Source organism: Suncus etruscus, chromosome 11, assembly GCF_024139225.1.
Source record: "Suncus etruscus isolate mSunEtr1 chromosome 11, mSunEtr1.pri.cur, whole genome shotgun sequence".
NCBI lineage: Eukaryota > Metazoa > Chordata > Mammalia > Eulipotyphla > Soricidae > Suncus > Suncus etruscus.
Genome location: NC_064858.1, coordinates 33,199,271 through 33,271,359, shown reverse-complemented (window position 1 = coordinate 33,271,359; position 72,089 = coordinate 33,199,271). Strand labels below are relative to the sequence as shown.

Genomic DNA, 72,089 nt, shown 5'->3' with positions numbered 1-72,089 from the left:
TCATCTATGGGTTTTAAGAAAAATTAAATACATTACTGAAATAAGGCCCAGAAACAATAGAGTTAAGGGTTGGAAAGACTGGAAGGATTGGCTCACAATTTGAAACTCACCACAAAGAGTGATGAACTTTGTTAGGGAAAGAACTACACTAACAACTAGCATAATAATGTTAAAGAATGAGAGAAGTAGGATGCCTATCGGGAATATAGGCAGGGGTGGAGGAGGGGGGCATTGGTGGTGGGAATGTTGCACTGGTGAAGGGGAGGTCTTCTGTTTATAACTGAAACCCAACTACAAACATGCTTTTAATCATGGTGCTTAAATAAAAATTTATATTTAAAAAATGTGAAAAAAGAAAATAAAGGAATGTTTAAGATAAGAATAATATGAAATAATATGGGGGCTGGAGAGATAGCATGGAGGTAAGGCTTTACATGCAGAAGGACGGTGGTTCAAATCCTGGCATCCCATATGGCCCCCTGAGCCTGTCAGGAACAATTTCTGAGTGTAGAGCTAGGAGTAACCCCTTGAACGCTGCCGGGAGTGACCCAAAAAACAAAAAATAAAAAACCAAACCAACAAAAAATAATAATGAGGAACACATGCATAACCAAATTTGTGAGTCAATTTAATGCTGAGGCATGAAATTCATACTTTTATATATTAATCAGAACATAAAAAACATTAAAAATAAATGCATGCAAGAATTGAAAAAAGAACAAGAAAGAATGCATATATAATAATTTAATGAAATAGGAAATGTAGCATAGAAGTCACTTATAGAAACTTACTGTTTAAAAGGAGTGCTATCTTTGTGAAAACAAAAAACATTAAGTCTATTTTAAGTTCAGAAAAAAATAAAAACAAAGTTGAACAGATTTTTAAAAAGTCACAGAAACTATAGGACCAGAGAGATAGCACAGCTGTAGGGCGTTTGCCTTTCATGCAGCCGACACAGGATAGATGGTGGTTTGAATTCCAAGAATATCCCCTGAGCACCGCTGGGTGTGAACCCAAAACAAAACAAAACAAAACAAAACAAAACAAAACAGTCACAGAAACTCGAATGATCGCTAATACCTCACCTCCAAATACTCTTGATTCAGAGTGCTTTCTGTTTTGACCTAAAAAATCTTCTGAGAAATACTCTCTTATATAAGATATTACATAAAATTAATAAGTTAAAAGTCTTTTTGTTCATTTTATGGGACTAGTGAACTCTTGATTTTAACATTATTTTATAAATTAGTTGTCCTTCGTGCTTTATACAGTCACTGTCTTGGAAGCATGTATGCTTACCAATCTCTTTGCATTCAATATTTTTTTTTTGATTTTTGGGACCACACCCAGTAGTGCTCTGGGGTTACTCCTGGCTCTGTGCTCAGGGATCATTCCTATATTGCTTGGAGATCATATGTAACGGAAATCTGGTTGGCCTCATAAAGGCATACACTACCTCGAAGCTATCACTCCAGCCCCTTTCTCCAATTTTAGAAGTAAATCTTATATCTGAAGAACTTGCAAATAGTAGAAAATTATGAAAAAAGTTTTAAGTATATTTATTTTGTCCTTTTGAAATGGTAGTTTGCTACCAAATGCAATTTTAGTTTGAATGTTGCTTACCCTCATACTCCTAATATGCTTTTCCAGCATCTTTTGGCTTCTGCTAATGCTATTGCAAAATCTTGAGGTTGAGTATAAGGTTTCCCTTTTTCATCAGTGATTTCAAGATTTTTTTTTAATTCTTTAGTGTTCCTTATTTCACTCTAATGTGAGTCAGTATGGCTATGCTTTTATTTACATAGTTGTTTTTCTCTTATTTGCTGAATTTTCTTTTCTCCAATTTAGGCATTTCTTTTCTTTTTCTTTTTCTTTTTCTTTTTTGTTTTTCGGCCACACCCGTTTGATGCTCAGGGGTTGCTCCTGGCTAAGCACTCAGAAATTGCCCCTGGCTTGCGGGGACCGTATGGGACGCCGGGGATCGAACTGCGGTCCTTCCTTGGCTAGTGCTTGCAAGACAGACACCTTACCTCTAGCGCCACCTTGCTGGCCCCCAATTTAGGCATTTCTAAAAAATTATTTCTTCAAATATCACTCCTGTCACATTTTCTTCGATGCTTACTCTTCAACTTTCTGTAGCTTTTGGCTCTCTTTTACATTAAGCTCCATTTGTCTTCTTATTATTTTAGCTTTTGTGCCACACCCATTGGTACACAAGTCTTACTCCTGCCTCTGCATTCAGGGAGGGGCAAAGGGGTTGGGGGTAGGGGACTACATGGGTGACCTACCTTCTGTACTGTCCCTCAATTCCCTTGATTGAGTTCTTAAACAATCGTTAAAATCACACTTGATTCTTATTTCTCTAGCTTTGTGAGTTTTATTTATTTATTTATTTATTTATATATTCATCACATTCTTTATAATTTTGGATAATGAGTATATCTTACCTGGTCTGTTATTTATAAAAAATTTTCAGCAGCTGTCATTAGATTATATTTCCAAAATTGTTCTACCTTTGGTGCAAGATCCCAGGATAAAAGCGTTTTGTTGTAATTTTTCAATATGAGTGCTTCTTGGATTCAAAGGTAGTGTGTGTTTAGACTTTAAGCCCATCTGCAAAGAAGATCTAACTTTCTGATTTAGATATTTAGATGTAGATATTAGATATTAGATTTAGATATTAGATATCTACACATTTTTCTGTGCAGCTGGATGATTTTTATGGTCATTTTTTGATTCTCTGACTCAATAATATGTATTTTTACTGTATATGCACTGTGAAAGATGCTAGTTGTTTTCAGTACAATCATGTACCTAACAGAGTCCTCTTTCTAAAATGCTCACTGTCCTAGTCAAATGTCACAGCAGCAGATATAGACTTTAACATCTCAAAGAAGCAGGGCCAGTTCAGGAATTAGCCAGTCTGTGCCAGGGCATGTGACTATACTTCTACACTTTTCTCTAGATTCCAGAGCCAGAAAATTTTCTTTCTTTATTCAACTGCATGGAAAGAATGAAGCATTTGGCATGAATAACCGTGTTGATTTGTGTTGTTCATTTCTCTAGCCACTCTAAAGCTCCACAACTAGCCTGAAATAATGGCCTCAATATTTTTCCTGTTTATGGTCTGTTTTAGTTGGGTTATGAAATATAGGGTACTTAGAAAATAGGAAAGGATGGATCAGATATTAGAGATTCAATGAGGTTATTGGATCAAAAGATTAATCAGCATCTATAAAACAACAGCAATAGCAAAAGAGACTCATAAGGTGCATTCAACATCTGTGATAGCATAACCATACATCTCAGGGCTCCTTCTTATATCTCCCTCCATAGCTGTGTTTAGGGACTTAGACTGGTTTCAATCACATTACACACATTTATACTTATTTATATTTATGGATATAAATTTCTCTGCTCCTTGGGGCATATATTTCTTTATTATGAGTCATTTTCCTTAGATTGGTTTATGTATATAATATATAGATATGAAACCAGGTATATGGTTTCTCTCTATATGTATAAATCACACACACATATATGAGAACCAGAGCGATACAACAGTGAGTAGAATTTTTGCAGTTTATTCAGTTGAACTTGGTTTTATCCCCAGCATCCTATATGTTCCCCTAGCACCACCAGGAGTGATTCCTGAGTACTGAGTCAGGAGCAAGCTCCAAAGATCACTGGGTATGTCTGCCAAATCCAAAAAGAGTAAAATATAAAGATACGAAGTAGGCAAAGTAGGAGTATAATAAATGCCCCCAAACAACAGAAATTGAGAACTGGTCTTTAATTAGTTTAGTACAGGAGAGAAGCAGGAAATGGATGGGGGGGGGTAATGCTGGGACAATAAAAGGGAGTGAACACTGAGGGAAGAGAGTGGTTCTAGAATATATACATATATCCATACATTATCCAGATAATGTATGAAAGCCTATCATTAAGAAATAACTCATGTCTCGGGCCCGGAGAGATAGCACAGCAGCGTTTGCCTTGCAAGCAGCCGATCCAGGACCAAAGGTGGTTGGCTCGAATCCCGGTGTCCCATATGGTCCCCCGTGCCTGCCAGGAGCTATTTCTGAGCAGACAGCCAGGAGTAACCCCTGAGCACTGCCGGGTGTGGCCCAAAAAACAAAAAAAAAAAAAAAAAAAAAGAAATAACTCATGTCTCATGAAATCATGGTAAATGCTAAAAGGAAACAAATTATGGACCTTTTTTGAAAGTCCATATCTATTACCCTTACATGATTTGTTGTTCTCTTGGTTATATTTTCATGTCCTTTACATCAGCCCATCCCCATTCACCCTAACACCTGTCCATCAATGTCCTGTACTGTACTATTGAGCAAAATGGGTAAACCTCCTTTTTTCAAAACACTTAGTTTTGTGGCATGAAGTAGTTGTGAAAATGTATGACCATAAACTCTGATAAATATTAGTCTTCAGCCAATGCAAATAAAGCACATTTATTTTTCAAAATAAGTGAAAACACGCCTTTCCCAAAGTAGGTTTCCACCTATCTCTCTTAGAATGAACTACTTTGTCCTCTGATGGATGGAGGGGATGAATCCTTAGGAATAGGTGACTGTCATTTCCTTTTGCTTCCTATTTTTATAATTTTATACCTGAGTAATAATAATAAAGCCAAACAGTATATTTCACAATCTTAACATATTAGAATTATATTTAGAGTACAGACTACATATGCCCATTAATATGATTTTTTAGAATAGATACAAATATATTTGTGTGTATGTATTATATGTTTGCTATGTGACTACACTAAAATATTGCTAAAGAACTTTTAAAATGATAGCTTATAATTGGGTTTGTTGCAAGAAACATGCCAGTGGTCATATACAACTTATATTGTCCCCTTTAAGAAGACAAGAGAAAGCCCTTCCCACTCAGCATAGCTGACGTTTGCTCTATAGTTCAGTGACCTGGCATAACCTTTGGCCAAAAGTTTCAATTTGTCACTTAACCTTTGTTGGAACAAGACCTTCTCAACTAATGTGATTTGGAAAACACAAAGTATGTTATGAGAACAGAACTGTGGAAAGAACTGCAATTTTACAAAGGGTTTTACCAATGTTCTTAGTCACTTACTTCTAGTCTGCTTTAGTGAAATTAATTTATAAATACCTTGTATTTCTCATATTCTTTTTTTTCCTCTTCTCTAGGGACTTAGGATTCAGTTTGAACCCTAGTTCTAAAAACCTCCTGGGTTTTTAACTGGAATATCCTCCTGGTATAAAACTGAACACTTCTAGATGTACCAGGAAAAATCTTTTATAGAGCATGTTTAAATTAGGGATAAATCCAAATAAGGGTAGAAGCCAAAGATACATGTCCTAGGGTAGAGATGGGTTGTTACATGGGAAATAAGGCAAACAGTTCAGAAAGCCACAATAGGAACAGTAGGTCACTCAGTCTATTTCAAAGGTACAAGAATGAGGAAACGTTCAGAATATAGTTCTGAGTAAAGTAAGGGTGTCAGGAGTTACTTCAAAAGGGGTTGGAAGGTGAAACCATTTAAAGACTCAGGATCAGCTCAGACACATGCATCTTTCTTTGCTTTCACCTTCTCACTCTCTTCTGTGAAAGGTTTTATTTTCTCATTGTTTTCTTGGATCAATTTTAGTCCTGTGTTTCATGTAACTATTGATAGGAATATATATTGGGGGGTCACACCTGGCAGCGCTCAGGTGTTACTCCTGGCTCTACACGCAGAAATCGCCCCTGGCAGGCTCGGGCGACCATGTGGGATGCCGAGATTTGAACTACTGACCTTCTGCATGCAAGGCAAGCACCTTACCTCCATGCTATCTCTCCGGCCCCTTCATAGGACTATTTAACTGGCCTTGGGACAACTGGGAAAAATTTTTTTTGGGGGGTCACATCCGGCAGCGTTCACAGGTTATTCCTGGCTCTATACTCAGAAATCGCTCCTGGCAGTCTTGGGGGACCATATGGGATGCCGGGATTCGAACCACCATTGGTCCTGGGTTGGACGCTTGCAAGCCAAACACCCTACCACTATGCCATCTCTCTGTCCCAGGAAAACTCTATTTCTAATAAAAATACAAAGTCATTTATGTTTATCTAAGCAGAACCATTTTTGCAGAATTTATATGCCTCAAAAAATTTGGCTCCCTCACCCCAAGTCTTTCAGTTTATTCTCTTTTGTTTTTGAAAGATTTCTATTTTCAGGATAAATCTAAAGATGCTTAAATCATATTTTTAAGTTTAATAGATCATATTTTCTAAAAACCCATTTGAGGTAAAAGATTTTGTTTTAGTTACATGACAATATTTTTTGTTTTTATTATAGATAATGATATATCTATTGTCAGTTATATTCTAGAGACATCATCAATATTATTTTTAAATTTCATAAAAATTCATGAATAGGAGACTTAGCAGTAGCACAAGCGGTAGGGCATTTGCCATGCACTGCACTAACCTAGGACGGACTGTGGTTTGATCCCAAGGCATCCCATATGGTTTCCCATACCAGAAGCAATTTCGGAGCACATAGCCAGGAGTAAACCCTGAGCGTCACCGAGTGTTGCCCAAAAACAAACAAAAAATGTTCATGAATATATTCTATTCTTATTTGGGACCTAGAAAAGTTAACTTGTTCAAAGATTAAACCAGTACATTTCAGGGTTGCAACCAAGATTTGAACTTTTCATTCTCCTAAACCAATATTTCTCAATAGGGATCCAGATGGACGTGCATGGGCCCTAGGCCCTTAGAATATTCCAAGGTACCACAGGTGAAGATTCAAATAAATGGGGGCCATGACATAAGACTAGAGACCAACTACTAAAAGATGAGGCCACAGCAAGGAAACAAACCTGAATAAGGGACCACATTCAGAAAAGGGTTGAAAAACATAGTTGTAAGTTAGTCTTGACTAGTAAGATGGTTTTGACTAGTTTTAGTTGTAAGTGACAGTTATGATCTTTGTCTCCTAGAACTTCTGTTTCAGACATTATGGACTCAGACTAAAAGTAGCTATAAATAAATTCATAAAATCTATTAATAAAATAAAATAAATTTATTTTATTTTTATTTTCATGTCTCTTCTCCCTTTTCTGTTGCTCCTTTTTTTGTTAATTAATATTCATTCAAATTTTTTTCTCTCATATCTCCATTCTTCTTTCTACTTCTCTGACATTATTTCTATAAGTAAATTTCTGGTCTATTGGAAGATTTCCCCAAAGGCTCTTTAAGTAATTAATTTAGTTAAAGTCATTATTTTGTTTGGCTGGACTCACTGATATGGTCTTCTTAAGAAGGGTGAAAAGTGGGAGACCAAGAAGATTGTGCAGTGGGTAGGGTGCTTGTTTTGGGCATAGCTGACATGTTTGAACTCCTGATATCCCTGAGGGCAGAGTCAGTAGTAAGTCCTGAATATCACTGGGTAAGACCTCAAACAAAATAAAGCAAATTTGTGAAAAAGTGTATGGCATCTATTCATTTTAGGATATTATTCAAGTGGTTATAGTGTAAATACTAAGTCAAAATGTTAAATTGATCAAATAATTAAAATATCAATCAGTAAAACATTCTTGCAATAATAATTTTCAGACACAAAAGAGAAAAGAGCTGGAAGTTCCAGCTCACCTCAGGAAGCTCACCACAAAGAGTGATGAGTTTAGTTAGAGAAATAACTACATTCTGAACTTTCCTAATAATGAGAATGTATGAGGGAAATGGAGAGCCTGTTTAGAGTACAGGCAGGGGTTAGGTGGGGAGGAGGGAGACTTGGGACATTAGTGTTGGGAATGTTGCACTGGTGATGGGTGGCGTTCTTTACATGACTGAAACCCAAACACAATCATGTATGTAATCAAGGTGTTTAAATAAAAAAAAATTAAAAAAATAAAAGTAAAACAAATAATCCCCCTAAAGTTAAATTGACAATATTCTCAATAGTTAATGTCTGCACTGTGCCAAATGGTGTTCCAAAATCTTAACTTTTTCTTATTTAAAGTAATTTTCACAATAAACCTAGGAAGTAAGTTCTAGTACTATCCCCATTCACATTGTGGAAAATGAGGCACAGAAGAATAGGAAACCAGTAAAAGTTTACAAAGTTAATAGGTAGTAAAATCAGGTTCTCTGATCCCAAGATCTATGTGCTTACATCTCACATTATCCTACTTTTAGGTTTTTCTAGTGCTTGTTGAAGAACTAGAAGTATTCTTGCCACTCTTTTTTCAGGCCTGTCATGTCTATTTTTGTTTGTTTGTTTGTTTTGTTTTGGTTTTCTTTGGGTCACACCTGGCAGTGCTCAGGAGTTACCCCTGGCTCTATGCTCAGAAACCGCTCCTGGCAGGCTTGGGGGACCATATGGGATGCCAGGATTCGAACCACCGACCTTCTGCATGAGAGGCAAACACCCTACCTCTATGCTGTCTCTCTGGCCCCTGTCATGTATGTCACACAGAGCTCTGTCATTTTGGGAGGAATGGTGAAGTAGTACAGTTGCTAAAGTACTTGCCTTTCACATGGCAGATCTGAGTTAAATCGTCAGCATCCCATATGATCCCCCAAACACCGATAGGATGATTCCTGGGTGCAGACCCAGGAGTAACCCATGAGCACTGCTGGGAGTGTCTCCAAAAAGAAAGCAATAAAAGAGGCACTACCATTTTAACAGTGCCCCACAAAATGAGGAGAGGAAGCCCCAGAAAGAAAGAATAGCCCAAGGGAAAGGGATGAAACCAAACTCAAGCCTGAATTTAGCTATAGAATTGAATATCCTGTTGGAAGAGGAAGAAAACAGGGAATCTTCTGGGTATCAAGTTAGAAATGCAAGAGGGATAAAATAAGCTTCTGACAAAAACATTTTTCTCTCAACTTGTACCACTTTCTATTCAAGGAAGATCAAAGATCCTACCAGCATTCAGATAACGTATTTTTATTGTGTTCAACTTGCTTTTCTGCCTTTGGTTTTATTATTCACAAAGGAGTTAGGTGTTCCACATGAATGGGAAAGATAATCATGTGTAGGAGTCCAGAATCTAAGACTTTGGGTACATATTTGTGAGTAAAGAGTGACAAGGAAGCAAGAAAGAGGATGTTTATTTTTAATAAAGAGACCCTGCCCTAACTTCCTGAACTCAAAGTAGTCTAGACTTGTTTTTTTCCATTTTGCACAATGTCCGCAACAACAGAATACATTTATGAAAATAACAAATAAACTGAGGGTTGAGTTTTGGCACTAAAAGTCAGACAAAAATAGAATCAACTGCTTTTGAGTTAAGTCTAATGGCTGATTTACAAAATAATGGTAGATGAGGCCTTAACTGAACAAAGATAATTTTTCTGATGGGCAAATAATAGGGAGGCTGAGTATCAGGTCTGCTTTATAGACTGGTCTTTTTTCTTTTTTTTTTTTTTTTGCTCCTTTTTCCTTCAAGTTCCAAATTTTGACAACTTCATATAAAGAGAACTGTTGTAGTAATGCTTCCCATCCTCTTATTCAGGAGGGAATACAGACTCAGAGTCACTTTCTGATTCCTCTCCTAGCAGGGGATCAGCAAATTATCATAAATTACTCAACAGAACCGCAAATGAAGAGAGTTGATGTGGATTCTTCTGAGTGAGAGCAAAAAATCCAGGGGGAATAATGGGGTTTCTATACACTTGAGCATACATTACCAGAGTCATTTCTCTAGGAACAGGCAGGCTATATATTTGAGGTTTTCCATTTCTGTCTACATTTTAAGACTTGTTTTTAAACTTTATTTATTTATTGTTTGATTGGATTTAGGGCCACACCCAGGGCACTCAGGTTTCTCTCCTTACTTCTGCACTCAGAAATTGCCCCTTGTAAGCTGGGGGACCATATGGGATGCTAGGAATCGAACTGGGTCCCTCCTGGGTCGGTCACTTGCAAGGCAAACACCTTACCGCTGTGTTATCTCTCCGGCCTCACATTTTAAGACTTTTAAGACTGCCTTTAGTTGTTAGGATCTCTAGATCCAGGAACTGGGTCATAGAAACTTTTAAGTTCAGGTAAAAGTCAATGAGTACTTTCATGGTTTAGAATGTTTTCTATCCACCAACTTATGGTAAGGAGATAGAGGTTAAAATGGACATGTAGGGAAAGTGATATGTAGTGATATTTTGACTTTAATAAGAATGTCAGAATTTGAAGCTAATATCTTGTTATTTCACTTGTTCTTGGAGCATGCCACACTCCCACAACTTCCCTCTATTGATAGAAATTAGAAAACTTGTACATATGTTTTTCTATGCTAATTTGTACAAAGGATGTTTCTAGTTAATTTGTTCAAGCACTGGTTCATTTTGAAGAGATAAACAACATTTGGAATCATGACTCACACTTCTCTGGACCTTGCTATTTTAACTCTGTGTCTAGACTAAAGAGATGACCATTTTTTCTGGCCTTTTTTATTTTATGCCTGGCTCTTCTAGTAGATGATCATTTTGCAATGGCATATATGGACATTCTAAATAATAACTCCCATGACAATCTTGTATTTGTTGAGTAAATGAAGGACTCTGACAGATGGAAAAGTTAGTGGAAAACTGGCTTTTTTTTTTAAAATAGTTCCTATTGCTTTGTAGACATCTTATAGAACTGTAACAAGGTCATATCTTAAAGGTACAGATCCCTCTGTAGAAAAACAAAATAAAAACTTTAATCTTGGGGGCTGGAGATATAGCACAGTGGTAGATCATTTGCTTTGCATGCAGCAGATCCAGGACAGACGATGGTTCAAATCTCGGCACCACTATATGGTCCCTAGTGCCTGCCAGAAGAGATTTCTGTGCACAGAGCCAGGAGTAATCCCTGAGCACCGCCAGGTGTGACCCAAAAACAAAAACAAAACAAAGAAACAAACAAACAAAAAACCCAACCAAAAAAAACTTTAATCTTGGCATATTTTTGAGTACCTATTAAGAGGCATGTCCATTAAGGAAAGATGATAAAGGGTTTGCAGAGGCCCCAAAGAAATTATTACTCGCTGAAAAATCAAAATAACCTTTTTTTCTGGGTTATATTCTTTGAGAGCTGAAAGTCAGTACTCATAGATGGCTTCCTCCAAATGAGTTCCTTTTATATATATGCTGCTTGATAATGATCACTTCTTGCTTACATTCCTGTTATCTAGCATCAACAGCATCTTTTAAAGTTTATTATGAGCATTTCTATCTCTGCTTGGAACTTGAAACTATTGTGTTTACAGCAAGAAATTTTGAGAATGATGTGGAAACTGCTTTGTGACTTCAGCTTTTCAGAAATGGCTATGAAGAGAGGCTAGGATTTAATCAACACTAACCATAATGAGAACTATTACAATAGCCAGAATCTGGAAACAACCTTGGTGCCCAACAACAAATGAATGACTAAAGAAATTGTGGTTCTTTTACACAATGGAATACAATGCAGACATTAGAAAAAATAAAGTAATAAAATTTGCCTATACATGGATGGACATGGAGACTATAATGTTGAGTGAAATGGGCCAGAGGGAGAGGAATAGACATAGAATAGTCTCACTCATCTATGGGATATAAGAAAAATAAAAAACAATATGACAATAATGTCCAGAACAATACAGCTGAATGCCGAAAGGACAGGCTCATGACATGAAGCTTGCCACAAAGAGTGGTGAGAATGCACTAACCACAATGACAACTACCATGACAATGAAAGTGAGGGAGAGAGATGTAGAATGCCTATCTGAGAGACAGGCAGGGAGTTGGGGTGGGATAGGGAAACGGGGGGGGGGGGAACCTTAGTGGTGGAAAGATTGCACTGGTGAAGGGTATTATGCATTCTATAATGAAAACTCCAGTATGAAAAATTTTGTAAACATGATGATTAAAAAGTTAGATAAAACATTAAATAAAACCCACACATATTGAAAAATGGTAACTGAATACTTACTAAACCCTGATGACCTTGCATGTTCTGTACTTTGGCAAATTGGAAAATGACAAGGTGAGAAGAGAACTAGAGAGTCACAAATAATGGCAGTTCTTTCACTGTAGCTCATAGTAAAATGATATTTGACACTTAGTTTGACTTCCATAATTATACCCATCTTAAAACATATGAACTACCATTATTTTCCAAACAACAACTGGCTCCCTCAGAGCCCATGATTCTCTGACCCTTTAGCTATTAGCTGACAAACCAACACTACATTATTGACCTGTAATATTCTTGCGTTTCACAATCATGTAAGTATTTACCTTCTCACCAACCACATGTTTGTTCACAAATACCTAAATTTCCACTTGTTGATGGCTTCACCTACTGTCCTTTTGTAACCCTTGTATATTATTAGTGGTGCTAAGGGGAAAGATCATGTGAAGTAATTTACTAAGTCATCCAAGAGAGGTTAGAGGTCTAGGGAATTAGATCACATGTAATAGTTTTCCATTTCCATTCTAGGGATTGTTTGCCCAACTGTGGTAAAGGGAAGGTTACTCATTATGTGGCATGAATGTTTGCCTAAATGTAGTAAGATACTTCTCAGCACCAGCAAAATTGTCACTATCATGGCATAAAGCATGGAGCTTGCAAGCTAGGGATAGAATTTTCACTATCCTGTCAATGTACATCAACTTTCCTCAGATACTTTCTAACCTGACCTCAACTTTTGTTTCACCCAGAGACTTGGAGAAACATACCAGGAAGAGGTGGAGATGGAGGCTGTAGAAATAGAAAAAGAGGCCATCAGTCAGGAGAAGAGTGATAAAGGATGAATCACAGGTGAGTCATTAGCAAAGAGGTTGATGAACCTGAAGGAATTGAGAGACAGGAAGGAAGTGTAGGAAAGAAAAGCACTGTCAACTCTTACATGAAAGAAAAGATATGTAAGCATGAAATAGTATAGATTTTATGAAGTTTAGTTGAAATAAGCAGTACGGTCAGAATGTAGCACTAAACCCAATGTCTCTTTAAATTCACATTTTAGTGTGTTAAGTGTGAGAATGAGGACAATGTATTACTCCTGAATGTCTGCTATTTTTTTTGGGGGGGGTCACTCCCAATAGCACTCAGGGGTTACTCTTGGCTCCATGCTCAAAAATCACTTCTGGCAGGCTCAGGGGACCATATGGGATGCCAGGATTCCAACCAATGACCTTCTGCATGAAAGGCAAGCTCCTTACTTCCATGCTATCTCTCAGGTCTGATGTCTGCTATTTTTATTCTCAATTCTTTTGTGAAGGAAAATATAGACCGATGATCTCTCCCAACTCATTTCACCAAAGGTACTACCTGTTTTCATTGGTATAATAAATGAATTCTTCCTCATTCTTTTGTTGCAGTGATTATGGTGGCCTGTAAATAGATACTATTTTATACATGTATGGTGGATGCTGTCTGTGGTGGGTTGTATAGATCATCTCCAACTTTTTAAAGCCAGAGTACTTGTTCAGTCCATTCAGACTAATACCATCAGCTAATACCACATCCTGAGTGAATTTTAAAAAACAGATACATAGAGACTAGCACACATTACAAAGAATAAAAACAATCAGTGCTGGCAGGGATGTGGAGAGAAAGGAACTCTTATTCACTGCTGATGGAAATGCCATCTAGTCTAGCCTTTCTGGAAAACAATATGGAGATTCCTCAAAAAATTGGAAACTGAGCTCCCATACGATCTAGCTATTCTATTCCTAGGATTATACCATAGGAACACAAAAACACAATAACAAAAATGCTTTCCTCACACCTATATTCATTGCAGCACTATTTACAATAGCAAGAATATGAAAACAACCAAGATGCCCTTCACCAGATGAATGGCTAAAGAGACTGTGGTACATATACACAATGGAATATTATGCAGCCATCAGGAGAGATGAAGTCGTGAAATTTTCCTATATGTGGATGGACATGGATACTATAACATTGAGTGATATAAGTCAGAGGGAGATAGAAGCAGAATCGTCTCACTCATCTCTGGGTTTTAAGAAAATGAAAGACATTATTTTAATAATGCCCAGAGACAATAGAGATGAGGGCTGGAAGTACTGGCTCACGGTATGAAGCTCACCATAAAGCGTGGTGAGTGCACTTAGAGAATTAATTACATTGATAACTATTTTTTAATCTTAAATTTTAATTTTTATTGATGCTGCTTTTTTAAAATATTTTATTTAAACACCTTGATTACATACATAATTGTGTTTGGGTCTCAGTCATGTAAAGAACACCACCCATCACCAGTGCAACGTTCCCATCACCAATGTCCCAAATCTTCCTCCTCCCCACCTAACTCACACCTGTATTCTAGACAGGCTTTCCATTTCCCTCATACATTCTCATTATTAGGACAGTTCAAAATGTAGTTATTTCTCTAACTAAACTCATCACTCTTTGTGGTGAGCTTCCTGAGGTGAGCTGGAACTTCCAGCTCTTTTCTCTTTTGTGTCTGAAAATTATTATTGCAAGAATGTCTTTCATTTTTCTTAAAACCCATAGATGAGAGACCATTCTGCACTTCTCTCTCTCTGACTTATTTCACTCAGCATAATAGATTCTGTGTACATCCATGTATAGGAAAATTTCATGACTTCATCTCCCCTGACAGCTGCATAATATTTCATTGTGTATATGTACCACAGTTTCTTTAGCCATTCATCTGTTGAAGGGCATCTTGGTTGTTCCCAGAGTCTTGCTATGGTAAATAGTGCTGCAATGAATATAGGTGTAAGGAAGGGGTTTTTGTATTGTATTTTTGTATTCCTAGGGTATATTCCTAGGAGTGGTATAGCTGGATCGTATGGGAGCTCAATTTCCAGTTTTTGGAGGAATCTCCATATTGCTTTCCATAAAGGTTGAACTAGACGGCATTCCCACCAGCAGTGGATAAGAGTTCCTTTCTCTCCACATCCCCGCCAACACTTGTTTATTCTCATTCTTTGTGATGTGTGCCATTCTTTGTGGTGTGAAGTGGTACCTCATAGTTGTTTTGATTTGCAACTCCCTGATGATTAGTGATGTGGAGCATTTTTTCATGTGTCTTTTGGCCATTTGTATTTCTTCTTTGTCAAAGTGTCTGTCCATTTCTTCTCCCCATTTCTTAATGGGATTAGATGTTTTTTTTTTTTCTTGTAAATTTCTGTCAGTGCCTTGTATATTTTAGAGATTAGCCCCTTATCTGATGGGCATTGGGTGAATAATTTCTCCCACTCAGTGGGTGGCTCTTGTATCCTGGGCACTATTTCCTTTGAGGTGCAGAAGCTTCTCAGCTTAATATATTCCAATCTGTTCATCTCTGCTTTCACTTGCTTGGAGAGTGCAGTTTCCTCCTTGAATATGCCTGTAGTCTCAATGTCCTGGAGTGTTTTGACTGTGTGTTGTTCTATATATCTTATGGTTTCAGGTCTGATATCGAGGTCTTTAATCCATTTGGATTTTACCTTCGTACATGATGTTAGCTGGGGGTCTAAGTTCAATTTTTTGCAAGTGGCTATCCAGTTGTGCCAACACCACTTGTTGAAGAGGCTTTCTTTGCTCCATTTAGGATTTCTTGCTCATTTATCAAAACTTAGGTGATTGGATGTCTGGGGAACATTCTCTGAGTATTTAAGCCTATTCCACTGATCTGAGGGCCTGTCTTTATTCCAAAACCATGCTGTTTTGATAACTATTGCTTTGTAGTAAAGTTTATAGTTGGGGAAAGTAATTACTCTCATATTCTTTTTCCCAATGATTGCTTTAGCTATTCTAGGGTGTTTATTGTTCCAAACGAATTTTAAAAGTGCTTGATCCACTTCTTTGAAGAATGTCATGGGTATCTTTAGAGGGATAGCATTAAATCTGTATAATGCCTTGGGGGAATATTGCCATTTTGATGATGTTAATCCTGCCAATCCATGAGCAGGGTATGTGTTTCCATTTCCGCGTGTCCTCTCTTTTTTCTTGGAGCAGAGTTTTATAGTTTTCTTTGTATAGGTCCTTCACATTTTCAGTCAAGTTGATTCCAAGATATTTGAGTTTGTGTGGCACTATTGTGAATGGGGTTGTTTTCTTAATGTCCATTTCTTCCTTATTACTATTGGTGTATAGAAAGGCCATTGATTTTTGTGTGTTAATTTTGTAGCCTACCACATTGCTATATGAGTCTATTGTTTCTAGAAACTTTTTGGTAGAGTCTTTCGGGTTTTCTAAGTAGAGTATCATGTCATCTGCAAACAGTGAGAGCTTGAATTCTTCCTTTCCTATCTGGATTCCCTTGATATCCTTTTCTTGCCTAATCGCTATAGCGAGTACTTCCAGTGCTATGTTGAATAGGAGTGGTGAGAGAGGACAGCCTTGTCTCGTGCCAGAATTTAGAGGGAAGGCTTTTAGTTTTTCTCCATTGAGGATAATATTTGCCACTGGCTTATGGTAGATGGCCTTAACTATATTGAGAAAGGTTCCTTCCATTCCCATCTTGCTGAGAGTTTTGATTAAAAATGGGTGTTCGACCTTATCAAATGCTTTCTCTGCATCTATTGATATGATCCTGTGATTTTTATTTTTCTTGTTGTTGATGTTGTGTATGATGTTGATAGATTTACAGATGTTAAACCATCCTTGCATTCCTGGGATGAAACCTACTTGATTGTAATGGATAATCTTCTTAATGAGGCATTGAATCCTATTTGCCAGCATTTTGTTGAGGATCTTTGCATCTGCATTCATCAGCGATATTGGTCTGTAATTTCCTTTTTTCGTAGCATCTCTGTCTGGTTTAGGTATCAAGGTGACATTGGCTTCATAAAAGCTATTTGGAAGTGTTTCTGTTTGTTCAATTTCATGAAAGAGTTATGCCAGAATTGGTAGTAGTCCCTCTTGGAAAGTTTGAAAGAATTCATTAGTGAATCCATCTGGGCCTGGGCTTTTGTTTTTGGGCAGACATTTGATTACCATTTTAATTTCATCAATAGTGATGGGGGTGTTTCGATATGCTACATCTTCTTTCTTCAACCGTGGAAGATTATAAGAGTCCAAGAATTTATCCATTTCTTCCAGGTTCTCATTTTTAGTGGCGTAAAGTAGTTTCTGATTACCCTTTGAATCTCTGCCATATCAGTAGTGATCTCTCCTTTTTTCATTCCTAATACGAGTTATCAAGTTTCTCTCTCTCTCTTTCTTTGTTAGTTTTGCCAGTGGTCTATCAATCTTGTTTATTTTTTCAAAAAACCAACTTCTTGTTTCGTTGATCTTTGGGATTGTTTTTTGGATTTCCACTTCGTTGATTTCTGCTCTCAGCTTTGTTATTTCTTTCTGTCTCCCTATTTTTGGGTCCTTCTGTTGAGCACTTTCTAGTTCTATTAGCTGTGTCATTAAGCTACTCAGGTAAGCCCCTTCTTCCTTTCTGACGTGTGCTTGCAAAGCTATAAATTTTCCTCTCAGTACTGCTTTTGCTGTGTCCCATAAGTTCTGATAGTTTGTGTCTTTATTGTCATTTGTTTCCAGGAATCTTTTGATTTTCTCCTTGATTTCATCTCGGACCCACTGGTTATTCAGTATGAGGCTGTTTAACTTCCAGGTGTTAAAGTTTTTCTTCTGTGTCTCTTTGGAATTCACAAATAATTTCAGAGCCTGTGGTCAGCGAACGTAGCCTGCAAAATTTCTATCCTCTTGATATTATGGAGGTATATTTTACGTGCCAGCATGTAGTCTATCCTGGAGAATGTCCCATGTACATTGGAGAATAATGTGTATCCAGGTTTCTGGGGATGGAGTGTCCTATATATATCCACTAGGCCTCTTTCTTCCATTTCTCTCCTCAGGTCTAGTATATTCTTGTTGGGTTTCAGTCTGGTTGACCTATCCAGTGTTGACAAAACCGTGTTGAGGTCCCCCACAATTATTGTGTTGTTATTGATATTATTTTTCAGATTTGTCAACAGTTGTATTAAATATTTTGCTGGCCCCTCATTCGGTGCATGTATGTTTAGGAGAGTTATTTCTTCCTGTTCTACATACCCCTTGATTAATATAAAATGTCCAGCTTTGTCCCTGACAACCTTCCTGAGTATAAAGTTTGCATTATCTGGTATTAGTGTGGCCACTCCAGCTTTTTTATGGGTGTTGTTTGCTTGGATAATTTTTCTCCAGCCTTTTATTTTGAGTCTATGTTTGTTCTGACTATTCAGGTGCATTTCTTGTAGGCAGCAGAAGGTTGAATTGAGTTTTTTGATTCATTTAGCCACTTTGTGTCTCTTAACTGGTGCATTTAGTCCATTGACGTTAAGAGAAAGAATTGTCCTGGGATTTAATGACATCTTTATATTGAAATTTGGTGTGTCTTTTGCTTAGTCTTGTCTTAAATTAGGTCTTTCAGTTTTTCTCTTAAGACTGGTTTTGCATCTGTAAAGTTTCTGAGCTGTTTTTTGTCTGTGAAACAATGTATTCTTCTGTCAAACTGGAAAGTGAGTTTTGCTGGGTACAGTATTCTAGGTGAAGCATTCATTTCATTCAGTCTTGTCACAATATCCCACCACTGCTTTCTGAACTTGAGTGTTTCTATTGACAGTTCTGCTGTAAATCTCAAGGATGCTTTCTTGAATGTAATTTCCCTTTTTGATCTTGCTGCTTTCAGAATTCTGTCTCTATCTGTGGGATTCGAAATTGTGACTAGGATTTGTCTTAGGGTATTTTTTCTGGCATCTCTTTTGGTTGGTACTCTTCGAGCATGCAGGATTTGATCACATATATTCTTTAGCTCTGGAAGTTTCTCTTTAATGATGTTCTTGACCATTGATTCTTCCTGGAAATTTTCTTCCTGGGTCTCTGGGACTCCAATGATTCTTAAGTTGTTTCTGTTGAGCTTATCATAGACTTCTATTTTTATCAGTTCCCATTCTTTGACTAATTTTTCCACTGTCTGTTCATTTGCTTTAAGTTTTTTTTTCCAATATCTCCCGCTGTATGGAATTGTTATTTATCTCATCTTCCACAGCACCAAGTCTATTCTCAACTTCTGATACCCTGTCCCAGAGCTTATCCATTTTGTCATTCACTTCATTTACTGACTTTTTCAGGCCTGTTATTTGACATGTTATTTCAGTTTGGAGTTTTGTGATTTCTGTCTTCATATTTTTTTGGTTCTTATTAGTGTTCTGTTCAACTTGATCCATGGTTTCTTTGAGTTTGTTGAGCATCTTCCATATTGCTTGTCTAAAGTCCTTATCTGAGAGGTTGATTAGTTGGTTGGTCATTATCTGGTCATCAGAATTGTCATCTTCATTCTCTGTGTCTGATGCTAGCCTGTGTTGTTTCCCCATTGTCGCACTTGTATTGTGGGTTTTTCTACGTGTTGTGGTGGTATTCATTGGCTAAATGATGTAGGTAGCCACACTCCTCTGGCTCCACCCTTTCTGGATGTGTTGATTTGCCTCCAAGGGAGGGGAGTCCTCCGTGGATGAAGCCTCACACAGGATCAAATCTTAGATCCGATCATGCAGCAGAGAAGACAGTCTGGAGAGAAATGCTGGGCTTCAGTGATCTAGCACATTTCTTAGTCTGATTTTTTTCTTCTTCTTGTGATGGCGTTCTTTCCTTAGATAGAGCGCAGGGCTGCGAAGCGAAGTGGAGCAAAGTGCTCTTCTGGAGCCTCTTTTTGGCCCACTCCCAAGAGGTTCACGCAGCAGGACAGTAGACAGACACACAGGCAGCACTCACAATTTTTCACAGTCGGGCCCCACTGGGCAGGTTTCGTAGATTTTCCCAGCCTGACATCACAAACAGGGGACCTGGCTTCTGCAACGTATTGCTTATAGCCAGTTTTTACGTTATGGAGCAGTTCCTTGGCATTTTGCCCTAGCATGGGCCTCTGGGAGAGCGAGTTTTCTGGAGCCTCTTTTCGGCCCACTCCCAAGAGGTTCACGTGGCAGGACAGTAGACAGGCACACACAGGCAGCACTCACAATTTTTCACAGTCCCATTGGTAAGTATTATGTTAATGAGTGTGCGTAGTAGAATACCTATCTTGAATACAGGCAGGGGGTGGGGAAGGAGGGAGATGGGGGGCATTGGTGATGGAAATGTTGCACTTGTGAAAGGGGGTGTTCTTTTTATGACTGAAACCCAACTACAATCAGTTTTGTAATCATGGTGCTTAAATAAAGATATTATTAAAAAAAAGATACAGAATTCTCCTGGATTTAGAGACTAGAGTCTGAGGGGAATGTACCTGCATAGTAAGTTGTTGATTTCTTTTTTCTGTGCTACATATATTATATTTTCACTTGGTGGAAGAGGAGGGACTGTTGATAGGTTCTCTTTTAAAAGGCTCCCAGCTCATTCATGTGGGCTCTAGTTACTACCAAAAGGCCTCAATTCTCATACTGTATACTGGAGCATACAACAAGACTGTACACTTCAGCCTTGACAGCTGGCTTCTCTGACTTGAATCCCACCAATTTCTAATGCTGATATTTCCCTTTGTCAAAGTGATCCATCTTGTCCATGATCATGCTACTTTCCTGTGTGCAGTCACGCAATCATAATGAAGGTCTAAAGACTGAATCTATTTTCCAATTTGGGATAAGCCTGAAAGAACCTCTCAACACAGTTGTGGGATATTATTTGGGTATTATTATTCATTATTATTCCATGGGATCATTTGAGACTTTTTGTGATTGTGTCACAATTCAATGTTTTCTTCTGCCCAATTATCCTTTCTGCTTTCCTTAGAGGTCCCATAATCTCTCCCCCACAAACTTCCTGCCTCAAAGTCTTTATCCTGGGGAAAAATGTTGTTAACAAACATACTTATTCTTTAAAAAATTCTTACTTCACCAAAGCATATCAAATGACAATCTATTTTTTTCTTCCCCCATGGCCTAATGTAGAATACTGCTATTAAGACTTAGTGCAATTGTTTGGCAGTGAAACAAGAAGTCTGAATTCTGCACAACTTTTCATATCCTGTTTAACTCACACCTCTTCTCTTCTACTTTTTCTATAATTCAGTTCATTGCCAAACCCACAGAAAGAAAATGACCTCTGATTGTAACACGAAAAGAAAAAAAAATGAGACACTGGCTTGCTTTAGAAAGAATAGAGGCCGAATCATCTTTAAATATGAAATTTAAAAACTCACTTCTTCCTTGGAAATCTAGCTTACTCTTGTCAAAAGTTCAAGACTCAAAAAAAGAAGTCTTTAACTTAATTTTTTTTCTATTCTCTAGGTATCTCTATGTGAAAGCACTACAACAGTGAGGTAGGACAAGACATGTACTTCTCATTTTATTGTTCTCTGTCTAGAAAACAGATAATATTATAAAGGTAAAATAAGTAAGTTTGGTTCCAAATTCAATTTTGTAATAAAATTTGTTATTGAGGAATCACTTTGTTTTTGTGGAGAACTCCTCTGGCAGCTTTTTCTGATTTTGGAGACTTTCTCCATCCACTGCCAGTCTCATACCCCTCCCTCTCAGTAGCACTGTTTTTCTCCATCACCCAACTTTCCTTTTTTTTTGGGGGGGCACACCCGGTGACGCTCAGGGGTTACCCCTGGCTAGGAGCTCAGCAATCGCTCCTGGCTTGGGGGACCATATGGGATGCCAGGGGATCGAATCGTGGTTCATTCTAGGCTAGCGCTGACAAGGCAGATGCCTTATCGCTTGTGCCACTGCTCCGGCCCCGTTAACCAATTTTTCTATTCTCTTATCATGGTTCTCTGTCCTTAATATCTCAGTCTAATAACTTTTCTGCTGCCTGTTGAACTTTACATGAAACTTTTCAGCTACACATGTGGACTCAAGGACAGCTTTGCTCTCTCAAAAAAAGCTGTAGTAGAGGATAATTTTTTATTGTGTACTTGAAATTGATTAGAAAGTTTTAAATTAATAAATGCAAAGAGTAATATTTAAGATATATAAAGCACTAACAAAAGTCAACAACAATAAAAGATAACACATCAAAAATATGGAGAAAAACAAATGTGTCTCCTAAAACATCCAAATAGCCAATAGGGATATTAAAAAGTGTTCATCATCACTGACTATCAGGAAGATGCAAATAAAATAACATTGTGACATCACCTCATATCAGCGAGAATAGGCTGAATAAAAAAGTCTTCAAATAAACAGTGTTTGTGGGGATGTGGTTAAAAAAGAAAAGGAACCTTATTCATAGATGATAGCACTATTGACTGATACAGTCTTTATGGAAAATAATATGGAGATTTTTCAAATAATTAAAAGTAGGGCCAGAGAGATAGTACAGGGGTTAGGGCACTTATCTTACATGCTGCTGAATGATTTGATTCCCAATATCTCATGATCCATGGGTCATTATCATGAAATGTCCCCAAGCACTGCTGGATGTTCCATTTAGGGTGGTCTGGGTAATGCCCGACCATAGAAAATATACATTGAACTGATATCCACTTAGCTGAAAATTGCTGGGAAGAGTCACTGGCCACTTGAATACTTTTTGGGGAGATTCTCCCTCCACAATGTCATGGGAGAGGTGGCCAATGACAGATGATATTGAGCATTGTATAACCACTTGTTTCTGATGGTTATCTGGGGATTTACCTACCCTGAGAGATTGCTCTTTCCAGCACTAGCCAATTGCTAGAGAAAGTAAACAATTCAGCAGCCAGAGTCCCTTACATGCAAATCAACCCACTCACAGCCTATATTCCAACTACCTTTTGTAGAATTCTTATTCTCTGACTACCAGCTGCTTATCCTAATCACTAGGGCCAAGGTCCAGATAATGTAGAGACAACCTAAACTTCAAGACTGCAGAAAACACTAAACATGCTTACGCTGCATCTCCCAGTCATTCCATGGAAACAATGAAGGCTCATTCCAATATTTTCCTTTTGTGTCTTCAACACTGGTGTTTTCCCATGTGGCTCTAAATGGCATGGCAGGCACCTTTCTCTGGGAATTGTTGGTAGCATTCTATATTTTCAATTGAATTGAGTCTTCATTTGTTAACTTCATTAAAAACTGAATACTAATAAAGCCCACAACAATCTCGAATACTTTTTGAATCTCAGGTAAAGGAAGATTTCCTTTTCCTTAGATTCTGACAATTGAAGACTGTGACCAGAGAATTTAGTCCAGTGTGAAATAAAGCATAAAACATAGCTAACTTCACTTTATATGTATCACAGTTTACCTTTGCTTCTCAAAATATCCAATGAATTGCTTTATTGTCCTCAATAAACTAAATTTCAAAGACAAAAAGTGTTTTTCCTACACTACATTTGCAGAGGAGGTGAGACAAAGTACAAACTTTCCTGGCACTCTGACTCATGCCCTATTCCCAACCTTCCTTCTATCACACTCTTCAAAATAACTCCACTACTTTCTGCAAATATTAGTGAAATAGCATGGTCTATCTAGGGTTACTGAATGATTCCCTTGTGAAAAATATCAGACTCTAGCTAGAAGAATGAAAAATTAAATTCAATATTGAGTAAAGTATATCTCATGGGAATTTATCCTTTAATATTTACCAAATTTAATACTAGGTGGGCTACTACCAGCTCTGTGTTTGATGTCATTCCTGATAGTGTTAGGGAGACCAGGCAGTGCTAGGAATCAAACCAAGGTGGGATGCATGCAAGAAAAGCATTTTAACTCATACTATTTCTTGGGTCCTTGAAATTTCATTCTTTTCAACAAGTAAGAGTAAAAGTTGGGAGAAAGGGAAGAAAAAGAGACAATAAAGGGAATCAAAATGATTTGAAAATAAAAAATTTTGGAGAACAAATTGGATCTTGAGCATGCAGAAAAGTAGACTGGATAAGGGGGCCTAAGAGCAAGCATGGAAGGTGTCATGCGAGGTGCCGATTGCATGCTCTAGAACTTTCTGTGGAGTTCACACAAGAAGAAGCAAGCTTGTGTGACTGGGAGACCTTTAGGGCACAGTGGGAAGAATTTCTTGACTGTGTATGTCAAGAACTCTAGTTTATAGGATCAAAGAAAGGTTTCAGGGCTGTGCCTATCCCAGGAATAATTTTCAGCCTCAGGAATAGGCTGTTTGGGTGGTTTGCTGCAGCCCTGGGGATGGAGTTCTGGCCTCCTCCTCCAAATCCATCTGTCTCAGGTTGCTGAGGCGTGCCTCACACGGCTGCTTTAGCTAGCAGCTGACTCTGGCTGGGAGGCTGTGGGTTTTCCCCACAGAATGGAATAACTAAGTCTTTCACTTTGTTGCTCACTTGGGCCTCTTCTTAGGTGTCCTGTTAGCTGGGAGGTGAGCTGTGGTTATTCAGCATTTCAGCACTTAGAGTCTCATCTTCTGTGCCAAGAGCCTCCTGGGAACAATGTGACATCTGTGTGTTGACAGTAACAGCCTGTGAGCCGGAGACTCAGCCCAACTCTCCCTTCATCCCACACACACTACACAGCTCACCTGCAGTAATCCAAGATGTGGCATCCTCAAGGCCAAGTGCCCTTTTACTCATACCCACTCCCCAAACTTTTTCCTACCTCAGTTACTAATTCTTTTTGCCACATTTTTACCAATCCTCATGCATGATTGTCTCTGACCAACTCCCTTCACTTACAGAGGGAACAATAACACATTGGTGACTCAGTTCAACTGTGGACACCAAAAGCTGAGGACACAGTTTAGTTGGATAGCTGTATATTTACCAAAGGTCTGGCCTATAAAAAGATGCCAGTCTTTCCCTATAACATGATTGCCTTTATTGATCAGATAGGTTGTTGATTTGCATGGGGAGTTCAGAATACTCCACGAACACTGAGTTTGGAAAGAGTCTATCACTGCTGAGTTCAGAGACGACTTGTTAGCAAAAAAGACATCCAAGAAAGGTCTAATGGTCCTGTTATTGGCCCTGAGAAAGAAAGATGTGCCTATAAAGAAAGCAGAGTTTCAACCTGAAAGAGTAGAAACTACGTTTTGTGTAGTCAATTGCAGCGTACAAAATCAATATGAAATGACAAGTCAACATAATCTCTCCCTAGAAAGCCTCTCCTTCTAGTAGTCTTATATTTCTCTTAACACCTCTATCCAGTGTAAGAGTACATGCTTCATAAAAGCCAAAGAGATGACTAGATGAGGATAAAGAGTTGGAAATGTAAAAGAAAGGACAAGGAAAGTGATTGATATTTTAAGAAACAAACAAAAATGTGTGTGTGTGTGTGTGTGTGTGTGTGTGTGTGTGTGTGTGTGTGTGTCTGTAGGGCCTGATGATCATCTCATTTAGTGTCTCTGAGGCTTGAGTTCCCCTTTCAACTTGACACACAGCAGACACTGAAGAATATGCCAAAACTTCAGGAAGAAATCAGAGTTCCACCTTTGGAGCCTTCTCTGATTCACGATTTTCTCTCTGAAAAACATTGTGGACACCATTCTTAGATTTGCAATTTATTATTTTTTTTGACTTAAGAGGATGATAAAACTCAACTATATAATAAGTAAAGTCCTAAGTCCCTTCAGTTTTTATTCTCTGAGCTTTTGACATGGAGGATGATTAACTTTCCATTAATTTACTTGCCATTGACATTTCATGTCAAGTTAAGCTCCTTTAAATACACAAGACCTACTCCAAGAAATGCTCCTGAATTCTATCCCCATAACTATAATCTAACAATCTTCCTGATTCTGATCACCATATCTTCAGATAACTTTGCTTTTAGTCAAATCCAATGAATTCACTAATATTTTTTAAAAATGATAGTTTTGGTTGCAGGGGTCTCAAACTCAATTTACCTGGGGGTCGCAGGAGGCAAAGTCGGGGTGATCCTTGAGTGCAAAGTCAGTAGTAAGCCTTGAACATTGGGGGGTGTGACCCAAACAATTAAAACAAAACAAAACAAAAAAAGATTCCTCTAGGGAAGGGCCACAAAATGTTGTATGGAGGGCCGCAAATGGCCCGTGGGCTGCGAGTTTGAGACCCCGATGGATACATTCGTGTCAAAGAATATAATATTGATGTACAAAGTCAGTGAGCCACAACTTAATTTTTTTTTCTTTTGCTTTTGGGACACACGCCGTGACACTCAGGGGTTACTCCTGGCTATGTGCTCAGAAATTATCCCTGGCTTGGGGTCCATATGGGACGCCAGGGGATCGTACCGCAGACTGTCTTAGGTTAGTGCCTGAAAGGCAAATGCCCTGCCACTTTGAACATCGTTCTATCTAGTCCCTTTTCCTTCTCCTTCCTTCCTTCCTTCCTTCCTTCCTTCCTTCCTTCCTTCCTTCCTTCCTTCCTTCCTTCCTTCCTTCCTTCCTTCCTTCCTTCCTTCCTTCCTTCCTTCCTTCCTCTCTCTCTTCTTTCTTTCTTTCTTTCTTTCTTTCTTTCTTTCTTTCTTTCTTTCTTTCTTTCTTTCTTTCTTTCTTTCTTTCTTTCTTTCTTTCTTTCTTTCTTTCTTTCTTTTTCTTTTCCTTCCCTTCTTCCTCCTTCTTTCCTTCCTTTCCCTCCCTCCTTCCTCCCTTCCCCTCCCCCTACCTTCTTCCCTTCCTCCCTCCTTCTTTCTTCCCTCCCTCCCTCTCCCCTCCTTTCTTCCCTCCCTCCCTTTGTCCCTCCCACCCTCCCTCCCTCCTCCCTCCCTTCCTTCCTTCCTTCCTTCCTTCCTTCCTTCCTTCCTTCCTTCCTTCTTCCTTCCTTCCTTCCTTCCTTCCTTCCTTCCTTCCTTCCTTCTCTGGCCCCCACAACTTAATTTTTTTAGAGTAAGTCCCTACAATGATGACTTCTGTATGACTGTTTTGATAATTTTCCTTAAAATTAGTTTATATATTTAATGTTTTTTTATTTAAAAAGTTGGATATTTTGTACTTTACAATGTTATTAATAATGGGTTCTCATGAACATAATCCCAATACCACACCAATCATCGGTATACTGCCCTCCTCCCAATGACCTCATCACCCATCCTTCCCAACTAAATTGTGTTGATCAGATTTCACATTATGTTACCTTTGGACCTTTTTTTTTTTTTTTAAATACTTTGCTGAAAGACACCCGGTTTTGAATGCCTTGTGGCTTTCATTTTTTTCCCCTGAAATTTTATCTCAAGCAGCCTATCTTTACTTTCTAGAACCCACCACACCTGTCACACACAGCCTCAACTGATTTCATTAGGCAGCCTCCTGGAGCAAAGTCAGTTTGAGAAATCTCCCCAGTTTCCATCCAATAGGAAGTAGAAGAGATAATGATTTGCTTTGATAAACATCTTCAACTTACCAACAATTTTCCTGCTAGAAAACCATCACAAAATTTTTGTACAAGTTCTACAGAGATGTCTTTGAGGGGCAGAGTGTCCCACTCTTCATCTTCAGTTCGATATATTGCCAAAGCGGGCAGTTGAGATTCCTTTAATTTGAAAAATGCTATCACCTTCCCATTTTCCTTCATACTACTGTTCACCAAAACAAAAAGAATCTGCAGGTAGAGAAATTTGAATAAGAGAGAGCTCAGATCTGGGGAGAGAAATCTACATATTACAGTCTAAACTACTGAATAATATTATAGGGAAGGAATGCGGAAATGGAGAGGAGTCAAGGTTATTCAGGTCCCTCAGTGGTAGCTAAATATTAAAACTACTGGACTAACAACACTGAAAATATAAGATCCAAATTTCAACAACCAAACTTAAAAATGTGCCTGTCTGTATGGGTAAAGGGAGGTGGGTTGGGAAGGTGGGAGGAAACTCGGGAACCCTGGTAGAAGAAAGTTTACTCGTGGTGGAATTGGTGCTGGAACATTATAGGTCTAAATAAGAGGATTTAATATTTATAAAGTAGTTTTTGTGTACCTGGTAATGTTAACTATTTTATATTATCATCAAACCTTCTACCCATTCAAAATAAGTATCATTGTTATACTATTCTGGTAAATGGTTCACCTATATTCAGGAACAAAAATAGGGAATAGAAAGAAATATGTATTTTTTTTGAGTCACATCCAGTGATGCTCAGATGTTACTCCTGGCTATGCACTCAGAAATCGCTCCTGGTTTGGGGGGACCATATGGAACACTGCGGGAGAGAACCATGTTCTGTCCTAGGTCAGCCACGTGCAAGGCAGATGCCCTATCGCTGTGCCACTGCTCTGGCCCCAGAAATAAGTATTTTTTGACATTTAGTATATGATGGGTGTTTGATGGGAGAAGTAAATCCTGCGCTCTAAAGATTTAAGAGATTATGCCAGGAATAAACAAATTGTGGCACTTATGCAATTTTTAGTTTGTTTTTAGCTGCCCTGCTATGCTGAGGGATCACTCTTGGAGCTCAAAGATTACCAACGACGTGATGTCAAGGAACTACCCTGGCCTGAATAATTGCAAGGCAAATGCTTTGACCCCTGTACTTTCTTCATTCCCAACATGATGGATTCATTTATTTTATTTTTTAATGGGGCCACACCTGATAGTGCTCAGGGGTTACTCCTGGCTCTGTCATCAGGCAGGCTCAGGGGATCAGCCAGGATCAGATCTGCTCTTGATCTAGCAGGCTGGGGGTACCATATGGGATGCTAGGAATTGAACCCAGCTCAACAGTGTACAAGGCCCTTCCTGCTGTGCTCTGGCTCAAAGAGATACATTTTTACAATTATCTTTAGGTCTCTAATTTTTCACTACCTATTTATTAATTCAGGATAAAAAGGAAATGGACACATTACCAAGGGATGATATAACATGGCCTTGATTAGTTTAGCATACATATTTATTTTTAAATCAGCTAATATGGTATACTATGCCCTAATTCTGACTTTTTCTGTTTTGAACTTAATTTCCTTCTTCATCTCATTTCTAGTTATTTTCTCTCATTTTTTTTTTTTTTGGTGTGTGTCCTGGACTCAGTTGTCAGAGGTCACTTCCTCCCAGTTTCAGACTTACCTTCCCTTGGAAGAGTTTAGCTGCTTCTTGGTATTTGTGGATGCTTTCTTCATACTCTGGGGATCCCTTGTTCATCATGAGCAGAAGATGAATAGGAACAAGGCTATTAAATAAACCAATTACACTCTGGCAATTGGAAATGTATTGCAGTAGAAAGAGAGAGGGATGAAATAAGATCATTATTAATTCCCTAGAGATTATATGGATTGAAACCTAAATGATATCCCTTCACCGATAATTCAGATGAATGGAAACTTTAAAATGACTCTTAATGAGTTATTGTACCCTTTAGTTTTTAATGCCGTGGTATAGATCTCTCATAAAGTAACAAAAGACATGTGATTCTCTCTTGTTCTCTTTTATCGTGCTGGATGGGGATTGTCAGACCTAATGCTAGGCACTCAAATAGCAATCTGGAGTGAGTCACTCAGCTAATAGCCATCTCTGATGAGCCAGGGACAGTTGAGTCATTTCTGAAGTAGAGTTTTGAATACAAACATTCAGATCAGTATAGCATAAATGCTTGCACTCCATGCCTGTGTCCAGATTAGAAACATCTTGCCAAAATATCAATCTATAGAAAAAGTATGTCAGCCCACGATATGAAGCTTACCCCAAAGAGTGGTGAGTCCAGTTAGAGAAATAACTACACTGACAACTATCAGGACAATGATAGTGAGTGAGAGAAAAAGAATGCCTGTTTCGAATACAGGCAGGGGGTGGGGGAGGAGGGAGTTGGGGGCATTGGTGATGGGAATGTTGCACTGGTGAAGGTAGTGTTCTTTTTATAACTAAAACCCAAGCACAAACATGTTTATAATCATGGTGCTTAAATAAAGAGATATTTAAAAAAAGAATATGTTTGCTAGGAGTTCTGGAAACATTAAATCCATAGAAAAGAGAGAAAATAAGAAAGAGTAGGTCACTGTCAAAGCTTACTCTTTATTATGGGATGGATGGGTGGGACACACATAGATGTTCTCAAAAATTACTCTTTATTAGGTGCTCAGGGAGCATACCTGACAAGGCTTGGACTTACTGTGGTGCTGGGAATTGAACCTGCAATAGTTGCATGCAAGGCAAATGTCCTCCCTGCTATACTATATCTCTGGCTTCATCAGTATTTACTCTATTAAGATGCTACATTTTTGTTTTCTTGTTTTGGGGTCACACCTGGCAGTGCTCAGGACTTATTCTGGATTTGCATTCAAGGATCACTCTTGGCAGGGCTTGGGATGCTGGGGAGTGAACCTGAGTTGGCTATGTGCCTGCCAAGATCCTTATCCTGCCATACTCTGTAAAATTTTGGGATAACCTGGTATGCAGCAATAGGATATTAATGTGCCTTATAATCTTCTAGTCACTTTTCCATCCCTCTTTAGGTATCAAGAGTGGTCAGATACAATTATAAAGTAGCTGCTGCCGATATATCAGTAGTGGATACAGTCTTTTCTAGATACCAGACACAGTTCTTAGATCTTTACACATAAGAACAAACTTGGTCCTTATTTTTATGAGTGATGAGGCCCAGGATAGGTTAAGTGATTATCCAAAATTCAAATTCACCAGTAGTGGACTAGTTACACCAGGAAGTTTGTATCCAAGTCAATGCGCCTTTTATTTTTCTTGGTTTTTGAGCCACACCCAGAAGCTGTCAGGGGTTGCTCCTGACTCTGTGCTCAGAAGTCACTTCTGGCAGGCTCATGGGACCATATGGGATGCTGGGGATCAAACCCAGGTTGACCACATTTAAGGTAAATGTCCTACCTACTGTGCAATCACTCCAGCCCTTTAAATCAATGCTCTTACCTATGTGTAATATCTTACACAACAGTTGATGGTAAAATCCCAGCTAAGCCTATTTCATGCTGAGCATGATTAAACTTCACTTGACCTCGGGCCAGATAAAGCAAACTCTTCAGGACACATTGGTTACCTTTCCTGCTGAATAATAAATGTGTAGATAAAACCCCAGGACAATGGACTGGATAATAACTAGATGGGATCCTTCTGGAAGCCACACACAACTCTGTCGATATTCTCCTGTTTTATTGAACAACATGTATGCATGGAAGTTCCAATGGATTCTTTCCCTGAATTTAGCCCAAGAGTTTAAAACCAACTCAGGTTTTAAATTTTGGAGTCAGGGTGTTATTAACTTTTGTTTTATTAGATCCTATTACTTAAATTAGAGCATGAATCTCTGAGAGAAGAAAAAGAGTATAGTTTAAGCTAACTAGCTAGATATAGTTGTTTTAAGAGAAGAGATTGGACAGAGCAGAAGCAATTAGTTTAATCTTAATAGATGGAGTCTGATTTTTTTTTTTTGCCCTAAGCCAAGAATTAAGTGTAAGTATTTAAAGGGCATGGCAGGCTGAGTGCTTGGCTGTGAATATTTGCCCAGTTGCTTTTGGTGTCAATTTCTGCACTTTCAACAGCTGAAAAATAACTTGAGTAGGAGTGTGGGCAGGCATACAATGAAAAAAAAATTTACTTGGGGAAAATGAAAAAGTCTCAATACAAATAGAACTTCTTTCTTCAAAACAATTTCTATTTAAGTTCTTGATGAGATTTGCCTTCACTTATAATGTGGAACTTATCCTGTGAGCCAAGATGCTCAGGCCCTGCCTTAAACCTGCATAGTTCAGGACACTGGGACCATGAAGCTAAGAACCAAACACCATTGCTTTTGGCAACAGTGCAATCCTGTCTGCTCAACAGATGCAACGACCACCAGAAAGATGGTAGGCTAGGAGAAAAGTGTCCTCTGGATGGTTACTGCCAACACCCCCAGCAAGCAAGTGTTTGGAACCTTAGAAGAAGTGGAAATAGAGTCACCATGCCACAGACACAAACATGGAGTGAGAGGCAGACTGGAATGTAGTCAACAGGAAAAAGGGTGTTTTCTACCTAAGGCTATGTGAGGTGCTGGAAAAACCACAGGATCCATCCAGACAGACCAGTCATGAGAAAAGGACATGGGACAGAGACAAGGCCATGGGACAGTCTCTGAAGCTCATACTCCTAGTCATAGTGCATTAAGGAAGTTACTTCACTTTTCCAAATCTCCTTTCCTCTTGCGACTCTGCTTTCCTCTTCTGTGAAATGGAACAAAACAATGTGAAATAGAACTCTGGGCACAAAGTTTGTCTCCAAGAATATTTTCCCCACTCACTCATTGTAATTTGAATGAGTCACTTGGATTAGGAATATTCTCTCAATACATCAGTTTCTACCCCACAAAATCAATATGAGGACTAAATGAGAGAGTGGCCATAGAAAGGTCTTGAAAGTTCTGGTAATTGGGTTCGCAATTTTTGCTGTAGTCAAAGAATAAACAGCCTTTCTACATTGAGGTGGGCCATTGGAAAGGAATGCTGCATCCTTTTGTGCTTACAGAAAATAGAAAGCAGGATAAATGAGGTTGTTCTACCAGCTGTGGAGTGCTCAGACCAGCAGACTACTGGGACAGGTAGCCTGAAACCTTTGTCTAGGTGGCTTCTAATAGTTCAAAACAAGGGCAACTGGGATAGCAAGCTGAGGTTCCACAAGGGTCTGGATATTCCAGGTGATGACAGTCCATAAACTAGACTCAGAAAAAGGAAACAACTGAATGCCAGAGTGATAATCCAGTGAGTAGGGCTCTTGTCTTGCATATGTCCAACCTGGGCTCAATCACTCACATTCCATATGGCCCCTGAGCCCTGTCAAGAGTAATTCCTGTGTGAAGAGCCTGCAGTAATTATAGCCCCAAAACAGGAAAAAAAGAGAAAAATAAATAAAAAATAAAATAGAATTAAAATTTTTTTATAATACTGATATTATTTTTGAGAGGTTATTCTTGAAACTTTATGTGCCTACTAACTTTATGTGCCTACAAGGAATATAACTGAAGTTTTAGGGTACCAATGACCCATAATATAGTTTATTATGTCAGACTGTGTCAGACTATGTCAAGCACTCCACAGTGTCAGACTGTGGAGCAGAGAGTGAGCCAGATCCTAGAAACCTCCAGGGAACACTCTCAGGCAGTAGAGTTGGAAAGTTTTTGATCACCTTAATTCTGCATTCTGGAACTTTCTTTTATAAAAACATACAATTATAATATTAAATATTATATATAATGCTATATGTTATATGTAATGTTTTATATTATTATATTTTATATAGAATTACTTTAAGCACCATGGTTACAAAATTGTTCATGATTAAGTCTGCCATTGATTTTATACCACCCTATATCAATGCACTCTTGCCACCAATTTCCCCAATTTCCCTGACACCCACTCCACCCCTACTTGCCTCTGGGACAGGCATTTTAACACACTCTCTCTCTCTCTCTCTCTCTCTCATTTTGACTATGTGTTTTGTTGAGTGGTAACAGGTCTGTAGTAAGGGTGGCATACAAGCAACAAGGTGATTCCCTGAATGGTAGTGACCATTATCACCAGATCATAAAACAGTAAGTACAGGAAAGGTGCTCTAATAGGGAGATAGATAACCTTCCTGACATGGGGACTTAAGAGCTGGGATGCTGTTTACCACAGGATTGTACTCTGTCACCCAGCCAAGTTTGTTGATCTCAATGAAACGGCTTAATTTGGTTTCATCAATTCTTTCAATGTCTTCACTCTCCAAGTTCAGCCGCTCGCCATCCACCTTGTAAGACAAAAAGGGTTATATGTCACTCATCTATTTCCTGCGTTGCCAGACATTTCTGGACTTCATTATGGGTCAGATCCAATAAAAGCTTTAAGGACAGAAAACAACATGGGTGAATTGGTGCTGAAATACTGTCTGTCTAAAACTCAACTATGAATAACTTCGTAAATCTCAATGCTTTAATAAAAAAAGAACAGAAAATATTAAATTAAATTTAAAAAATAGAAAAGCACGTGGGAATGGTTCCCTTCCTTCAGGTCTACATGACCCTGTTGAGGACAGAAATGAAACTTACAGGATTTTCCACAGAAATGTTCCATGGTGTAGCAAATGTCATCACTTCCGGAAGACTAGAAAGAGGTTGCTCCTGGAAAGGGAGGATGGCAGGAGGAGTTTGAAACAAAGAACTGTTTGGAAAAGGCAGAGTGAGGAGTGTTTTTGCACTCTAGGTAGCAAACAAACTATGCTTATTTCCTGTGGGCACAGCAGGAGAAGTTATGGGGTAAGTGAGTCTGGTGGGCAGGGTAGAATTTAATCTTCTTACTTTGGCTCCCAGGCTTTTCAGAAGTTTACCCTACCCTGCCTTTTTATGTTTTATTTACTTATATGGCTTCTTCATGTAAAATAAAATATACTTAATGAGGCCAGAGAGATAGTACAGAGGGTAAGGGCTTGCTTTCAAGGTAGCCAACCCCAGTTTTATCCCTAGTATCACATAGTTCCTCTTCCTATCTAGCACTACCAGAAACAACCCCAAGAAAAGAACCAGGTTTGGCCCAAATATCCTTCCCTCAAAAACAAACACCCCAAAACACTTACAGAGAAAGGCATTATATAGTAAATTTTCTCAGTGCCATTACCCATAGTATCAATTATTCCTGTATTTTTGAACTTCTGTCTGAATATTTTCTCTTCTGCCTTGAAAAAAGCTTTCAGCATTTCTTTAAGGTAAGTTACATTTGTTGGGTAGCATGTTTTTTTCTGATTGGTTACTTAAGATATCTTCACCCAAAGACAATAGAGACAAGGGACTCAAGGTGATTCAATTAAAATTTATATAAAAAATAAAGAACAAAAACTAAAAATTAGATTTAAAAAGATATCTTCATTTTATCTTTGTTTTAAAAGTTGATTTACTGAGAGTGAAATTCTGAGTTGATAGTCATCTTTTTTTTTTTTTAGTTTTAGGAAAATGTAATTCTTTATATTTTACATTTGATTTTTCCTATTGAGAGCCACCTCTATACTTTATACTCTGAGACTTCTCAGAGATTAATCCCTTTTATCTAACATTGTTTTGATTGTGTGTATGTGTGTGTAAGTATTTATATATTCATTCTAATTCAAATTCATTGATTTAGCATGTTTAAAATTGTGCTGCAGCCCTTTTGAAGGTTAACTCACTTAATAGTTCATCCTACTTTTGAGGATATTGATTTTTAGAGTCCAAAGTGAAGTATAGGGTGTTTCCTACTTACTCTTTGGGGTCCTGAACTGAAATGTTCCCCCTCCCAATAGATCTTTGAGATTCCTAAATGCTAACAAACTTCTGTTTCTTGATAGTTGCTTCTACAACTGGCAAGATATCACCAGAAAAAAAATACAGGGGTTAGTTTTTTGAGTTTCTATCTTTATATATACCTTATCTTATTAGACATTTGTCCTTCTCTCTTGCTAACTCTTCAATTCTTTGGTATTATCATAGTTTTTTTAAATTTAATTTATTTTATTGAAACCATTGTGATTAAAAAAAATACTTCATGATTGAATTTCAGACATATAATGAATCAGGGCCAATCCCACCACCAGTGTCAACCTCCCTCCACCAATGGTTCCAGAGTGCATCCTATACTATGACCCTTTGCCCCTTGGTCTGCCAGTATAACAGGCCCATTTAAGTTCAGTTTGTTAAAGTTTGAGTCTTTTAATTCCATAATGTTGTTAACTTTGGCTTGGATAGTTATTTCTGTCCTTTTTTTTTTTTAATCTCCACTAACACACCTGAAACCACTTGGCTGCTGACTCCCATTCTTTATCCCCCCCTTGTTTTTTATAATTTTATTTTTAATTATGAGAACAAAGATGCAAAGAAAGAGGAAAAGGTAAAGTTACAGTGGAAGGACAATCACCCATAAACAAAACTCTTAGAAGAAAAGCCCTTGCTGATACCTTAATTTTGAACTTTCAGCCAAAGAACATTAAGAAAAATAAAATAGAACCCATGTACAATTACTTTGTCCCCCAAATCCCCAGATTGTAGTACATTATAACATTTCTTAGCAGTACACAATGCAATCTAAGGCCATAAAACTTATGTAACTTCTTAAACATTGAAGGTATAGTATTTTCTTACATTTCCTTGCCCATGCATATTTGTTTAAGTTAATGACAAAAGTTTAAGTGGGTTTTTTTTTTAAGGATTAGAGTCAAAGGAGCACCGTATAAAAGGTGTTAGAGTTGCAGCTATTGTTTGCATAGGCCCACCAAAATATGAGGGACATGGAAAGGAAAAGCCTTGGCCTAAATACAAAGAGACCCTACCCCTGAAGTTTCCTGGCAGAAGACCAACTCTAGGCTCCAGGCAAACTTGTTTGTCCAATACAAGTCATTGTCTATAGTGCCAATACACTTTTATTTTTTACAGTCTCTGTTGTTGGCATCATGTTTCTGTATTAAAGATCCTGGAATCTGCATATCCTAAATTGAAGTCAGGATGGTGTAGAGCGTCCTCTAGTTTCACCTCACAACAAAAGGGCAATGCAGAGAGTCCTGTTCTGTAAGCAGTCGTTGTTGTCAAGTCTTCTTAGTGTTGAGGGAAGTCTCTTTTGAGCAGGTCAATGTCAGAACAGTGGTAGGGTCTTCCCTGGTAGAGGGTTGCTTCCAGATGATGTTATAAATGACCTCGGATGTTTCGTAGTTAGCTTCCCTGGTTCAGGGATGAATGGAGAATGCCCATTCTTCTGAGGCTTGTGCCAGGTCATTATGTCAATGTTCAGGGTGTAAGGACCCATTACTCTATAAGATTTCTGTGTTCTTACCTCTACTAGATAGGAACTTATATGTATGTATAGTATTTTCCCATTTTAATGTGCCTATGTAAACAAGGAACAATGCCACATGGCGTTATAGGCCCCTATGGGGGCTACAAGAACAAGTCCAAAAATCCCCATGCCATGGTTAAACATAAGCATTAAACTGAGGGACTCTTTCACCAAAAATTCCTTATTGAACAGCTCACAGAGAGAAGAAAAGATAAAAAAGTGGGTTATTTCCCCCCTTTTTAATTGTATAAAAATGCAGAAATATGAGGTATATCATTGTCATTTTGCTCAACTTAAAAACATTTTGTCCTCAGTAGGAAGCCTAGTCCATTATTTCAGTTTTGCATCTTAACCTTCCCGGGGCCGGAGAGATAGCATAGCATCATTTGCCTTGCAAGCAGCCAATCCAGGACCAAAGGTGGTTGGTTCGAATCCTGGTGTCCCATATGGCCCCCCGTGCCTGTCAGGAGCTATTTCTGAGCAGACAGCCAGGAGTGATCCCTGAGCACCGCCGGGTGTGGCCCAAAAACAAAACAAACAAACAAAAAAACCTTCCCATACATTCAGATATATTAAGAGATAGAACTTCATTCCTTAAGGGCTAGAGTAAGTACAGGGGGGTAGTGCACTTATCTTGGTTGCAGCCAACCCAGGTTTGAGCCTCAGTCCCTCCATATGGTCCCCTGAGCCTGCAAGAATAATTGCTGAGTGCAGAGCCAAAAGTAAGTCCTGAGCACCACCAAGCATGACTCAAAACAAACAAAAAGAACTTTATACTTCCAATTCCTGTCTCCAGAATTTTCCATTTTCTTTTCCAATTTTCTAGTGCCCACAAAGATATTAGAAAAATAATGCTTCCATTATCCATAGCCAAGAGTAAAAATAAATTAGGCTTGTTGATAATGATTATCTTTTCCTTACATAGTTTGGATCACTTTTGATATTGTTAGGCTACTTAACTAACAACAATGTTAAGCCCTTTCCTTATATCAGTTATCTCAGATTGCTTCTGTCCAATGAGAACTGGCCCTGAATGAGAACCACCTTTTTACCTAGATTTTTCTTCTCAAGCCCCAGAAAAATAAGCAAAATCAGAAGTCTGCTTTGAGTTTATGCAAGAGAAATCAAGCAAAATCAGTCACTAGATATTAAGTTGACAAGACTGTGTATTATTGTCATCCCTTCAATAACTTCCACTCTTTACTCCTATTGGCTTAATTAAAAGTAAGATGATCATCCAAGAAGAAGCCAATATACTCTTCAATATCCAGAATCTTATTAAGCCTGGATATAGCTAGTTCCTCTGCTATAATCCAGTTATGTATGAAATATTTATTAATTGTTTGCTAGGTACTGCCACATGAAGGGTCAATCTTGACTCAAGTAACAATGTCATCACTTTATTTTATGACTGTTGTTCATAGCTCAAGTTAATGAAACAAATGCAGAGGATATATAATACTTGTTCTCTCAGAAAAAATTTGAAAATAATATCAAATCCCCATAGTGGGGCTCAGAGCAGTGGTTCAGTAGTAGGGCGCTTTCCTTGAATGCTGCTGACATAGGACAAAGGATCCCCTGGCATCCCATATGGTCCCCCAAGCCAGAAGCTATTTCTGAGGGCATAGCCAGGAATAACCCCTGAGCATCACTAGATGTGGCCCAAAAGACAAAACAAAACAACAACAAATAAAACAAAACAAAACCCAGGGTGTTTTATATCATTATTATTTTGTTTTGTGGCTATGCCTGTCAGTGGCTTACCACGACTAGGGATATATATATACCCTAGGAACACAAAAACAGAATGCATAAATGCCCTCTGCACTCCTATGTTTATTGCAGTGCTATTTACAATAGTCAGAATCTGGAAACAACTCAGGTGCCCAACAACAGGTAAGTGGTTATGTATACTGTGGCACATCTAATACAACAGAATACTATGTAGCTGTTAGAAAAAAATGAAGTCAACAATTATGCCTATACATGGATGGTCATGGAGACTATTTGCTGAGTGAAATGAGTCAAGGAAAATGATAGACAGACACAGAATAGTCTCACTCATCTGTGGGATTTAAGAAAAATAAAATACAGTATGGTAATAATACCCAGAAAAAATAGAGATGTAGACCAGAAAGACCAGGCCATAACATGAAGAGTGATGAGCACAGTTAGAGAAATAACTGCACTAACAACTACTATGACAATGATAGTGAAAGAGAAATATAATTCCTGTCCCAAAGACAGGCAGGGGTTGGTGGAGGAGGGAAATGGGAACATTGGAGGCAGGAAAGTTACACTGGTGAAGGGTAGTGTACATTTGATGATGGAAGCTCAGCTATGAACATTTTTGTACCACAGTGCTTAAATTAAAAAAATTATTATTTATAAAAATAAAAAAATAAAAAATTACAAAGATTTGTGTAGAAAACTCAAAGGAGAGGAATATTTAAAAATTCCAGAGAAAAGGTGCTTTAAGAAAGAGTCCTTGCCTTCAGTGCTCCATTGTCTGCCCCATGCTTGTTAGAGGGAGGACCTAAAGAACATGAGCAAAAGTCTCATGAGAGAGTAAAAGGACTCTCATCCCCAAAATTGTCTGACTTATCAGCCAGCTTGACTCCTTTATAATAAAGATTTTGTTAAGTATGACCACTCATCATCTTTATTAAAATAATGACTAGGGGCTGGGGAGATAATACAGGAAGTAAGGCACTTGCCTTCCATGTTGCCAACTCAACCTTGCTTTGGAACCCCATATGGTCCCACAAGCACCATCAGTAGTGAACATTGGGCACAAAGACAGGAATAAATGATGATATTGCAGCATGTTGTCTCTCTGTGCCAAAACAACCCCCAAATGAATGTAAAATCATGGCAAGGTCTACCAAATTAAAAAAAATAAAAAATAAAAAAGCATCCCTAGCACCCTACACAGTTCAACAGAAACAACCCACTTTTTGCAACTTAACATATTTTTTTCAGATCTATAAATTCTAGATTGTAGCCACACAGCACCTCAAAAAATTTTTGTTGTTGTTTATTTTGGGCCACACCCAGTGATTTTCAGGGGTTACTCCTCCTGGCTATGCGCTCAGAAATCACTCCTGGTTTGGGAGGCCATATGGGATGCCGGGGGATTGAACCATGGTCTGTCCTAGGTTAGCACATGCAGGGCCCTACTGATTGTGCCACCGCTCAGGCACCAACACCTCAAAAATTTATATAGTATCAATCCAATAGTCTCATAGGAAATCTGATGGGAAAGTTACATAAGAATCTATGAAGTTTTAGTGAGCCTAAACAGCAATACTAGCACTAATCACTGTCCAGTAAATCTTTAGACACTGACTTTAGTAATACCATAGAGATAGAACAATAATTTTAAATTGACCCTTGTTGATCTAAGTTTTATTAATTTCATTTGTTTTTGTAATGCAACAAATAATATGAAATAAATTTGTATGTGCCTGCAAGGAGGCAGGCTATGATGGTGGTTGGGATAGGTGTTTGAACATTTAATACCTAAAACGACTACATTATGAACAATTTGGTAAATCATGGTTCTATAACAAAAAAATTTAAAGAAAATAAAAGGAACATAAGGGAATGCTCTAAATGACTGCCAATATACTTGAAAACTTGCATAAAATAGACTTCATAACCAGAAGTCTGATAAAAACCCAGGATCAATATTAGTTTAACAAAGGAATAAACTGATCAAAAAATAATATTCAGGAATTGGGAAGACAGCTCAAAGGGGTAGAATGTGAAAGACCCCTAGTTTCATGTTGTATCTTGTAGTTCCCACTATCCTCCTATGACTGCTGAAAGTAATTTCTGGGCTCAAAAGCCAATGGGGAAGGACTCACACTAAAATAAAACCACATCAGGAATTCATTGCTTCCAGATTATTTTTCTATGAAAATATTCAGCTAATATTATGGCGCCCTTCCCCCACAACCCCTCCCCACTATCTCCTCTACTTTTTTCCAGGCAGTCCCTCACATTTTCCAGAAAAGAGAGAGCAAGAAAAGGTCAGTTAGTCCAGGTGTTTCTGAACTTAAGGTGAGGCAAAAACTGCTCAGTGCTGATAAACATTCTCTAAGAAGCAAAGAGCTTTCATAAAAATCACCTCTGGACGTCTGTCCAGTTTGCAGAGCTTCTTTTAAGGAAACACACTCAATTATTTCATTATTGCTTAAACTAACAAGACTTGGAACATTTGTGTGTAAAATTTCTGGAAACAGCATCTGAACAGGAAATCTCCCTTCAGTAAAGGGAATTATTTGCATAGAACACTGGAAAATATTTTGACCCTGGGATCAAGAGTTGAGGGAATTTTTTCAATATATTTATCCAGTTTTTGAAAATAAGTTTGCTTGAGATATTATTCTCCCCTTTTTTTTTTCAGAAGAAAAAAAGGAAACAAAAACTAAAAGAGTTGTCAACAAAAGTATCTATTTTGAAGCTTCCCAAAGAGTAAGGAAATGTTTTAGATACTAGAACAAAAGATTCAACATCCCTTTTCTGTTTAATAGCATTTTAGCCATGTTTCTTTGGATTCTAACAGATTCCTCTATCAACTGGGTTTTCTCAAAATGTGTTAAAATCATCTTAATTTACATCATAATTACAATATAGAATATCAGTCTCTCATACCTGCAAGTGAGATATTACTTGCAAAACAAATCTCTTCATGACTTTATGGGTTCCTTAGTTTATTTTTATGATTTGGTAACTTACCATATATAATTGAGGAAAAATAAATTGACATTCTTACTTCTTGCATTTTAAAAAGTTTATTTTTATGTGTTAGCTCCTGCTGATTCTCTTTGCTTGGCAAAGTGCATTTCTTATAATAAATACCCAATAAATAATTGTAAAAGGAATTAAAAAATGCCTTCGTGGTATTTACTGTCCCCTGACAGGGTTAAACAAAATTATGTTTCTTAAAATATATGTTATTGACAAAATTCAATGCAGAGTAAGCATTCAAAAAAGATCTGGCATTCAAATTTTAGAACAAGCTTATGGTGTATTCAATCCAGGCTTACCTGTGTTATGGCAACACTAAGAATTCTATAAGAGAGTATGAAAGATCTCACAATTACACTTAAAACAAATTCAAGCTATCACACAAAACAATCAAGTTGTTATAAAAACTTAAGAGTTTCCCATTGTACTTATATTTCTCCTAATTACTTTTCTATTTTGTATATAATCATTTTGGAGTATATGTTTTATGAATGTTATATTTTCTAATCTCTTATTGCTCCAACATTTCAAATATCCAATAATATTCATTCATTATAGTTTCATAATAATTTAATTTATCATGATTTCAACATAACTTTTTTTTCCAATAAAGAATTCATCCAAAGTCAAATATTTTTATGCCCAAATATGTACTGCTTGAGAAGTAATTGTAATTCTAGGGCTTGATTAAGTAGTGCCAACGACGATAAAGGCCTGGCTTTGGAGAAAGTGGTTTAAAAAAGAGAAGTCACTAAAATTAGGGCTATTAGAGTAAATAGAATATAGGAATGAAAATAGGTTTGCTTCAGGGCTAAGAGCTTTAGAAAATGACAATATTTGAATAGAAAAGATATGCTTGGAGTCAGCAATACTGCACATATATCAAATGCCTGTTACTCTATAGTTGTAAAATTTTAAGTAACTGAATTATCTCATGGATCTTTTGCTTTCTTACTGATAATGCATGAATAATAGTCATTATTTCATTAGTATCATGTGATAGTTAAATGAGAATAATGGAAAACACTGAGCATAATCCCCATCATAAATTGAATCCTAAAGCCAACAACAACCAGACAAGAAAAACTATAGCTCTATGATGAAGCAGGCAGCAGAAAACTTGCAAGTTCATATTTCCCAATGTGGAAAAAAGTCTCAGTTGAATTTTTACTTCTATCCCTTCCCCCCAAAAGTTATCCCACACCTCTGAATAATAATCCTATCAAAATATGTACTAAGCTCTTCAAAATGTAAACTGAAAAATTGTTTATCTAAAAGCTGGCATGACAGAAGTTGAACTTTTCCCAGATCTGCCAGTGGAGAAGGGTAAGAACCAGCGTGTTTGTCTTTGGAATGAAACATTAGTAATCATGCCCACAGAGGTCTCCAGAGTTCATTCAGAGAAGGTAAACAACAACAAAAAAACCCCAGATGCTAAAGAAGAGTGAACAGATCTGGGAAGTCATCAATAGGGCTCTGTAAAAACAAATTATAAACAAAGCTAATGCCCTAACCAGAATGGGTGGAGCCTGTAGGGATATTGGCCAAGGCACTTAAATCACACCTTCCTAAGATTTGCAAACAATCTGGAAAAGAAATATGTGGGGGGAAAGAAGGGTTTGCTTCAGTCACATCTAATATTTTGAAAGTGCAAACCTAGTGTGCTGTGGAGAAGAGGTCAATCTTATAAAGATCCCTCAGCCATATTTTTGAAGGTGAGAAAGCCCTAGCAGAGTTTCTGAGATTAGATTTTCTGAGAATGTTCTAGGTACCAGAGATCTATAGTATACCTAGCGAATACAAAGACAAATAAGTAGCAATTCTTACCTTTGAGAAATTATGGCCTAGTGGGCTAATATTTGAAAAAAGACATGAAAATACATGATATAATGAATGAGGGAACTGGAAAGCCTGTCTAGAGTACAGGTGGGGGTGAGGTGGGATGGAGGGAGATTTGGGATATTTGTGGTGGGAATGTTGCACTGGTGAAGGGGGGGTGTTCTTTACATGACTGAAACCTAATCACAATCATATTTGTAATCAAGATGTTTAAATAAAAAATGATACATGATATAACCTGTAACTAGTAGATAAAAATAAAGTTATGACAGTACAGAGGAATACAAGATTAACGTGGATAATTCAGGGAGTGCTTTATGAAAGGGTTAACATGTGTTTGTGGTGTGTGTGTGTGTGTGTGTGTGTGAAGTGTGTGTGTAGGCATGAGTGGAAAGAGCAGACTGAAAAATTATAGAATTTTATCACTATATTGTGAGTAGGTGGCAACTAAAAGGGTAAACCCTAGGATGGGAACATTTAGCAAAAGGCATAACTGATAGCAACCAGGTCATAAAACATTAAAAGAAGTTTTTTAAAGTGATAGATGAAATTCACTTTCATCTCTTTTGTAGATTAAAAAATGGGATCTAAAGCAAATTAACTGATTTGCTTTAGGTCTCAGAGTAAATGACATGGCAGGGCTCCAAATCTTTACTAAGCTTCAAACTTGTTCTCCTCCCAGATTATGTCAGAGTTTGCAGAAAGTTTGTGGGAATTGTAATTCATGTCATTGTTCCTGATTCTAGCTTTATCCTTATTGGTCAGGACACGAAGTCCTTCCTGCTCTCAGAAGTTTGTGAATCTATGGGCGAGGAACAATTGGGCTGCCCAGCCAACTTACCTGCCGAAAGAGAGAAATGGTGTTTTCTGTGATGTTGTAGTGGGTCAGGACCTCTGAGTCAGTGCTTATGCCAACTGGTACATCTTGGAACTTTTGCACCATGCTGTGGAGTATGGGCACAACAGGTATTTCTAGATCCTGAAAACAAGAGAGAAAACAAAACCTTACAGGGTTTTTGTTGTTGTTGTTGTTTTGGTTTGGTTTAGTTTTTTAGATACATGAAGGCAGAACAAAGAATAAATTTGTTTTAGTGTTCAGCAAACCCACATTTGCCTCTAAGAATGCAGGTGTAGGCCAGAAAATAGTTCAACAGGCTGAGAACTTGTGTTTAATGTACAGAATCCAGGTTTGATTTTGGGAACTGTATAGCCCCTCAATAATTGCCAGGTATGATTCTCTTCAACTGACACTATTATAAAATATCAAAATGTTGTACTGCCACACACAATCTTGTGTTCCATGTTTTATATATCCAAAATAAATTTAGTGGCTTGAAAGTTTGATAAGGTTAAGTCTTAGAGTTGGACTGTTTCTGTCAAAGGGTATAAGGTGTTGCATGGGTTGTTGTAGTTCATGCAGAAAGGGGAATCTGCCCACCATCCTTTTCTGAGAATGATACAGAGAAATCAGTCTGGATCAGGCTACCTGCAATGTATCAGGCAGCCATTATTTTCTTTTGGAACTTGGTGGATTAGCTGTGCCATTTTTCTACTAGTAAGATGATGACTATGAGTGAGGCTGCTCTGTCAGAGTCATTTCTAAGAGTAGAATCAGAAGAAATAACCCCTGAACATTGTCAGCTGAGACCCAAAATAAAATAAAATAAATAAAAGTTAAAAAAACAAAATGCTTAAAAAATAAATTGAAGAGGAACTTATGAAATAGAAAAACATTCCATGTTCATGAATTGAAAGAATCAATATTATCAAAATAACTATCCTGGGGCCAGAGCAGTGGCTCAAGACTGTGGTTCGATCCCCCAGCATCCCATATGGTCCCCCAAGCCAGGAGCAAATACTGAATACATAGCCAGGAGTAACCCCTGAGCATCACTGGGTGTGGCCCAGAAAACAAATCTCCCCCACAAAAAACTATCCTACTTAAACTGCTATATAGATTCAAAGCAATCACAATCCAAATACAGAAAACATTCTTTAAGAATTTAGAATAGTCAATTATTAAGTTTGTGTGAACTATTTTTGTTTGCAATTTTATTTGCCATGTTTTTTGTAATGAACAATATAAAATAAATTATTTTGTGTCTGCTAAGGAGGAAGGCTTGGGAGATGAGTGAGAAACTGGGGACAGTGGTGGAGGGAAGGCACACTGGAAGTGGGTTGGTGCTAAAACATTGAACCCCTGAAACTGTATTATAAACAAATTTTAAATAAACTATTTACTTTAAATAAAGTTTAAAAAAGGAATAATTGCACATAAAAAAAATAATTGCCAGGAGTGACCCCTGAGCCCAAAGCTAGGAATAGTCAGTTCCTAAGCATTGTTGGGTGTGGTCCAAAAACAACATAAAAAAAAGGAATGCAGGCTAAATTTCCAGTTACATTGTTGATTTTTCCAGGCTAGATGGGGTAAAAGGTAACTACAAAAGTAGGGAAACTGGGACATTTTAGAACTTAATTTACAGTTATTGTTAGCTGAGAAAGATCTCAAAATCAAAGACCCACAGAGCAGGATTGCTCTGTTATGCATACACCCAGGGGGATAAGAGTAGAGGACATTTTGTGGAAAAAAGAAGAAATAAACAAAATGTAGGCACTGTTAAAAGACCCCCAACCCCCACTTTGCCAAAGCCAGATTAGGGGAGAGAAGGAACAAATGAAAAGTGAGGTTTAGATCTTTTCTTCACCGAAGAATAGTTCTCTTCTTCCTGAACTCCACCAGGAGACTGACTGGTCACTGCTTGTTCTCACTCAGGCCCTGGCATGCAGAAGGCACCGAGAGTCCCCTCATGATGCTGATTCCTTCCCTCCCCTTCCGACAATGAGGTAATGAACAGAGACTGTCTTCCTCTCTGACTTCTGACTAGACTGAGAGGAAAACAAAAGTTGGCAGTTCTTGCAATTGGTGTCTGAAAGTTACAATTACTGGTTCCTGGATTTCCCTTTCAGAATCCTGCCCCCTAGAAGGGAATTACTCAGAGATGGAAGGACGGCGTCTGCTGGCGACTGGGGTTCATGTACCCCCCTTTCTGTCATACTCCCTTGCCACCGCCTGCCTGAGGGAGCTGTTTGTATCCAATGCTCAACTGGAAAGAGCATTTAATGGAAAAATGCACTCTCCATTTTCTTCTCATCTTACTTCTTCATCTTCCAGCTCAACACCCACGAAGAGAAGGGTGGGCTGGAATCGATGAATGGAAACAGAAGAGAAATCTGCATGGGAAAAGACATGTGTGTCCACACTCAGGATAAGAGAACTTGCTAAAAAGAGCTTCTCTCTTTTCTGGCGGTTTCCATCCAGCAAGTGTCCAACCTGGAAACTGCACCATGACCCCTTCGGCTGACATAATGTTCACTTCTGCCCTTCCTGTTTTCCCCCCACATCTCTAGCTAAGTGAGAAAGGGCTTAGACAGAGGAAACTATGAACTGAGGTGCTACCTGGATGGTAGAGATGAGTTTTCTCTGGCCTCTACTCAGTACCCCTGACCCAGAATAGCATCCGTTGTTTATTACTGGAGCTTCTGGTAACAAAGGATCTGCAGCAAGGAGCCGAAGACCCAATTCCGAGGATGGGAATGCTTGGAGATGACAGGTCTCCAGGAGGGTCTGAATGTTTCACAGCCCTCAAAGCTTCCAATGTGTAACCTGGCCAGAATCTGATCATCTGGCTGAGGAAGGACATGACTCCATTAGGCAATAGCAAATGAGGAGTGTCTAGACCCACCTGGAAGAAGCCTATTACTGCCACTTCAGCAGCGTCGATGAACTCCTTAGCAGCTGAGACATCTGTTAGCCTCACGGGTTCCTGGGCAGCATTGGCACCATCTGGACACAGAGAGTGAGAAAAAGAGAAACAGGGGGAGTTGAGAGACTGTGTGGATTGCTATAGCTCTAAGGAATGAAGGCACCCATATTTTTTTACATGTTTTCTGCACCAAAGCCAAGCCAATCAAGGGGTTTTAGTATCTTTTTTTGGGAGGGTTGGCCACACCCAGAGGTAATTAGGGCTTATTCCTGGCTCTGTGCTCAGCAATGACCTGGCAGGCTCAGAAGACGCTGGGATTGAACCTGGATCCAACGCGTGCAAGGCAAACACCCTACCCACTGTGCCATTCCTCTGGCCCCATCATTTTTAATGTTTTATGCCACTAACATCTGGAGAAAGACCCCCTCCAAGGGATCCTCTTTGCAGGGTCATACAATCAGCTCTTTGTTCAGCATTTCCTGATCATATTATCAGAAGGGGGAAGGGGATCTCACATGCTGCCATATGTTTCCCTTTTTTTCTCCTTACCACCCTGCAACTCCATAGCCCCAGGTGTGTTTTACTCTTACCTGAGGATCCCTGAACCTCTGCTGCAATGTTCCAGGACAGCCCATGGACAAAGAGGACGATCAGAAAGAAGCTTCTGGATGGAAGAGCTTCCATTGCTCTGCTCCTGTTTTTCTATCAAACCTCACACTGTATGCTTTGGGATGCCAAACTCTGGGTAATCTGCTTTAAATAAAGTTAATCTGTACTGGTGTTTTTCTTGCTCTGGGAACTTTGCAGCTGTCTCTAGGGAGAACCTTCACCTTCTGAGATAAGCAACCAAGTTCAGTAGCAGGGCATCAGCACACCAACCAGAAGAAAGTCAAACCTGATGACTGAAAAAAAGGAAGGAAGGAAAGAAGTAATCTAGACTAATCATGGTCCAATGCTCTGGGGACAAAAATATACCTGAGGTCTGGTCCAGCGACGCCCAGCCTGGATTACTAATAGAAACTTGGATAAAGAAGTCATTAAACTAGAAGGTGGAAAGAAATTAAGAATATTAAACTCCTTGAGTGTGATAAGAGAACAGACTAAGGGGATTTAGGTATTGTGTGCTTGGTACAGTTGCCTCTTCCTGCAGGGGGGAACTCTAAGCAGAGAACTGGGGAAACATGGTTTTGCCAAGAACTAACAGTGGAGGCGAGTTCCATGGAAAGAACCAGCAGCAGTATAGATGTGATGCATCGAAAATTATTAGAAAAGGGTTTTTGGAAAGGCAGAGAATGAAAATTGTGGGCAGAACCCAGGATACTAAAGGGGAACCATCCTTTTTTTTTTTTTTAATTCTGCAGGCTGTGAGAATCCATGGAAAGATCTTCAGTAAAAGAGAAACAATATCTGAAATTCCCATAATAGTGGGCTATGTGCAAGAAGCTTCTCTAGATCAATACTGGAAATAAAGCCAGCAGTGAGTTTTCTACCACATCTATTTGGAATGCTGATTGCCTGTTGCATAAGGGGGGCAAACTCTTCCTAGGTATAGAAATAACACTAGGTATTTGATCAGACACTTACCCATCACATACTCTGGGAAAGTAGGAACCATCTATACGACCATATATTTTTCAAAGAAAGACAGCAAGAAATGAGTTTGATCACTTGTATCATTAATAGTTTTATTATTATTCTCATGTGAAGTTTACAGTGTCTTCCAGAAAAGAAAAATTTCAACTACTGGACAAGAAATATGATAGGGGCCTTCTTTGAGCCAGCAAGAAACCCAGAAAACTCTACAGTGAGACAAGAAACTCCAAGTAAAGAAACATGAGAGATTATGCGCCTACCATATTTCACGGTATAATTGTTGACGCAGCATAATTGCATTCTGTAGTTTTGGTAAAGTTGGTACAATATGAAGAAAATAAGCTTCACATAATGACTATATCAACTTTTTTGCAAAAAATATGGTTTAAAATATGCAGCAATTATGTGGTGAAATATGATCTTCCTTTGCTTTTGGCTGCACTGATGGAAATTAGGAAAGAACCTAATGTGAATCACTGGATACTGAACTAGAAATCTTCAGAGATCTGGTCCTGGACAGGTGTTTGAAGTAGGCAGGGTGAAAGCCTGGGTTGCAAGCATTTTCTGCCAGTGAGTACTTGACAGAATAGCGGTAGGATGGCTCCATGTGGAATTGCCAAGCCGAAATAACTGTAGAATTTGTAAGAGTGAAAGGCTGGTGTTCAGGGCTCTAAGGGTCTTCCAGGTGACAAAGGCAGGGAATGGGATGGGCAGAGGTCTCATTCTGTCCACTCTTTCTTGATGGACAGATTCCATTCCCATGTCAGGTGGTCCTGCTTGTCATCATCAGTGAAGAAGGACTTGTTGTGGTAGGTGCCTCGGGCTAGCATGCCCTTGGGAGCTTCCTCAACGGGTGTCAAGAATTCATATTCTTCTGGCCGGGGCCCATAGCTTCCAACCATAAATGTTGCTTTATCCACTAGGAAGAAAGAAAGGTTCATGAGGGTATCTGGTAGAAGAAAACTGATATTGTAAACTATGAGTTTTGGAGCACAGCCTTGAACAGAGTAATTAAAGTCAAAAGCAACAGTGGTAGTGGAGAACCACCGGAGGCCAAAGACCAAACCCCAGACACTCACATGTACTTCAGCTCAATATGCTACCTCTCTAACACTGGAGGATCTTTTCAAGGAAATTTCCCCACTCTCAAAGACTGCCCATCAAAAAATCACACCAGTAGTATTTATGATTGCCCAAGAAATCAGTGTTTTTAAAAATCATCCCAGTAGGGAATTAGGTTATCAATATGCCTAGTGCACAGTCAGACAGCATGTCATAGCAAGTTATGTACCAGGAGTCCTGAAGAAACAGCTTCAGACATTTGTTTAAACCAATCAGCACAGTCCTAGCCTCCAAGTAGTACAGGAATATTACTTTCAGGAGACTTGTATTGGAAAGACTAATGAAGACCTTTAGTGGCATTTGAATAACTAAATAGATCTAGAGGTTATGCAAATTCAGGACATGGCCTTAATTGATTGCATAGAACTGCAGTTGACTGTGACATTGCTGTTTCTGGGGGCACAGAATCCTTTGGGTAGAAAGAAACTAGAAAAGCCTGTCTTCATAATTTTTTTTGGGGGGGTGGGTGTGTTAAAGCTGAGAGTGCTGGGGTTATTCCTGGCTCTATGCTCAGAAATCACTCCTGGCAGGCTTGGGGACTATATAGGATGCTAGGGATAGAACTCAAGTTGGCCTCATGTAAGGCCAAGGCCCTACCCACTGTGCTATTGCTCCCCTACCCCATCCTCATCTTTCTAATTCACCTTTCTCCTTGTTTGTTATGTATATAAGATATACATACATGTAAGCATGTCTAACTTAGATGCAATTTGTCAAGAACTACTTCAGATTAAAAGGATTCGCCACAATTAGTCAAATTTTACTAATCCCAGAGAGTGTATTCTCTATTTGTCAGTAACTTAAGCTCTGACCCTCCCTCCCCATTACATACATACTCCCACCCTCACCTTATGCCACTCTCAGCTTCCATCCTCACCAAGCATAGGTACATAGATATTTTTTTGGAATTATTTTTAGAGTTTTAAAAATTAAACACTATAGTTTACAAGGTTGTTCATTATACAATCCCCCATTACTAAGTTGTTCATGATTGAATTTCATTCATATCATGTACAATACACTTCACCATCGCACAATTCTTGTCACTATGATTCTGTTTCCCTCACGCCCTCGTCCCCTAGCCTGTCCTCTGTGGCAGATATTTTATTTTTTAGTTATTTTTTGTTTGCTTTGGGTCACACTCAGCTGCACTCAGGGTTAACTCCTGGCTCTGCGCTCAGAAATCACCTCCGACAGGCCTCGGGGGACTGTCTTTCCTGTGTTGGCCATATGCAAGGCAAACTCCTATTGTGGTACTATCACTCCCAAGCCCTGTGAACAGATATTTTATTCTCTCTCATCTCTCTCCTCTCTCCTCTCTCTCTCTCTCCTCTCTCTCTCCTGCTTGGAATTTCTGATAATGAAGTAGCACACCTGTGAAATACTTTGATTAAAAATATTTAAGCTACTTTTAGAGTACTGTGTATACTTAATGTTTTATTCATTTTTCTTGTTATTCTTCTCCTTTAGAATGATGAAATTGAATTTTGGATGCTGAAGGCTGGAGGCTCCTTTCTGATCTGAGCTACATTAGGTCTCCTGGGAGGGTCTCACTACTATAAGTATGCCTCATTACTAAATGCTATATTGGTTGGGGTGAGCCTTTGAACTCTGAGCTGATACCTTACCAGGTCTGTGATAGAACTTGTATGCATGTCAGTCAGTGAGAGGTAACGTTCAAGGTAGACTAGCACATGAGTCTCTTACCTTTCATCCCGGTTTTGTAGGTATGCTGAACATATTTCAATCCCGACACAATATCTCTGTTCACCTATAAGTTGGAAGGATAAAATCACTTCAGTTAAGGAGTGTTCTTTTATCTCTTCATTCATGCTGATCCTCCCTAACCAAATCTTCCTGAGATTTGTTGCCAACTGGAGTCTTCCATATCCCAATGTTGTAAGGATAGGATCTTAATTTGGGAGGGGTAGGTGCTCCCTGTCCTCTTGGACATCTCTTTCTAATTACAGTGGGCTTCACTTGTGGCAAGAACATTCCTCTGTTATCAATTCATCTGGTTGCTGTCCTTTCATCCCATACTGTGAAATCTTTGTTTATGTAAGTTTCAGGTCATTTTCTATGTTAATTATTTCATGCTTTGGTATAGATTTGCTGTGATGGTTGGAAGATTTAACTGCAGTTTCTCCCTCTTTGATCATCTTAGCTTTGCCCCTACCAATCCAGATTTAATCATTGAATTTGGTATTTTGGGGGGAGTGTAAAGGAAAGAGGAGGTATTTAATTAATTAAAACATTATCCCAATATTCTTTATTAAGTTTCTCTTTCTTCAGAGGCCGAAAGTACAATCCTAAGTTTTCCTTACCTAATACCACCAGCCAGAAAGATTTCTTAGGAAAAATTGCAAAGACATAAATGGAAAATATTAAAAATATCCTAACTAAGAAACCATTCACAAAAAAAAAAAGAACAACATAAAGAAAAGCTGTAACAGAAAATTAGGTCCAGAACATATTTGAAAAATAATGATTTGAGTCCAGAGATGAGGATATGGATCACGTGGAAACATCCTCCCCAAAAGTAAATAATGAACAAAATCCGCTTGCATCTGCCAAGCAATTTCTATGTCATCTTCAGACATTGTCTGAAATCTTGCCTCTTTCTCAAACCTTTCAAAAAAAATTGACTGAAGCAGAATGAAAATACAGACAGCCCAACCACTTTGTTTTTCCATGATTCATTTTGCCTGGGACTGAACAGGGTTGTCTGTCAATATTAAGTAGTGGTCATGTCTATACAAACAAGGTAAAGTGGACATTGCATCACTAGTTGGAGGGCGTGGTTAATTGTTCACTAATATGAAGAATGAAAGCATCTTTCCTAGCAATAGTTTTTCCTAAAGCATCTCTTCCTGACAATAATTATGACTCCCTTTTTGCTTTGGACAGAAAAATGAAGCCCATCTATCATATTGCATTTATGTATGTGTGCAATAAACTAGATGATAATGAACAACAGAGGCCTAGTTTCCAGGCTGTCATTTAGTAAAATCTGTGGTAGAAACCTTTCAAAAATAGATAGATGAAAACTTTAATAAAAATGGTAATAAAATAAAACCCAAAGTTTTTATTACTCTGATTTTGACATGTAGCTCATAGGAACAGGGAAACAACACATCTTCACCCAAGTGTCCTAAGCTAATACTTTTGGTCTAGTGGGAGATATGCTCTGGTGGGGAAAAGACCTAAAACAGGAATTGTGGTAGAGACCCAATAAGAACTGAAAAAACTAAAGGTCTCTAGTTGTTCTTGCTTCTTTATAGAGTGTCCCCTTACTATAGGTAGGTTTGAGATGAATTTTATCTAAAAATATCAAGTACCTTGAAATTTATAATTGCCAAGATAAATAAAAGAAAATATAAGGATATGTAAACAAGTCACTTAATCATGGATTATAAATATAAATATTGTCATAATAAAAAATCTTACCAAAAAGAATTTACAAATTCAACGAGGTACTTAAAAATACAATTCTAGGTTTCCTACGGGAATCTCAGAAAAGCAATAATATAAAAGTAAATATGTAGAAGACCTTTACGCTTTCTTAACATTTTTTTCTTGTCTTTTAAAATGAGTATTTAGAGTATTGGTGTTCAACTAGCTTGTCCCTCTCCTCTTTCCAACTTTAGAGAAAGATGCTTTGCTTGGATAAACAAGCTAGAGAAGTAGATATGCTATAATTCCTTGAGAAGTAAAGGGGAAGGGGGAGAAACAAGAACCATCCCTGGGCAAGTTTTTGGAGTTTTAGGAGTCTGGGAAGACAAAGAGCATAATATTGATAGTGCTTGAAGAGATAATGGAAGTTTAGGAGGAGTTTTTCTTTCCTGAATATCTCTCAGGAGGTTTTAGTAATGATTTAAACTGCTTCTCAAATATTTCCAATTTTGAGTTGGCATCTCTTCTAACGGTTGTTGCGCCCTGCTGAGACAGGCCACATGGTGGTTCAACTGGATGTGGACTGAGCACAGAGTCATTTCTCCCCTATTAAAAATGAGGCCAAACCTCTGCAGGAAATGAGATTTGAAAACCCTCTTGTCTCCTCTTTCTCCATCACTTTCATTTGTAACCTTGGCTCCAGGGGTTACAAATGCCTGTTTTCTGCCTTAGCATTCTCTCCCATAGCAGAATCTGTGCTCCAGTATTTCCTTCTCAGTCACACCAGAATTTAGTTTTCATGTTTCCTTTGATAAAACACTGGCTGACTACATGGAAAAAGTAAGGCAGCAATGTTAATAGTTGGAAACTATACTGAAGAGTAAGTTGTTCCTGAATCTTTTCATGCAACATCTTACCAAACACACAGGTGTTTGAATAATACACAAAACTACAGGAAATAAGGAACATAGCTCAATTTCCATTAGAGAGTAGGTATCAACAAATATTTCTGGAATAAAAAACTTTTGGGGCATACTTGTAAGTGATAGGATGATTGTCCAAGGACCCTTGATTGTCTAAGAATTGCGTCCTGCTTCTAAGGCGAAAGAAGGTAAAATCTAGAAGTCCAGAGGGCTGCAGAGATTTGCTTTGGTGGATCCCAGCCCTGGATTATCTGACCAAATAGACATGAGGGCTAACATAAGCCAGTAAAACAGTGAGTTTCTGACAGATTTGCATTTAGACTCATTATTTTTCTCTCTTGACTTTTAAAAATAGGGCCACATGTGGCAGGGGGTACTGGGGCCAGAGTGGCTGCTCACTGTGGTGGTGGAGGGAACCAGCAGTGTCACACCAGAAGGGGGCCATGTGGCACTGAGGTTTGAACTTAGGCCTTGCTTTATTTATGTAGGCATATGCTCTACCCCTTGAGCCACATCTTGGTCCTTCTTGATTTTGCCTGGTCAAAGAAATAAGTACTCCTTCATTATATTATAGGTTTTACTGTATGTGCCCCATAATTATAATTTCCATTCCTTTTTATATCATCCTCAAACAATTGTAGCTGAGACTGGGGGGGATCTGTTCTGTTTTCTTTTTCTTTTACTTAATTTATTCATTCATCTATTTCTCAGCTTATCTTCACAAACAATCTGCTATTCTCAAAATTGAATGTAAAATATTCAGAATGGGTATATAACTTTTCTCAAGGTGATTATGTGGTGTTGGGGGGGAAATAACACAGAGGTACAATGCAGAGCTACCTTCCACACATGAGTAAGTATGAGGGACTCACAGAGAGAGTTACCCTAAGCAAACATGATCAGAGGAAAGTTATAAAAGGCAAGAAACAAATATGGGGTTTAGTAGGCAGATCTCAGAGTTGTAAAGATGATAGTGTTGATCCAGGGGAAAAAAAGAAACAAAAATATGCAAAATGATCATTCTGATTTTTTTCCTATCTCCAATTATAGGAAGAAATTGAATTTTATAAAAACATATAGATCAAGATACTCACTTTGAAGTTAATTTTGACTCTATATTCAACACCTTCCTTTAGGACGAATGTTTCCTTTTTGAGCGCTTGAAGGTCCCCTGTAGAAATGAATTTAGAGTTTATTCACCTCTAACAGGGATACACAGGAGGATGAATAAAATATATATTCTAGAAGCACTCGCTGGATATAGTATAGCAAGTGGTCCATAGTGTTCTCAATTTAGCAAGAATTTGAAATGAGTTTCTGTGTGTAGACGCACAGTTACACTCATACATACATACCCATACATATCCACACATACATTTGAAATTCCTGAAACTATATAGCTAGAATGAAAGAAATGTGTGAGAGCTTCCTCTCCTAGGTTTTGAGATCCTTGAAAAAATAACCAGAAATAACCAGAAATAAGTTATAAGAAATAAGAAATAACCAGAAATGAGTTATACATAAAATAAATCTTTCCCACATTTTTGTAAAGTAGTTAAAATTAGTAGCTTCTAAGGTGGTAGAATGTCTGATTTTCAACAATTAGACAGATGTTTGATTAACAATAACAAAAATACCTTTTATCCAACTATCTTAGAAGAACATGTGAATTAGCTGCTTATGTCTACTTAAATATTATATACATCATGGTCAAATAAAAGGTGATTATAAAGCATGTCCTTAACCCTCAAATATAGAAATATAAGAAAAATATTAAAATCAGTGATTAATTAGTCTTACTCAGTGATTAAGACAGTAACACTTATATTTTTAGCTTTTAAATTTTTACTTGTTTTGGTTCTTGTTATCAATAAAGATGATAATTTTTACACTGCATTTTGCATTTCAATTTTATTAATTTATTTTGGGGCCTTTTAAGCATGCATATCTGAAAAATTTGGCTCACTGAAACAGACAGTTCAAGTTCAAGTTCAAGGCTAGGGCCTGTCCTTGGAGAGCTGCTCATGCCCTCGTGTGCTGGGGGTCTCAAGGAGCCATGTGATACTGGCTAAATTTGATTCCTTGTACCTGTAAGGCCGTGCAAGGCTCCTAAGCTATCTTATGGCCTCTTATTACTTTTCCTAAGGAAAATCTCTTTAGTTATGAAAGATCAAGGCTTCATTAAATCTGGATATGCTCCTAATCCTTATATTTGGCCAGAAAGGGAATAATTCTCTGTTCTCCTGATGTGATCCCATGTGCTCTGAAATTCATGGATGTGTGTGTGTGTGTGTGTGTGTGTGTGTGTATTGCACAGTCCTGCATATGTGCTTCATACACAGAGCTGCCACCAATGTTCTCTCTCTGTTTTACTATATAGGTATATTTATATTATTTACATATGAGATTTGCTTTCCTAAATTCCTGTTGACAATAAACCACTTTTTTTTTTCTGATGCTGGGTAAAAGGACAGAGATCAAATTTTCTTTGCAGTATCAGGCCCCTCTGAAGAGAACAGATTTCCTTTGTGCTGATTCAAACCATCCCTTGCAAATCAACACTTGTACCTGGTAATATACATCATTTGGCACAGGAAGAGGTGTGAGTGCTGAAGAATTTTTCTTCCATAGAGAAACTCTAGTGTGGGGGCAGTTGCATGTGTCTGCTCTAATGCTTTCAGTTGAACAGGAAGTTGTCTACTCAGCCTCTGATTTCCTCTCTGACAAAAAGCCCATATAAGGTAAAGAGTGGATATAACTAGTAGAGGGGAACTACCTTGCTGCTGCTCTAGAATTCTGCTTTTTTTCTTTTTTCACTTTCTGAGTCTAGTAGAATTTCTTTTTCTCTAAGGGCCTCCTGCCATAGAGAGGCCCCATTGCTAGCTATAGTCCCTTTTTCATTTCTTTGAGAGACTACCTTCTTCCCTCATTAAATATTCTCTCTTCTTCAGATCTAAATCCCAGGGCAGGACTTAATGTTTTTTCTCATGAAGATGGAGCATCTTAATTTATGCATATGTTTTTTTTGCTTTTGTTTTTGGGTCACACCTGGCAGTGCTCAGGGGTTACTCCTGGATCTATGCTCATAAATCACCCCTGGCAGGCATAGGGGAGCATATGGGATGCCAGGATTCGAATCACCATCCTTCTGCATGAAAGGCAAACGCCTTACCTCCATGCTATCTCTCTGGCCCCAATTTGTGCATATTTAACAGGGGAAGTTTCTGGTCAAAAAATAACTATAACTTTAAGCTTAAACTCTTATTATTTAACAGTAGAGTTCTTAGCTCTTAATTTTTCTCTTGCCTTCCTGTAGGCTCGATAGCTTTATATTTAAATTATATAAATATTAAAACTCTAGAAGCAAGCTACTTGCTTCTTAGTGTTCCCTTCAAGAGTCTTTCACATGAATAGTAATTATAAATAAAGTAAATTATAAATAAAGTAACTGTGATATAAGTAAGTATATCTAGTACACATGCCTTTTCAATTAAACAAAAGTTGGTTTTCATGCTGCACTATCAATACTATGTGCCCTAAAAGCAATGATTTATGAATTGATTCCTGAACTTCTGGTATTCACCTTATTAGGGTCCCTAAAACTGAGGTTGAACAGAGACCAAGCTTTTCCAGTGATGAGATTAGACTGCTCTGAACAGATTAGATGTACCCACTTACCAGTGAGGTCCATGGTGATTGGTCCAGGGGCACTATCACAAACCAGGGTAAGTCGAGTGACAGAGACATTGGGGACTGTTGGGTCTACAGGAAGCAAAAGGTAATGTAAGCACAAAAATGTGTGTGTATTTTATTTTATTTTTTTAATTTAACCAACTTTATTACATACATGATTGTATTTGGGTTTCAGTCATGTAGAGAACACCACCCATCACCAGTGCAACATTCCCATCACCAATGTCCCAAATCTCCCTCCTCCCCCCCAACCCCCCTCCGCCTGTACTCTAGACAGGCTTTCTATTTCCCTCGTACATTCTCATTATTAGGATAGTTCAAAACGTAGTTATTTCTCTAACTAAACTCACCCTTGTTTGTGGTGAGCTTCATGAGGTGAGCTGTAACTTCCAGCTCTTTTCTCTTTTGTGTCTGAAAATTATTATTGCAAGAATGTCTTTCATTTTTTTACAAGGGAAAAACATAAAAGAAGAGATAATATTTCTATTGGGGATAGAAATAAAATGGAAATGGTAGATGATCCAGGCTTGATCTTAATAATCTTGTAAGTAGAATCACTCTATTTCTGCTTCAGGGAATTAGGGGTCCATATTGATTGCCAGCAACAACCAATTTCCCAGTGATTGTGGGTGACTACTCAGTTATTTGGACGATGCCCATCCTTATCTTAAAGGGCAATCATGTCTTCTGCTATTTTGTATGGGAAGAAGTAAATAATTAGTGAAGGGTGGTGAAAGAGAAGATGTCAGAGTGAATTCTATACTAAGTGGTAGTCTGGAAAGGCTTTCTAAATCTCCGTGTTATTATTTTTTTTTGACCCACTTCAATGCCAACAAGCTTCTTATACAGTCCAAGACTGTTCAGCTTTTGTAAATGTAATTCACTTACTTCAGGTGGAAGCCTGTGGTATTGTTCATTACACTCAATCTTAAGTATCTAAAATAAGACCTTCTCCATCTATCTGACTTCCATTCCTAACCCCACATACCTGCCACCACCGGGCCATCTCCCAAGAGTGTTTTCTTGTACTTGGCCAGACTCTCATCATCTTTGTCCATCTCTTGTAGCTCTTTTAGTGACTTCTGAGGTGGGGGCTTGTAATTGAGCTTACTGTCCAATTCATCATCATCTATTTCCACTTGTGTTTCTGGGGACTTTTCCGTCATTTTGATCTGAGAGAGGGAGAAAGAGATAGAGGGAGAGAGAGATAGAGGAACAGAGGGAGAGAGGGAGGGTGGGAGGGAGAGAGAGAGAGAGAGAGAGAGAGAGAGAGAGAGAGAATAATAGTTCATTAGTCCAAAGTCAATACATTTGAAAGATATTTCAGTGGGGCTATTAGTATCCTCCTTGCACTCATCGACTTCTGAAACTATCATAGATTTCCCAGAAAATTGTTCCCTGATTCAAACTCATGACTTCATGAAATCAGAATATAGTGCAGTCCAGTTTTTTTCTGATATGCTTGAATGTCTCTGTAACTGATGATTTTTTTCTCTATTCACTGAATAATACTACAAGAAAGACAAAATTCACTTGTGAATAATAACTTACTACAAACAGTTTCAAATAATAACAACAGATCCAGTATAAATAGTTATAGGAATGCCTCCCTATTTCAGAGAAGGACCCATATCTCTACCTGAGTTGTATATACTCAGCTCTTTCTGCTTCTGGAGAAACCTGTGTTCTCTCTTGAATGTTCTCTCTCTCTCTCTCTCTCTCTCTCTCTCTCTCTCTCTCTCTCTCTCTGTCTCTCTCTCTGTCTCTCTCTTTCTCTGTCTCTCTCTCTGTCTCTCTCTCTCCTCATTTTCCCTCCTTATAATCTTTAAATAAAACTGTTTTTATTTAAAAAATAGTTACAGGAAGTACCAGATTCTTCTAATCCAGTCCACTGTTCTTATATCAATGTTCTCAGCTCATTCAATGACAGTTATGATGATTTCAAGAGAAAAACAGAATGCATGCCCAAAAATCTTGTTCTCTGGCCATGACTTGAACAATTTGAACTGCTGTACCAAAAATGTTGCACATAGGAAGTTGTAGGTCTTCCTATTTGGAGGTGTCAAAATGGTTTCTTCCTTACTTTGCTTATATCTCTTTTGGGAAGGCTCTGTGTTTCTCTTGACTTTTCCATAAAATAAATAGTTCTGGCCTTTTCTAAACATTCCTCAATAGATTTATTACATTCTTTCTACAAAGATATGTCTTCTTATGAAATGACACAAATGAGAAAGACTCTTTAAATTTCTCTAGACAATTTTTTCTTTTACTTAAAGATTTTTTTATTGTGGGGAGGGGGGAAAATAAAGATTTTTTTATTAGAACATGGTGATTTATCAAATTGTTCATAATATAGTTGTTCCAGGCATTTAATGTTTCAGCACTAATCCCACATCCAGAATAATCTCTCCACCAGTGCTCCCAGTTTTTCACCACCATTTCACCCAGCCCCCTAGCAACATAAACAATTTTACTCTTTATTATTTGATAAAACACAAAGGCTAATGGATTTATCAAAACTTAGATCAATAAGTATCTATTTGTAATAATTGTTAAATTTTTCAATGTTGTTACTAAAGTTATTGTCTGAGGATTTACTTGGCTGACTGGTGTTAAACAAATGTTTTTAAGTGCAAGTATGCCTTTATGTGGGTCCACCCTTCTCCCCTCTCTGCTCTCCTTTAATATCTGTCTGCTCTTCTCAGATTGGTAGTCACCAGGTGCTCTAAGGCTGACCTAGACATTTCCTCAAGCCTGTCTATCTCCATCAGCAGGTATATATGCCTTGTATTGTGTTTAAACATTGAGGGATGATCTAATAAACTTACTCTTAAGGACTAATAATTTAGTAATAGCTGGAAAATTATTCCTCTTTAAGTATGTATGTTCAGTGTTTTTCAGAGCTGAAATGAACCTTGAGGTGATATGATCCAGCCCTTCATTTAAACACTGAAAAATTGAAACCCAGAAGATAATAGAATTGCTCAAGTTCACACAGTGAGATAAACTGCGGTGTCCTAAGAAAGAGTAAGAAATCTCTACTGTAAGAATTTAAGGCCTATGGCTGGCAGCAATGAACCTATTTGGGCAAAGAAAGCAAAACTGATTTCTTTCTGTTTTATCCTCAGGGTAACCTTCTCTCCTGCCTGTGTAAAAGGTTCGATTGCTCTTAAGTGACACAAGTATAAATAAGACTAATCTATCATTTTCATTCTGAATGACTACAAACCCTTTAGAGTCCCCTAAGAAGGAATCTCTCTGGAGGAAAAAAATATCATTGTGATTCTGAGTTTAGTGTCACTGTTATTGGCAAGAAAAAGAAAAAGAATACAAAAGTGAAACCAAGTAAAAACAATTTGGATAGAACAGAAAAGAGAAAGAAATTTTCTCTTTGAATCCTCAATTTCCTTCAGCTAAATAACCGTCAAACATTATGAGTCTTGATTAACTCTCAACAGAACTGCAATACTCAGGACTACTCTCTAAGCAGAAAGAAATCATTGAAGAGCTGTTCCTATGGCAACTTTTGTCTTTGCTGAAGAACCAGCACCATTCAACCGGAGCCTTTAAAGAACAGTACTATAAAGAACAACTCAGCCCCTATTTCAAACAACACTCAGGCAAGTCTGGCAGAAAAAACAATAGAGGGTGTGTGGTGGGGGTTGCAGGTTGGGGATAGTTTCAGGACAAACCTGGGGCAGATAAAGAACTGCCCAGGTTGTACTAATCATGAGACAGATTCTTTTCTGGGGAGACTCAAGACCTAGACAGATATTCTAAGTGTGTTTCATAAGAATCCTATGCACAGAATATCAGCTAGGCCATTTCCAGATGAGAACATCTCATTCTCCATGCAAGGACACTTCTTGGCTCTATTTAGTCTATTTAGTCATCAGCTTGAAATCTGACCATCAGATTACCCCAGCAATTAGCTCAAGGCAATTTCTTCAATCTGTAGGAAACTGTAATTCTACACCTTTAAATATCAATTCTGAAATGATGATAAGATGATAGATGATGATAAGAAAAAGATAAAGATTTAGAGAGATAGAGAGAAAAAGACAGGGAAATTGGGATCAGGACTTCACTCGACAGTTTCTAACTATGACTATGGAAAAGTCAGTCAACTGGTCATCAAGATCTTGATCTCACCAGCAACTCTGAAACATGTCAGAGTTCTAAATTTTCTCGATTCATTCTAAACAGAGCCAATACTTGATCCATTAAATGAGACTTTAAAGATATTGAAGAGTTAGTGCTAGGAATGTGGCTCAGTCTTTGATCACTTGCCTTGAATACATGAGGTCCTGGGTCCAATTATCAAAGCTAAGCTACCAAAAAGACGTTTAAAACTATTAAAGTCTAGAGAATAATGTAAGGGTACTATATGGAACTGCAGTCAAAAAAGGAATGAGGAAATTCAGGAACACAGTAATTTGGTTGAGTTACTTAACATACGAAAAAGAAAAACGAGGCCAGATGACCAAATGACCTTACTCTGGAAAACTGATTAGAAATAAACAAAAGAGAAGTAAAATATGGCAAATAAAGGAGTGGAAAAATAGTTCTTAGGAAAATCCCTAAAGTAAAATTAAGGTCACGATATTTGGTAAGCAAAACTATTTGCAAGACACTGTGCTTTGGCACCTACTAGTATTTAAACTACTCTCCAAAGTAGAAAAGAGGCTGGAGAATGGACAATCTAACCAGACCAAAAAGGTCCAGCTGGTTGGATTGATGGTTTGTAATCTTTTTAGTTTTTGTTTTTGAAACTATAAGTCTTTTAAAAATCAGATAAAGAACTGGTCCTTATAAAAAGAGGGAAAGTTAATAAACCAATAAAATTACACATGTAATCCTAGGGGCTATATATTTCTGCAATGTTTCATAGACTTTACCTGAGCTTGATATAAGAAACATGAGCTGGAAGCTGTAACTTGGAACGAAAAGAGGAACAGTGAGAGTAAAGGAGAAGCTTGCTTTGCTAGGAGGCCTGGCAAGATCAGAGTTGGTTTCCGGCTAAGGAATCATGTCTATGAATTATAAATGCTGGTTAAGTCACCACAGCAGAAGGAAATATCAGCTAACATCTGTGCTGTGGAGACTGGCCAGACTACGAAGTTGGCTGAGGAGAGAAGGTACAAAGGGAGCGTTCTTAAGGAAAATGCTAAATCACAGCTCTTCCCAGGAGAGTTCTGGCAAATTAGTTTGATCTTTTTCTTGAAGTAGACTTCTTCATACTATAAAATTTTGTTCTGGCTTTAGTACTAACCAATTGTGACCCCCTGAGCAAATGCCTTCCACTTTTGTGCCTCTTAACTTTCTTCATTTTAGAAGATGGGGAGTCAGCACACCCCTCTCTAGGTGCTGGATTTTTTTCAAAGGCCCCAATCAGCATGTTTTTGTTGACCTGATAAGACCCAAGACTCCCAACAGCTGTATTGCACCCATGCATAGTAATAAGATTATTTTTATTTCACTGATGCAAACTTTATGTGAATTCCCAAATGATGCTGCACTTTTTGTTACAAAAATTATCTCTGGGAAAACTAAGATTCCCCTGAGGCCCCAGTCATGAGTGGTTCTCAAAGCTTAGTGAAGACTTCCCAAATCTATAGTTTATTGTCTCTAATTTTTCATTACATAGATGCTGGTAAAATGAGTACAAGAACTTTATAAAGATTCTATAAAGTATTGTCTAGCCTCAATATTTAAAGAAACACTCGTTTGATTGTTGAAGATAATAATGCTTATGGTTGTATCACATGCAGTTCTCAATGATTGTTGAGACATTGTCAGTCTGTACATTGTCAGCCTCAAATAGGAACATTACCATTATTCTTTCCTACATGTCAGGAAACTTAAGCACATCTAAGTAATTTGTACAAGAAGACAAATTGTATAAGGAGCAGATTTCATGTAGTTGGGTAGACTCTATGCTCAGTTGCCTTGGTTGTCTTTTTATATAAAGAAGTAGCAATGAAATGAGAAAGTTTGATAGACAGTTTAGAACTCTATCCAGGGTATATATGCAGCAGAAAATGTTTGCTTGCAAAGTTGCAGGAGGTCTGTGGCAAGGCCCGGCAGTGTCACATAAATAGGTTTTTGATGCAATTCTGTCATCACCTTGCACAAGTTACTGAACATACTCCAGTTTCATCTTCTGCAGAATTAAATGATTATAACAGGGGACCACTGAGGCCCCTTCTTAATTCAGTGACTTTTATGATAATCAATGTTATATATATATACTGTGAAATAAAAAAAGAGGAAGTAGAGAATATGGAGTTGAGGAAAGCTAGCCCTTCAACATAGAATGTTCTTTTGTGCCTTCTTGTGGGCTAGTTAACTATGAAGTAGAGAATTAGAAATGACATATATAATGAGAGTAAATGAGGAGTCAGAATACCCAGCTCCTAGAGCTGTTCTGCGTGTACTTCAACTCTAATTATTTCTATTTTCTGATTCACACATGCCCATGCAGATGAACCCCATGTTCACTCTTTGTGAACAATGTCAAGTATGAACTGTGCTCTGGTTGGGATTGAGACTTCTCAGACTCAATCAAAATGTCAAGTTAAATTAGGATGGTTACTCAGGGCATTCATATGTCACAGTGTAAGCCAGTGTTTTTGGTTGTAATTTTAGAGAAAGTTTTGAGCTACTAAGAGTGAAGGCATATTTAGCTGGTTCATTTAAATAATTCCAAATGAATTAAGGGTAAAATCTATAGGAAGGTGAATGTAAGTTGAATGGAGCAGGGATTTCAAACTTGGCTCTGAAATGCTTATTATAAAGCATAAGCAAGTTATTAATCTCACTGACAACCATGTTTTACTACCAATATGGTGGTAATAGCAGAGTTTATTTATGAGCTTGAAAAGTTGGGAAGATTAGAAAAAGTCCTAGAAGAATAATTACTGGCCAAAAGCAGATATTCATTAACTCACTATTCCCTTGTTCTACTTTCTTTCTTACGCTACCAATGTGTGCCCTTGCACAGCCTGAGTGCAGCAGGTAACCATCAAGGCAGCAAATGTGTCCCCTGGATCACAGTCCTGACAAAGCCTACTACTCCCTCTTCCTTAAAAACAGACATTGTTACTCTGAAGAGCGAAAAAGAGACGTGCAGTTCTAGAAATTGCAAGGCACGTTTATTGACAAGCCAATCTTAGAATAGGGTTGTAAAGCTATTTTTCTTTAAAAAAATGTCACATGCATCATTTAATTTTAGATTCTATTTACTGTTCCCTTTCATAATTGAAGTCAGCGGTCACTTGGGGAATAATGAGAAACTAGAAAAGACACAGGCAAAGCTTACAGAGAGAATTCCCTCTGGCTCTGGAGCAAAATATGATGGGAATTAGCTTATGTCCAAAACTGGTTATGCCAGAACATGCATCTATATGCACAGGAGAGAGAGAGAGAGAGAGAGAGAGAGAGAGAGAGAGAGAGAGAGAGAGAGAGAGAGAGAGAGAGAGAGAGAGAGAGAGAGGTAGAAGCATCTAAAATTCCACTGGAGAAAGGCCTATATAAGCACCACCTGTCATTCCACTGTGCTCACCATATCAATTGAAGGCTTCAGTTCTAAAATAGTTTGGGGATGGGATGCGTTCAGAGATGGTCAAGAATGGAAATTCTGAAGCTTCTCTGGTGATTTGGCTCATTGGGGAGAACCATGTTTGTCACTTGAAACAGCAGAAATTATCTTGATTCTGGAATCTTCTTGATAACACTGTGTTCTCAACTGACAGAGAGGATGTTGTGTTTCTGGGGCTCTCCTAAGCTGTTCTAGATCAGCTCATGAAGATCTTGTTCAAATGGGAAGGTAGATGAGAAGGACCAACTCAGTGCCAGAGAGGAAAGTGATTGGTTAGAAAGTGGGGGGGGGTGTCTATGCTCAGGTTGGCACACATATACAAAATTTGGAATGAAACTCTAGACCTTGTGATCATTCCCAGGACACAGATCACTGGAGGAATAAGTTAACAGTCCCCTGGTGAGAGCAAGGAAACCATTTTCCTTGCCTGTGCTTTCCATGTATGCTCTTCTCACTCAGATTCCTGCAAAAGGAGAAAGAACTCTAGGAATCCACTAAACACACTGTGTACGTGTGAAATTGCCAAGTGAAATACTTTCACAAATATTTATCTTAAGAAACCTCAAGGAAAATGCATTAAGGAAAGCAAAGTGTTAGGCAAAAGATAACTGCAATAATCCAGTACATCCACAGAAGTTTCTAACGTAGACAAGAAGAGACAACTTTTAGATGCACTGGTACTTAGAATATAGGTTGCATTAAGAAAGTCTAATAAAGTGATTATTTTTTCTTTTTGATTTTTGTGTCACACCCAGTGACACTCAGGGGTGGGTCTCTCCTGGCTATGCACTCAGAAATCGCTCCTGGCTTGGGGGACCACATGGGACGCTGAGGGATTGAACCACGGTCTATCCTAGGCTAGCATGGGCAAGGCAGACTCCTTACCGCTTGCACCACTGCTCCAGACACTAAAGTGAATTTTTAACCAGCGTTAGGTGTGGACACCATAAATGTGAAAACAAAAACACACAGAGTTCCTGCTACTAAGTATTTATTTGTTTTTTTATTAAAAAATTTAAGGGCTAAAATTTAACTTAATTAAATTTAAAAATGTCTCTGTGCTCAGAGATCACTTCTGGCAAGAACCTGGGACTATATGGGGTGCCTAGGATTGAATCCAGGTTGGTTACATGCCTGTAACCATCTCTCTGGTCCCAGCAATTATTTATTTATTTGTTTCCCTACACTTTGCAATTATCAGGGCTTATCCCTGACTCTGCACCTGGTGGTATCCATTGGACTGTATGCAGTGCTGGGGATTAAACCCAGGTTTAATCTGGCTTTATGCTCAGTTCACTGTACTATTGCTCCAGCCTCAGCAACTATTTACTTAAAGCAGAAATAAAGTTTCAGGAGTAACATGAGCCCCAACTCTGGGTGTGCCCATGAAAATTCTAGGCAATGAAACACCATCCTTAGGCAATGTAAGCTATTGCTTCATATATATTTTTTGCTCCAATATGTGATGTTAGACCAATCATCTCACAACACTGAGTATTGTTGTCTTCTCCATTCTTTCAGGATTCAAACCTCCAAGTTTACTCAGGCACAATAGAAGCTGCTGAATCTGCCAATTTACCTGCTATTTCTTTTTATGTTTAATTTTTGGGGATTCTCCTAAGCTTTGCTTGGGGATTCCTCCTAGCAATCTCAGCCAGCCAGGTTAGTAGTTCATTGAGATTAAAGTGTAGCTCAAGCCCTTCAATACTAGGACATCTCAGGGTCATCTTAGTGATAATAGGGGGTCTCCAGGACTACAGATGGCAGAGCTTAAGAAACCATCAGAAGATTGACGTGGGGTCAGCTATGTTCAAGGCATGTACCTGAACTCTTTTACTATATCTCAGCTCCTCTTGGAGTTTTAATTTGCAGAACTTGTCTCTTATGCTTCCCTAAATGGCTGAACTTTATCAGAACTTCCACAAAAAATAGAACTTGGATGTTGCACAGAATATAACATCTCTTGGGATCAATTCACTTTTCCAAACAAGGAAGCACCAAATTTCAGCACTTGGAAAATAGCAGACTTTTTCGGTTGGATGATAGCTCAGTTATTTCACAAGTGCTGGGTCTGTGCAGTTGGCAAGAAGAAGAACTAACACCTCTCTCACAAGCCTATATATATCTCAGAAATGGAATATGGTTTGATTATGATGCTGTATCAGGGATAGAGGGACATTTTCTTATTCATTTATAAACAAAACAATGGCAAAGGTGACTAATGCCTGTCTATGACTGATCCAGACACAGGCCTGTTCCTTTCCCTGATTTGATCATTCCTAAAGTGAAAAGCTAAAACATTAATCCTGATCCCTGATTTTAGTGGCTCTTGGTCTCATTGTGAAGGGTAACTATGACCCCCACAGACAAAGACACTCTGAGTTTCCCACTCTGAATGGGAGATCAGGGTTTATGGGACTTAGGCCATTTATATTGGGTTTAGAGTTTAATTAGAGGTTGATAATAGAGTGTGAGGACTAGGACATGCACTCAAAGGGATGAAAGCTTTCGGGGTCAAACCCAGGGAAATAATGGTGCCAATTATGAGCTTGACATTTTAGCACATTTAGAACTCAACCCACTCACCAGACATCTTAGCTGGGTCCCCTTGGATTTTACTGTCATCCATTTCTTAATTAATTACTCTGTCTTCTGTATTTCTGTTTCTCTTGCATCTAAAGAATTATCCCTTAGCAAGTAATTACCACCAATTTTTCTGCTCCTCTTGGTGCAGGAATTTTAATACCTGGTTTCTCTTAGTGGTAGAAATTCTATCCTTGCCTTACTGAAGAGGAAATAGCAATGCATTCTTCTGTACTTCCCCCTCGATGGCTAAATTCCTTTGTATTGTAAGGACTGCTCTCGTTATGCATTTCTCTTCTATCACCCACAAATTCTGTAGAGGAAAACTGCTTAAAGATAGCCAGCTTTGAACCTCCTCTTTGCCCCTGCCCCCCAGTCTTTTTAAACCTACTTAAAAAAAAAAACAGGAAACCACACATCTCCACCCTAATAGCAATGCACCTGCATCTACCCTATTGGTATGGATTGATCATCTTTTTGCTTCTGTGCTTGGCCAACTGCCTGCTTCAGCCATGAAGGAACATCCCTGGATACTCCCCCATAGTTATGCTCCCAATGCTTCTCCAGGATCTCAGCTCTCTGGCTGCAGCAGACCCTCTTTCTCTCCGGCTGCGCTGCTTTCCCTGAGTCATTGCTACCTTTGCTTACTGACTTCCCCTTCCAAGCAGCCTCCTCAGTCCTTATGAAGTTTGTTTTAAGGTGGAACTGCCTGCTTTGAAAAATTAAATGGCAGAGAGCTGCAGCTGGGCTTAGAAATGTTCCACGGTTTTCTGTGCCCACCTGTCACCTCCCCCCCAGTCCAAGCATTTCCAACTTACAGTCAGGGCCTCAGGTCTCAGGTCTGTTCCGGGTGCCTGTCTCTTCACACTGACTTCTGAGTTCTGGCTGTTCGAACAGGAAGGAAGTGAATGAGAGAGAGAGAGAGAGAGGAAAAAAAAACGTTTTAAACATTCTAGAAGAGGAAATCAGGGGCTGTCTCAAATCCTGTTACTTTGCTCTTCTGCTTGTCTCTTGATCAGCTGTCTCTGGGCAGTGCTCTTGCCAATTAATGGCACTTGTGGGAAAACGATGGTCTTTGCAAACGGGGTTGTGTATGCATGTTATTGTAAAGGTGCAGAGTTTGCAGCCGTGGATGATACGAGTAATTGTGCAGTTATGTCCAAAATACAATCATTTCGGGGAAGAAGTTTATTGAAGCAAATTGCCTAAGATAGCAATCAATGAATTTAGAGTTGATTTTGTATCACTAACTTCTCTTCTCATGGGGTTTTGACCAGTTTCTTTACCTGCCAGATATTTTCTTTATTCTTTTTATTTAAAAACATCTTTATTTGGGGCTGGAAGAGATAGCATGGAGGTAGGTTGTTTGCCTTGCATGCAGAAGGATGGTGGTTCGAATACCAGCACCTCATATGGTCCCCTGAGCCTGACAGGAGCGATTTCTGAGCAGAGTCAGGAGTAACCCCTGGGCGCTTCCGGGTGTGATAAAAAAAAAAAAGCAAAAACAAAAACAAAAAAACCACCACCACCACCACCAAAACAACAAAACAAAAAATATTTATTTAAAAATTTTAAAAATAATATCTTTATTTAAGTACCACACTTACAAACATGTTTGTAGTTGGGTTCAGTCATAAAAAGAACACCCCACCCTCCCCTTCATCAGTACAACCATTCCACCACTGATGCTCCCTAGCACCCTCTTCTCCTAACCCCTGCCTGTTTTTGAGACAGGCATTTTATTTCTCTCACTCACTACTATTGTCATGATAGTTGTTGGTGTAGTTATTTCTCTAAGTGCACTCACCAATCTTTGTGGTAAGCTGTTCTTTCCGGATCAGATATTTTTAGTTAGCTGGATGCATATTGCTGAGAACTTATGAATGTTAGCTGCACATTCTTGCTGCGAATTTTCTTGGTTTGTTTCGGAGCCACACCCAGAAGTGTTAAGTGTTACTTCCATCTCTGCTCAGGGATAAGGATCACTTCTTGTACACAGGGGACTATGCTGTGCTGGGAATTGGGCCCAGGTTTCCTGTATGTAATGCATGCTTTGCAGCTACCAATTCCATTGTTCTACCTATCCAATGCTTTTTCCTGTTTGTTTTTTTTTTCTAAGGAGTGGAGGGAAGCTTCCAAGTGGTGCTTAGGCATCTCAGAGACCCCTCTGGGGGATCCTTTGTCTCTGGCTGGGAGGTTCAATGTAAGTGCCTGAAAATGACTTGATGCTCACGATCTAATGTACTGGGATATCCAATATGCCTTAAACTTTATTTTATGTTTACTTAAAAATATTTTATTGCAGTATAGTTTACAGTTGTGTTGAAGTAATTTGTTTTCACTTGCAGTGTTGTCTCAAACTTTAAAATGTATTCTCTAAAAGGTTTGCAGGGCTTGGCTGTTTTCAATAATTTCTAGAAACAATTTGGAATTGCAGCATAATGATAAATGTTTGCTGTAGTTTTTACTTAAAGCAAAGCAAAAGGACAAATTCTCACTTCTGATTAAACCTAGGATGCATTTTACAAAAGTAAGACTTCCTTAATTCATGATATTCTAACTCAGAATTTCTGACAACTGAATGCAACTGACTTTGTACTATATTTGAGGAAATGTGTTGTGAAGTAATGTGAATGGAAGAAGTTGCAGAGGACATATTTAAGCGAGTTGAGGAAACAGTTTTGAAGTACCCAAAGCCACATTTCTCTACATTTCTAGAGCTGTTGCACAATATACACTTATTTATGCAAATATTTCAATATCTAGTACTTATACTTTTCCAAAATGTTTAAATTTGACTAAGTAAAACATAAAGAGAAGCTGGCTTTTGCCCAAATATCAATGTCTTGTGTTTGACTGACTCATTTTTTATATTTTGTTTCTTGTGGGTGGATTATTTTGGGGGGGGCACTACATCTGTTGATACTCAGGGGTTATTCCTGGCTCTGCACTCAAGAATTACTCCTGGTAGTACTCTGAGGACCATATAGGATGATAGTGATTGAAACTGGGTTAGCCAAGTGCAAGGCAAAAACCTTATCAGTTGTACTATATTTCTGGCCTCAGATTTAGCCTCATTTTGTATGTTTAAACTGTCTAATTTCTTAATCAAGTGAAGTGAACCAAAACAACGAAGGACATTGTGGCCATTTGGTGTGAGAAAGGAGATTCATGTAGAAAAATTGAAACATAAAAAATGTATGAATTAAAACTAATATATGTATCAAAAATCCCATATAGATCTAGTTTATTATTTCAAAATGATAGTCCTTAAAACAAATTACCTAATCATAAATAAAAACACATATTCCTTTACCCAGAAGATACTATTTTGGGTATGTATGCACATGTGGCAGGACCTAGGGCTTATTCTTGATTTTGTACTAGTAGTGTGAATCCATGGGACCATATGGAATGCCAGGGATCAAACTTGAATCAACTGCTTGTAAGTTGAGTGCCTTATCTGCTGTAATATGTTTCCAACCTAAGCTATTCTAATTATAGCTCAGCTTTTTTAAGAAAGGACACAAATCTTCATTTAATAATATTTGCTGAGCTCCTCCTCCTTTTGTGATTGCTTGAGCACTGGTGATGAGGAAGTATATCATGGCTAAAATCTATTACTTCTTGTAGAACTGAGGTTCTAGGGGACACAAACCTGAGATGAAGAGTCTCCTTAAACTGAATTAATATGACAGATACTATACTTCCAGATTCCATTGGCCAAGATACCTAGTTCTTAGGCTTCCTTTCAAGTTATTGCAGCTTTCATAAATGTCAAAAAATTCTTGCTGTAATAATAAAATACTCTTCCTCTAAGAACCTTAGCCCTGTCTTGACCAGTAAAATCATGAATAACTCAGAAAACTGCAGAAGTTTTAGAAAAGCAACCAAATCTTGGAATAAATTTTGCTGTGTTTCTATGCTAATGGTTAGTTCTGGCCACATCTTCTGTTGGGCAGCCCCCTTTGCCAGGAATGACAGTTTCTGAATGTTTAAGCTTCCCCTTTATATACAGATTTCTTTCTCAGAGGTCACAATTAGAGACCATAAATTCTCAGAGAATGTGCTCTGCCCCAAAAGCAGTGATTTTTTTTTTTGGAGGGGAGGAGTTGTTTTGCTTTTTGGTTGTGGTATCACACTCAGTGGTACTGAAGGATTTATTCCTGTCTCTGTACTCTGTGCTATCATTCCAGCCCCCAAAGCTGTGGATTTTGAAATATGTCCCTGAGCAGAAACAGTTGTCAGAAAAAAAGGGAGAAATAGCCATAACCATGGAGAT

General features: G+C 38.3%; 2 protein-coding genes across 2 annotated transcripts; both read right to left on the bottom strand.

Moving 5' to 3' along the window:
* Positions 1–25,283: 25,283 nt before the first annotated feature.
* On the bottom strand, positions 25,284–47,584 carry ERP27 (endoplasmic reticulum protein 27). The gene is made up of 7 exons (XM_049783703.1): positions 47,491–47,584; positions 46,880–46,980; positions 43,978–44,115; positions 33,382–33,498; positions 28,840–28,965; positions 27,186–27,383; positions 25,284–25,328 (listed from the first exon to the last, which is right to left on the bottom strand). Exons 1-7 carry the CDS (start codon positions 47,582–47,584, stop codon positions 25,284–25,286), a joined length of 819 nt encoding a protein of 272 aa, XP_049639660.1.
* Positions 47,585–48,790: 1,206 nt separating this feature from the next.
* On the bottom strand, positions 48,791–68,693 carry ARHGDIB (Rho GDP dissociation inhibitor beta). The gene is made up of 6 exons (XM_049783705.1): positions 68,626–68,693; positions 58,613–58,796; positions 57,610–57,693; positions 55,026–55,102; positions 51,323–51,386; positions 48,791–49,412 (listed from the first exon to the last, which is right to left on the bottom strand). The coding sequence occupies exons 2-6, from the start codon at positions 58,788–58,790 to the stop codon at positions 49,213–49,215; spliced, it is 603 nt and encodes a 200-aa protein (XP_049639662.1). The 5' UTR covers positions 58,791–58,796; positions 68,626–68,693; the 3' UTR covers positions 48,791–49,212.
* Positions 68,694–72,089: the final 3,396 nt, after the last annotated feature.

Coding starts and splice junctions, on each gene's coding strand:
- ARHGDIB (XM_049783705.1), bottom strand. CDS start 58,790: ATGACGGAAAAGTCCCCAGAAACACAAGTGGAAATAGATGATGATGAA. Junction 55,103..57,609: donor AATCACCATGGACCTCACTG/GTAAGTGGGTAC, acceptor TCATTTCTACAG/GGGACCTTCAAGCGCTCAAA. Junction 49,413..51,322: donor CTACAAAACCGGGATGAAAG/GTAAGAGACTCA, acceptor CTTTCTTCCTAG/TGGATAAAGCAACATTTATG.
- ERP27 (XM_049783703.1), bottom strand. CDS start 47,584: ATGGAAGCTCTTCCATCCAGAAGCTTCTTTCTGATCGTCCTCTTTGTC. Junction 46,981..47,490: donor AGAGGTTCAGGGATCCTCAG/GTAAGAGTAAAA, acceptor CTCTGTGTCCAG/ATGGTGCCAATGCTGCCCAG. Junction 33,499..43,977: donor CCATTTCTCTCTTTCGGCAG/GTAAGTTGGCTG, acceptor TTGTCTTACAAG/GTGGATGGCGAGCGGCTGAA.